This window comes from Vicia villosa, linkage group LG5 (genome assembly GCF_029867415.1).
Source record: "Vicia villosa cultivar HV-30 ecotype Madison, WI linkage group LG5, Vvil1.0, whole genome shotgun sequence".
In the NCBI taxonomy this organism is placed as follows: Eukaryota; Viridiplantae; Streptophyta; class Magnoliopsida; order Fabales; family Fabaceae; genus Vicia; species Vicia villosa.
In genome coordinates, this window is record NC_081184.1 from 56,187,975 (window position 1) to 56,260,063 (window position 72,089).

A 72,089-nucleotide genomic window follows, 5' to 3' on the forward strand; every position below is an offset into this window, starting at 1 on the left:
AGGATTAGACCAACCTGACCAAAGCAACTGATGCTGGAACAAGAAGAGCTAAATCCAAAGGCTTCATGCAGGAGTGAAGAATTTGAATTGAACTTTTCAGCCTGTATCTATGTTCAGAGAAGATACGTATCAAAACCTTCATGCGGGAATGAAGATATTGATAAGGTAACCTCTATATCTATGTGAGTTTATCAAGTCAGGAAGTTGGTTAGGTCTAGTCTGTTGCTTGGTGCAGAAGCAAGCATTGTGCAGGGTTGAGTTGCAGTCAATCCTTGGATGTCATGCTAACAATTGATATTTGGAGTAAGCATTGTGTGAATTCTGTTGAAGTATGGCTATTTTCCGCTGCATAGCCTCTGGTGCAACCCCTATTGTATAAGAAAGATTCTATGGTTATTTATATTCAATAGAATGTATGGCAGAACCTTACAGCTGTAATTAAAGTGTCAAATATACTTGAGTAATCTCTCAAGTCCACTCATAATGGCATAGTTTATTAGAGCTGTTGAATATCAACTGATCAATGATATTCATAATCATCTGCAAGTGTGAACCTTGAAGAATTTCAAGGCTGGAGTGTTCCTAGAAGGAGGAAAAGATGTCCCACCGGATGTTAGGACATTAAGTATTGGTATGCAGCTACCAGCTGAAGAACATATGTTCTGGTGCTAAACTGATGTAGTGGGAGAACATTGGATTGGAACCTTTGTAACACCCCATATTTTCTAATTTTAATTTAATCGGAAATTAAATTATTATTTAAAATTATTCGGTATTCTGTGGAATTATTTGGAAAGAATTATGAGATGGGCTATTGGGCCAAATGTGGTGTTAGTAAAGAGGGGGTACGTGAAAGAGGAATAAAAGAGGAAGAGGGCTAATCAAGATCCTTGGCTAAGGTAAGTGGGGACTCTTCCGGTTAACATCTTTTATCGTATTATAGATAATAGGACTGATTTAGATGCATTGTTTGTGTCAACTGGTTATATGCTAGATTGGGGTTTTGGGATGATTTTGAGGGGAATTGTATGATTTGATGAATTGTATGATTATATGATTGTTATGATGATTAAATTATCCTCTTTGTGTGTTATATTTGTGTTATAACATTTATGTGGCTGATATTGTGGTATTTGAGGTTCATGACATAATTTGATTTGGGTTTTGGGGGTTTTGGGATAAATCCAGTAATGCTGTCAATCGCTGTGAGATCTTTGACTTTTGCCAGTCCGCGCCGCGAAGGTAGGTTGGCGCCGCAATGGTGACAAAATATTGGCAGTTCGCCTCGTGAACATTTTGTACGCCGCGAAGGCGTCGATTTTGGGTGACGGGTCGCGAAAGACGGATGGCGCCGCGTGCTGATGATAATATTTGAAAAAAATATAAAGATGCGTATCTTTTGAACCGTTGGCCTGTTTTAAGTGCCGTTTCGAGCAGGATGAAGCTTATGAAGTATTCTTTATGTTAGGATGATGAAATGAGCAGTAGCTTGGGATTATTTTTAAATCACGATTTTGCTTGTTTTGATGAATGTTGTGTTGTGGACATATATGATGAGATGTAACAATACAAGCTATGTTTAAAACATGATTCATATGATGATTCGTTTGCTGGTATGATGAAGCTTATGAGATAGTTTTTGTGATGATGTGAGTATGATATGAATATCTTGTCTGTTGGATGGATGACGTATTGTTGACACATATGATGAAATGTGACAATATAAGGTGTTGTTTTGAAAACATTATGATGTGATGATTTGTTGAGAATTATATGATGATGATTGATTTGTTTTGGAATGATGTGGATACATGTATGTTCTTTCTTATTGATGATGATGATTGATGTGGACACATGTATGTTCTTTAATGATGATGATGATTGATTGTATTTGAATGATGCTAATGTATACAAACATACTTTGATGATGATGATGATGATGGTTTGAGTATTGGACTTGACGATGGTATAAGTATGTTCATGTATGTTTGCATTCATTCATGTTCATTGATGATGATGTATCCATGATGATGTGTTGGATCAGTAAAAGGCATGATTCCCATTGTGTGGAATCTGTGCTGGCAGGGCCGTATCTTGATGATGTTGGATCGGTCATGGGTTATTCCCATTTGATGATGTTGGTACCACATGCATAGTGTCAGTTGCATTCATATGCATGAATTTTTTATAACATGATTGGATGTTTTCCAGTGTTATGATTTTGTTATAATGTGTTGGTTTTGATGAGGATGAAACTTGTCTGAATTCTGAATATGTTTTCAATTGGGTGAATGATGCACTTATGATGTATTGTTATTTATGATTCAATAACATTTGTTAATTGTGAATGAGACTCACCCTTACTGTTGATATTTTCAGATTGAGGATAGCGGCTTTTAGCTCGGTGAGGATTAGCTCATGAGTCATTTTGTTTGGTATAGCGTCGTTGTCATGCTCTGATATTGTAACACTGGGGGAACACTAGTTTAGAGTTTATGATGATACTTTATTTTGTTGTTATCGAATTAATTTTGTGAGAAATTACATAGATGATGTTATGCTTATCTGTTGATTAATGTTCCGCTGTGTAGAAACATGATTTTGTTAAATTGATGATTTGTCCCTAAGTGAAGCATGACAATTGATTTATGATAATTTGTTTTAAATTGAATTGTGGCACCCTTGTTTTCATGTTTTACTCTAAATTATTTTATTAATTTCCGCGGGGTTTAGAAGGGTGTTAAACCTTCTCTTGGTCTGGAAGAGGAGACATCTGATTATTAGTTGATCAAGACACGATCAACATGTATTTCTACTCCAAATCTTAGTTTATGGGAGATTAGAAGTAAAAGCTCAATGCTGAAAGAAGACTCATGAAGGTATTCCTTTCTGATCCTTTATGTTTAAATCAAGATGAGCTTACATCTGGTATTTTCCTCTGATCAAAGGAACCAAATATGTGATTTTCGTTCATGACCATAGAGCAATTGTTGGAGCTGAATACTGTGTCTCAAGCACAGTGAAATATGGTCACGAATGTTGACTGCCCTAGTTGTTATCTAGAAAGGGTAGTATTATTTAGAATCAAGGAAGTCAGATGGCTCAGAAGAATCTGACTAATTCAGTGTTATGCCATAACTGAGTCTGTTCCAGAAACCTAAATGAGGGAATCTCCTCTATAGGTACAGATTATGGAATCCATCATCTCAAAATCAGAATGAAAGTCTGAAGAAAAGCTTATTGAGATGTTGGCTATTATATTCCTTGATATGTTTGGACGTTGCTGATAATTACACTCTATTGTTTCCACCCTAAGTGCTATGAATTAGATGTTAGAGATGTTATTCAAGAACCATGAAGGATGATGTCAAGTTAGATGTTACAACATCATCTCAAGATCTTTAGTTATTTGAAAGTATTTTATTGCCAAGAGGAAAGTATATAAGTGTGAAGAGGTAATCAGTCTGAATGATCTAGTGTGAGTAGTCAATTCTAACTGACTAACCGATAGGTACTTTGATGTGCAGCCTGAATGCAAGATTCTTATACTCTATCGGGAGCTGAGTGCAACACCCTTCTAAACCCCCGATAAATTTAATAATACTTTCAGAGTAAACATGAAATTAAGAGCGTTACAATTACTTCATACAAAATAAAACATATGTCATGCTATTCCGAGGAACATAAATAACTACAACATGTTTGGCTTAATTGCAATTTTAGTCCTCTTATTTTGTCTTTTTCTTGATTTTGAACCCTCTATTTTAAAAACCACTATTTTAGTCCCTTTTTAAAGTTTTATATGCAATTTTTCCCCTATTTTACTTTTTTCTCCATAATTAGTCCCTATTTTTGTCTTTTTTTTCAACAAAAAACTCAAGAGGGGGACTAAAATCGTGGTTTTAAAAATGGGGGGACCAAAATCAAAAAAACAAAAACTAGAGGGACCTAAATTACAATTAAGCCTTTTAAAACACAGCGGAATACTTCATCAGTTGAATATTTAAAACCATCGTCTACCACATTCAAGGCATAAACAACATTATTCAATAATAAAACCAAAACAATAGTTAATATCCAACTCTAAGGCAAACGTTCCCCAGTGTTACAAGACCAAAGCATGACACGACTCTAAAACTATCGAGACAACCTACGAGCTATCCTCACCAAGGCAAGTACCTCTACACTTAAATCTGAAAATGATCAACAGTAAGGGTGAGTCTCATTCACAATTAAACAATGTTATTAGTTCATAAACGATAAAACATTAATAGTATAATATTCACACAATAGCAAACACATTCCAGACTATATACACACCCACCAAAATACAACAGTTGATCAAACACACAACATTATAACATTGGACAAACTTCCATTCATGTTATGATAAATCATACACCTAATACAATGAAACTATATGCATGTGGTACCAATCGTGGGTTTCACCCATCTCACCGATCCACCACCATCAAGGATACAATTACTTCCACTCACTAATTCCACACAATGGGAATTAGCGATCACTGATCCATCTTCATTGGGATGCAGCCACCATATGATTAAGAAATGCATGCATCATTTATCACATGCTAATCACCACTTTAATCATATGAACAACATTATCATAATTCAACTAATCACACAGTGCAAACGACAATAACACCTTTCACAATCTTTTACCGAGTACAACAAATCAAGACAATAGCAACAGGGGATTAACATCGTCACCATACCACATATAACACATCCATCACAACTCACCATTTCGAAAAAAATACCTGTTTATAAAATAAAATGAGCTACCGCTCTTTGGGTTATTTAATTAGGTAGAAAATAAAATTATCGACTCAACGTCCAAAACGGCACCCAAAACGGACTTATGGTTCAAAAGATATGAGTTTTATAAAAATAATTATTTTTCAAAAACATACAGCGGTAACCGATTACCCTAATCCCAGTAATCGGTTACTGCATCTCATGTAATCAGGATTCTATTTTTAATAGGGGTAACCGAATACCTCCATTTCAGTAACCGGTTACTACCTCCCAGGCAACAACAAATACATTTTCAAACAGTGGTAACCGGTTACTTCAATCTCAGTAACCGATTACTTCGTACCTGCAACCCCAAAACTAGTTTTTACAGCAACTTAAGTTCCATAAACATCACCCAATCGAACCATTACGATTGTACACGAAGAACAGAGCCAATTTACAAGTAATACATGTTATATCATTAATCAAACAACACATCCAACATCATCAATCATCACAAACATGTAATCACAGAAAATCTACAAAATTGAACCTAATGTCTAAAACTCCCAACCTAGAACACACTTCTCTATTGAATCAATAGCATACAAATCTCAGACCTAACGTCTACAACCCGATAATAGAGGTTAATCAAAAGAGTCCCCCTTACCTCGAAGGTTGATAGTGATTCTTCCTCTTCCTTTCTCTTTCGCACTTTCACGTTCTCTGCTTTCTCCCAATTACTCTTCCTCTTTCTCTTTTTCCAAAATTCTTGTTTTATGAAAACACAACATAACTTTAATAAGGACTTAGATTTAACACCCTCCCTTTTACTAACTACAACACTGCCCATTACTAATTATTCCACAATTTCTTCTTTAATCCCATTTTAAAAATACCGAATTTCTAAATAATTAATTTAAACTCTAATTAAATTAATAAATAGAAAATATGGGTGTTACAACTCTCCCCCACTAAAAGAGTTTTCATCCTCGAAAACATACCTTAGGCAAAGAGTTCCGGGTAGGAATCCTTCATCTGGCTCTCCATTTCCCACGTAACATTTCCACCTGCTGGTCCTCCCTAAGCTACTCTGACCAATGCTATCTCCTTGCCGCGCAATTGTTTCAACTTCCTGTCTTTAATCCTCATAGGTGAAGCTTCAACTGTCAGATTATCCTTTACCTGCACATTATCTACTTGGATCACATGAGATGGATCCGCAATGTATTTCCTCAACTGAGGTACATGGAATACATCGTGCAAATTCGCAAGCGTCGGTGGCAACAAAATGCGATAAGCCACTTCTCCTACTCTTTCAGTAATCTGAAACAGTCCAATCAAACGCGGAGTCAACTTCTTTGACTTTAGAGCTAGCCCAATACTAGTCATAGGAGTAACTCTCATGAATGCGTGGTCTCCTTCTTGAAACTCAAGTGTTGATGAGAACGTAATCCAAGACATAAATGATATAATGCGAAGCTTAGGAGGTCCTATGATAAGGGCATGTGTAAGAAGAGTCAATGATGCTTTAGTTCACTTCATTATCAAGTCAATAGAATGCATGGGCGAAATTGAAGAAAAAGAGCCCAAGTTTATTCTTATCATCCAAGCATGTGATAAAAGGCCCAATAATGCATAAATAAATAAAAATAAAGGAAATACCAATAACCACACTATAATGGACGAAAATTGCAAGAGAAGATGTAAATAAAGACTTGCCATTATTCTGCCCTTTCAAGAACCCCATTATCTCGTCTTAATTTTGCACTTTATTTGTAATAAATGAACCCACTATTATGATAATTAGTGGCTGAAATCCTTTTGTTTTCTTAGGAGTTAATTTTTACTTATTTCATCATCTTAAGCCATTCCTATATAAAGGAGGCATGTATCTTCTTTTTGAATCAATGAATTTTATCGAGTTTACACATTGTGTAAGTGAGAGTATTTGCTCTTAGGTTCTGGATTGGACCAAAACTGATCTTATCAAGAAATCCTTTTTTTGTGGTGATCCTCATCCATAGGCTTATCATTCTATCTTGGATAAGAAAGAGTGTGGCGCCCCTTTTACTTAATTCCATTTCTTATCTCTCGTTTATTTTATATGTATGTATCAAATTCTGCCATTCTTTCACTTTTAAGGCAGATTACTTCCTTTGAGTCACAAGAATTAGTATTCCAAAAGTTAACAAAGTTAGTGCATATCAAGTGTTCTCCGCCTATTATCATGATAGCTCTTCTGATGACTCTGAGAAGCCCTCATCTTCTCCTGAATCATCTTAATCTTTTTTGTCGTCTTCTGGACAATTTCCGGTCCAATCAAAGCACTTTCACCGGACTCATACCAACATAATGGTGTTCTACACCTCCGACCATACAAAGCTTCAAACGGAGCCATTCCAATACTCGAATGAAAACTATTATTGTAGTTGTGCATAGGTTTTCAAAAATGGCACATTTTATTCCATGTAAAAAGGTTGATGATGCGTGTCATGTTGCTGATTTGTTCTTTAAGGAAGTGGTGCGCCTACATGGCTTAACAAGGAGCATTGTCTCTGATTGTGACTCCAAGTTCTTAAGCCATTTTTGGAGGACTTTGTGGGGAAAGGTGGGTACAAAGTTATTATTTTCCACTACTTGTCATCCCCAAACAGATGGACAAACTGAAGTAGTAAATAGAACTCTTTCTACTTTTCTTAGGGCTGTTCTTAAAAAGAATTTAAAAATGTGGGAGGAATGGTTACCTCATGTAGAGTTTGCTTATAATAGGGCTGTTCATAGCACTACACAACATTCACCTTTCGATATTGTGTATGGTTTTAATCCTTTAACACCTCTTGATTTGTTACCATTGGCTAACACATCTATTTTGAAGCATAAAGATGGGAAAGCTAAGGTTGAATTTGTGAGAAAATTGCATGAACAAGTAAAATTGCAAATTGAAAAGAAAAATGAAAGTTATGCAAAAAATGCAAACAAAGGGCGAAAGAAAGTTATTTTTGAACCCGGGGATTGGGTTTGGATACATATGAGAAAAGAGAGATTCCCATCACAAAGGAAGTCCAAACTTCAACCTAGGGGAGATGGACCATTTCAAGTACTTTCAAGGATCAATGATAATGCCTACAAAATAGAACTTCCAGGTGAGTATGGGGTAAGTACTACTTTTAATGTGGCTGATTTATCTCCTTTTGATGTAGGTGATGATGGTCTAAATTCGAGGTCGAATTCTTTCCAAGAAGGAGAGAATGATGAGAACGTAATCCAAGACATAAACGATACAATGCGAAGCTTAGGAGGTCCTATGACAAGGGCACGTGTAAGAAGAGTCAATGATGCTTTAGTTCACTTCATGATCAAGTCAATAGAATGCATGGGCGAAATTGAAGAAAAAGAGCCCAAGTTTATTCTTATCATCCAAGCATGTTATAAAAGGCCCAATAATGCATAGATAAATAAAAATAAAGGAAATACCAATAACCACACTATAATGGACGAAAATCGCAAGAGAAGTGGTAAATTAAAACTTGCCATTATTCTGCCCTTTCAAGAACCCCATTATCTCGTCTTTATTTTGCACTTTCTTTGTAATAAATGAACCCACTATCATGATAATTAGTGGCTGAAATGCTTTTGTTTTCTTATGAGTTAATTTTTACTTATTTCATCATCTTAAGCCATTCCTATATAAAGGAGGCATGTATCTTCTTTTTTAATCAATGAATTTTATCGAGTTTACACATTGTGTAAGTGAGAGTATTTGCTCTTAGGTTCTGGATTGGAACAAAACTGATCTTATCAAGAAATCCTTTTCTTGTGGTGATCCTCATCCATAGGCTTATCATTCTATCTTGGATAAGAAAGAGTGTGGCGCCCCTTCTACTTAATTCCATTTCTTATCTCTCGTTTATTTGCCATTCTTTCACTTTTAAGGCAGATTACTTCCTGAGTCACAAGAATTAGTATTCCAAAAGTTAACAAAGTTAGTGCATATCAAGTGTTTTCCGCCTATTATCATGATAGCTCTTCTGATGACTCTGAGAAGCCTTCATTTTCTCCTGAATCATCTTAATCTTTTCTGTCGTCTCCTGGACAATTTCCGGTCCAATCAAAGCACTTTCACCGGACTCATACCAACATAATGGTATTCTACACCTCCGACCATACAAAGCTTCAAACTGAGCCATTTCAATACTCGAATGAAAACTATTATTGTAGGTAAATTCAATCAAGGGTAGATAACTATCCCAATCACCGCCTTTTTCCAATACACAAGCACGCAAAAAATCTTCTAATGATTGAATCGTCCTCTCTGTCCGACCATCAGTCTGTGGATGATAAGAAAACTCAATCTCAACTTAGTACCCAAAGCTTTTTGTAAACCTTCCCAGAATTTTGATGTAAACCTTGGATCTCTATCTGATACGATACTTGAAGGAATACCATGTAGACTCACTATCTTCTCAATATACAACTGAGCCAACCTCTCCATCGGATAATCCATTCGCACCGGTATAAAGTGAGCAGACTTCGTTAACCTATCCACAATAACCCAAATAGATTCACAATTCTTCACCGTCCTTGGAAAACCAGAAACATAGTCCATAGATATACTATCCCACTTCCATTCATGAATAAATAACGGTTGCATAGTTCCATACGACTTCCGATGCTCAATCATCGACTTTTGGCAAGTCAAACAAGAATAAACAAACTCAGTTATTTCCTTTTTCATTCCAGGCCACCAAAAAATCTTTTTCAAGTCATGATACATCTTGGTAGCACCAGGATGAATACTCAATCCACTACGATGTTCTTCTTCAAGAATACTCTTTCTCAGTTTGGCAACATCAGGATTACAAACATGATCACTAAACCTCTATAGCATTCTCGTCGGTTCTGAATTCACCTCCTTTAGCCTGATTAATTAAAGCCAACCTATCAACCAACTCAACATCAGTTTTTTGACCCTCTTGAATCACCTCCAGAATACCACTAGTCAGCTTCAGCATACCAAATTTAACACTATTAGGAGTACCTTCGCATACCAAACTCAAATCTCTGAATTGTTTTGTCAATCCCGATGTCAAGACATGAGACCTGTTATTAATGTAGCATAAGTAGAATAGAAGGATCCCCCATTAATTAATTACTCCTAAAAGGAGTCAATGAGACTTGGGATCACACACGTTCAGTAGACATAACCAAATTATAATCTTTATATGGTTCTGTTTAGGAACAACTAACACTTCTGAACCTGATGTTATAAACAAAGTCATAACATTTATAATTGAACAAACAATGCAAAAGATAAATAACACAGTTAATTGTTAACCCAGTTCAGTCTAACTACCTACTATAGGGGCTACCAAGCCAGGAAGAAGATTTCACTATTAATAGTACTATTTTATGTAAACAACCTCTGGTTTACAGATAAACAACCTCTTGTTTACCTAGTCACTACCTAATGCAACCTTTATCTTAGAACTCCATCCAAGACAAGAGAACCTCTGCTCACTCCCTAGTGATACCTAACTGTTACAACCCTGCAACAACTATTTACACAATTAACAATGAACACATACTTGATCTTGCTTCATAGCTTCAATCAAATTTACAATACTCAACTCTTACATATAGGTTTCGAGTGAGGACAATTACTTCTCTAACCTACAGGTTTCGAGAAGGACATGGCAGCCATCCCTCAACCTGGGTGGTCTACCTATAGAAACCCTAATGAATACATCGTTAAAAACAGGGTTTTCTATCTTAAAACTAGGTTACAAAGTTTCCTATTTATAACCTGATCCCAATTGGATTTGGGCTTACAAATCGCAGCACTCCTTGCTGTTACAAATATGCAGAAATGTTCTGCTACAAATAAGGTCTTTTAATCATGAGTTTCCTAATTTATCTCCTAAATTAGAAACTGCTGAATCTTCAATCTTCTGATCTGATTCTTCCTGAATCTTCAATCTTCTGATTTGATTCTTCAATTATTCTTTTGACCTTTAAATATGCGCCACATAGGATTACAAAATATTCTGCGAATATCCCGTATCTGTTAAGTGCAAACTGAATCTTCCTTCCAGTTCTGCAGGCGCGATGTCATGAGTTGATGTCATGACATTCCATCTAACATCTTGCTTATACCTGTTTTGTTCTTTTTAAGCTTGCAAGACTCACATTAATATTATGTTTTACTGCTATTATGTTTTAGCCAAACATAGATGCCAATCAGCCAATAAAAGCGCCAACAATCTCCCCCTTTGGTATATTTTGGCTAAAACTTAAACATTCATTAAAAGTGCATCAAAACATAACTACTTCAACTTTCAAGACCCCAAGGAAAAACAGAGTTTTACATTCTCAGAATTGAGTTTTACCTTATGTTCTTCAGAACTTGAACCACATCATAACATCGTTAGTCTGCTACAAAAATCCTTTTTACAATACCAAAATCAGAAGATGGTATTCTTCTCCCCCTTTTCAGACACAATATGACAAAGAATGAACTGATGTCATAATATGCAGTGGAACACCTTCATGCAACACTGATGTTCACGAGGAAGATGATGGGAGAAGCCTGCGTCTTAGAGGACCAATGGTGGCATAAGGGACCCCTTCCTTAGTCTTGTACCAGAAACCTAATCCTAGCATAGACCTCGAGAGAGGACTTGAGTGAAAACTGTCCACCAGTCCTAGTAACTCAGAACACAAATCACAATTATGTTTATAACTCAGATCACAAATCACAACGAAAATGATTCCTATACTGAAGGTTGTATATAGTGGAACATCTTTGTTGTTTTTGCAGAAAAACCCATGGTAGAGACCATCAACATCCCCAGCCCGTGTTTTTCTTTTTCTGAGGAGGTTTTGGTATAGCAACCCATCACAATACCAAACCCAGACTCGACTCACAAGAACGCACACGAATGACATTTTGAGAGAGTTTGATTTCTGCAATTCATGGATATGCTATTATATAGCAAATGGAGATTATAGGAAATAACGATGGTCTTTGGTCTTGTTTAATGGTCAAACGGTTAATTAGGAAACAGTTTCAAAAGCTATTACTCTTTCCAAAGCAGTTTTTGACTGTTTTTTTGATAGGATTTATCTTGAAATACCAGTGCATGCATAGTCATTGATTGTACTTTACACCGATCACTGATGCGTAGATAAACTTCAATTCAGATTTCCTTGTTTGACTTTGAAGATTCAATGTCTTTAAACATGTCATGCCATTATGTCAGAAATTTTTACTTTTCTTCCCTTCAAGCACATAGCCCAAGATTCCGTAAAAGATTAAGACAAAGCATCATTTGGACCAATTAACAGACTCCCTACTTACTCACTAGTCATAGACAAAGACTTCTGTTGTTCTGGACACCTTGAGACTGTTAGACACACAACTACCTCATTAGTGTAGAGAAGGAATAGTTGTTACCAATTGCACATGGTTAACTTGAACCATTCACAAATAACTGACAAAAGTATCACATTTTCTTCATGATGTAAAAGTATTTTTAACCAAGAAACCTTTCTTGACAAAAGAAGTTACTCCCCCTATCAGAGATAGTCTGAGCTTCCCCAATGGCATAAGCTTGAAATGATGAATGGAAAATATAAGACTCATCTTCATATCTTCAAGAGCCGCACCCTCTGTTCAACAATCCTGCTGAACACACTCACTACAGAAAATTTGTTCCTTACAATAAATACTTACACCAGAAGTAGAATGTCATAACATTGTGTCTGACATTTGTACTACTAGTATTCTCCACAAGTTTATCTTCTTTTTTTTTTCAACAGACCCTTGTCTAAGAACTTATCTCCTTCAGAAACGATCAACAGATGACCTCTTGATACTGGAAGCACAAACAGATAGGTTGCCACAATCTCAACAAACAAAACTGCCACTCCTTGAATTTTGTTGAGCATAACCTTACCATGTTTGAATCAGATAATGGTCTGCTTAAGACACTTTGAAATACTTATTGATAAGATGTTTTTCAATCTCACACATTGATTAACATACTCTTTGAACAGAAGAGATTCTCCTTTATCCTTAGCTGTGTTGATCCGATCATAGAACTTTTGTCTTCATAGTCATCTTCACGAAGTGAAGTCTTCATCATGAAAGTAATTATGTATTGCCAGAACACATTACTAACATCCAGATCAGAACCTGCCCATTCTAATCCACATTATGCCTGAACTGTCACTTTAGACAATAATGTTGCTTTTTCAAACTTCTAATGTATATTCTCAGTCCGTCTTCCAGGAAATACGAACCTTGTGATGTTAGTACCACTTAAGACACAAGTTCATATGAACTCAAACAAACTTTGACTATCCATAGAGATAACACTTTCTCAATAGAGGACTTGGAACACAAGAAACAATTTGTGTTCACGACTCGAAATAAGACTCTTTATTCTTTACCAAACAGTTGCAAAGAATGACCCCAGACTTAACAATGCCTGAACACTACCCTTAACCCCTATGATTAACTTAAATAGACAATCATAACCTAGACTCTAGACACTTCTCATATCCGAAAGAAAAAGATGAGGGACTCAAACAAGACTCAACCAAAACGAAAAGACTCGATAAACCTGAGCAATTTAAACAACATACCTAGACTTTAACCAAAATCTCCAACAAGAAATGTTATTTGAGAACGAACTGCACCAAGCGGACTTGTGCATAGGTTGGATCATGCACTTAGATCAGAACAAGTGATACACACGATCAATTCATGTTGTCAGATGATAATGCAAAGAATATTCTTTGCTGGTCTTTGAGAATAAACATGATTTGAGTTATGTTCTGAGGTTTTTGTGTGACTTTGTTCTTCTTTCTTCGAGATTAGTCTTTGAAAAGACTTTGCAAATGGATAGAAGCAAAAAACATTGTCTTTGCTGATCTTCATACTCTATTACTTACCATGAGATATACAACTTTTAGGACATCTTTGATGTGTGTCCTTGAAGTTCCCTTCATTTGGAATTGCCATAGTTTCCAAGTTTAGAAACCTCAGTTTGCTTGCTACACAAGATCCAGATTGCCACACTCTGTAACTTGAAATAGAAGAAACTATGATTGTGTAACCGTAAATTGATCTTCAATATACACGTCTGAGTTGTTATATACAAACCTTGTAAATATCCAGCTCCCATCAAGATATTTAATAGAATCAGTATGCCACACCAGAGACTCTTGCCCTCTTCTTTGATGTGTGAAGATAATTGAGAACTCGTGGTTAGAAGAACTTCTTCTCAGTTCAGCATCCAGGTTCTAAACCTAATAGGTACTAAGTCTCCCGTCAAAGTACTTACCAGCTTTTCAGTTAGAATTTGCTACTCACACTAGGTCATTCTGACTGATTACCTCTTCACATTTATACTTTGTGTCCTTGGCAAATAAATAAAATAACTGAAGATCTCGAGATGTTGTAACATCAGATATGACATCATCCTTCATGGTTCTTGGTTAACATCTTTAATTTCAAATTGACAACACTCAGGTTTGTAACAGAATAATCCAATTATCAGCAATATCCAGACAAATCAAGGGATAAAGTAGCCAGCATCTCAATAACCTTTTCTTCAGACTTTCATTCTGATTTTTAGATGAAGGATGCCATAGTGTGTACCTATAGAGGAGATTCCCTCAGCTAGGTTTCTGGAACATACTTAGTCATAGCATGACAATGAATTAGTCAGATCCACCTGACTTCCTTGATTTCAAACAATACTACCCTTTCTAGATAACAACTAGGGCAGTTCACATTCTTAACCATATTTCACTTTGATTGAGACACAATATTCAGCTCCAACAATTGCTCTATGGTAATGAATTCTTATCTGGTTTCGTTGATTAGAGGAAACTCACAGATATAGGCTCTTCAGAAGTACAACACAAAGGATTAGAAAGGAATACCTTCATGAGTTTTCTTAGTGGAACTGAGCACATGTTAATCGTATCCTAATTAACTTAGCCAGATGTCTCCTCTTCCAGACCAGGAGTAGGTTCCAAACCAATGTTTTCACACTATATTAGTTTAGTACCAAAACATTTGTTCTTCAGCTGGTAGCTGCATACCAGTTCTTAATGTCCTAACGTCTAGTAGAACATTTGTTTCTCCTTCTAGGAACACTTCAACCTTGAAGATTTCAAGGTACACCTTTGCAGATAATTATGAATATCATTGATCAGTTGACATTCATCAGCTCTAATAAACCATGTCATTATGAGTGGACTTGAGAGGATACTCAAGTATCTTTGATACTTTAATTATAGCTGACAATACCTGCCATACATTCTGTTAGCTATACATAACCCTAGGGTTTCTCAGAGACTATGCAGCGGAAAATTGCCATACCTCAACAGAATTCACACAATGCTTACTTTAAGTGTTAGTAGTAAGCATGACAACTACAGATTGATTGCTGCTCAACCTTGAACAATGCTTACTTCTGCACCAAACAACTGACTAGACCTAACCAAAATCCTGACCTGACAAACTCACAAAAAAACAGAGATTACCTTATCTATATCTTCACTCCCGCATGAAGGTTTTGAAACGGTTCTCCTCTGTCCATAGATACCGGTCGAATTAGTTCTGAAATTCAAGTTCTTCACTCCCGCATGAAGTCTTTGGATTTAGCACTCCTTGTTCTAGCAACACAGCTCTTAGGTCAGGTAAGTCTAATCATATAGGTCCATCCTGCACTTCAAGGGGCCATACAATATGAACATTCTTTGTTCAAACACTCTTATACTTTTACCACAGCCATAATTTATCCCTTATGGATCTCATCCAAAAACAGACAGGATGCCTGCTCTGATACCAATTGAAAATTCTGGTATGACAGACTCGGATGTCAATCCCAATGTCAAGACATCAGATCTGTTATTAATGTAGCATAAGCAGAATAGATGGATCCCCTGTTAATTAATTACTCCTAAAAGGAGTCAATGAGACCTGGGATCACACACGTTCAATAGACATAACCAGATTATAATCTTTATATGGTTCTTTTTAGGAACAGCTAACACTTCTGAACCTGATGCTATAAAAAAAGTCATAACATTCATAACTGAACAAACAATGCAGAAGATAAATAACACAGTTAATTGCTAACCCAGTTCGGTCTAACTACCTACTCTGGGGGCTACCAAGCCAGGAAGAAGATTTCACTATCAATTGTATTATTTTATGTAAACAACCTCTGGTTTATAGATAAATAACCTCTGCTTTACCTAGTCACTACCCAATGCAACCTTTATCTTAGAACTCCATCCAAGACAAGAGAACCTCTGCCCACTCCCTAGTGATACCTAACTGTTATAACCCTACAACAACTATTTACACAATTAACAATGAACACATACTTGATCTTGCTTCACAGCTTCAATCAATTTTACAATACTCAACTCTTACCTACAGGTTTCGAGTGAGGACAATTACTTCTCTAACCTACAGGTTTCAAGAAGGACATGGCAGCCATCCCACAACCTGGGTGGTCTACCTATAGAAACCCTAACGACTACATCGTTAAAAACAAGGGTTTCTATCTTAAAACTAGGTTACAAAGTTTCCTATTTATAACCTGATCCCAATTGGATTTGGGCTTAAAAATCGCAGCACTCCTTGTTGTTACAAATATGCAGAAATATTCTGCTACAAATAAGGTCTTTTAATCATTAGTTTCCTAATTTATCTCCTAAATTAGAAACTGCTGAATCTTCAATCTTCTGATCTGATTCTTCCTGAATCTTCAATCTTCTGATCTGATTCTTCCTGAATCTTCAATCTTCTGATCTGATTCTTCAATTATTCTTTTGACCTTTAAATATGCGCCACATAGGATTACAAAATATTCTGCGAATATCCTGTATCTGTTAAGTATAAACTGAATCTTCCTTCCAGTTCTGCAGGCGCGATGTCATGAGTTGATGTCATGACATTCCATCTAACATCTTTCTTATACTTGTTTTATTCTTTTTAAGCTTGCAAGATTCACATTAATATTATGTTTTACTGCGATTATGTTTAAGCCAAACATAGATGCCAATCAGCTAATAAAAGCACCAACATGTTCAATTAAATCCAATTCTCTCACCATTAACATAGACATATGCAAAGACTTCCTACTCAAAGCATCGACAACAACGTTTGCTTTACCCGGATGGTAATTCATCCCTAAATCATAATCTTTAAGGAACTCTAACCATCTTCTCCGCCTCATATTAAGTTCTTTCTGATGAAAGAGCTACTTCAGACTCTTATGATCACTAAACACTTCAAACCTTGAACCATACAGATAATGCCTCTACAATTTCAACACAAAAACCACCACTGCCAACTCTAAATCATGGGTCGGATAATTATTTTCATGAACTTTGAGTTGTCTCGACGCATAAGCTACTACCTGTTGACTCTGCATTAGTACACCTCCTAATCCCATCAATGAAGCATCACAATAAACAACAAAAGATTCCTCCAGATTCGGCAAAATCAAGATCGGCGCACTAGTCAACCTCTTCTTCAACTCTTAGAATCCTTCTTCACATTTTGAATCTCAAACGAACGCTTGACCCTTCCTGCTCAACTTAGTTAACGGAAACGCTAACTTTAAAAAACCTTCGATGAACTTTCTATAGTAACCCGCAAGACCAAGAAAACTACGGATTTCAGAAACTAACTTCGGAGCTTCCCATTGAGATACCGCTTCTACTTTTGGAGGATCTACGGAAATATTATTCTTGGAAATTACATACCCAAGGAAACTTACTTCACTTAACTAGAACTCACACTTCGATAGCTTAGCATGAAGTTTCTTCTCTATCAACAATTCTAGTACAACCCTAAGATGATTCGCTTGCTCTTCTTCATTCTTAGAATATATTAGAATATCATCTATAAACACCACCACGAACTTGTCAAGATAAGGATGAAAGATCCTATTCATATATTCCATAAAAACACCAGGTGCATTAGTAACTTCAAATGGCTTCATAGTATATTCGTAATAACCATACCTTATTCTGAATGCAGTTCTTTTTCAAATAACATCTCTTGATCAAGACATTTGTTAAAGTCTAGGTATGTTATTTAAATTTCTCAAGTTTCTAGAGTCTTTTCATTTTCATTTTTTTTGGTTGAGTATCTCATTTCCTTCTTTAGGATATGAGTAAAGTCTAGAGTCTAGGTTATGTTTGTCAAATTGTGACAAACATAGGGAATAAGGGTAGTGTTTAGACATTGTTAAGTCTGAGGTCATTCTTTGTAGTTGTTTTGTAAATATATTTTCTTAAATTTTAGAGTCTTGCTTCGATTCATGAACACAAATTGTTTCTTGTGTTCTAAGTCATTCTATAGAGGTCTGTTGTCTCTATGGATAGTCCAAGTTATTGAATCATTCTAAAGTCATGAACACTGACTGTCTTGTGTTCTGAATTATCCAATATAGAGGTCTTGTTCTCTATGTCTGTAAATGGATAATCCAAGTGTTTGAATTTCCGTTAGTGAGTATCCTCTTATGCTCTAACAGAGGATGTTGTGTCAATTTGTGTCGTAGCATAGTTCTCAGTTTGAGGGGGAACATTTAGTATTTTCTTCCTCATGTGCATCATGGCCTCAGTTTTCTCCTTCTCTATGAAGATGATATATGTGATGTTATGTTTCCTATGCTATAGTGAGTTCTCCTTCAACAAATCCTTTGTCTTATTATGGCTAAAAAGGGGGAGAAGTGGTAATGTTATGTTATCTCTGAAGAGCAACTTTTAAGGGGGAGAAACTTTGTGTGATCTGTGGGATCCTTAATGTTAGAACAAGAAATGTTGTGATCAATATTCTTAGTTTTGATGATAACATTATGTATGAATTTTGTATAAGACAATGTGGTACTCTAATCCTTTATGTTTTCCATTTCATGAAAAGTACAAAAGATTATGCACAAATCAGCGTTCAAAAGCACTGACCCAGAAGTTCTTGATGGCTTCATCAGAACATGCTCTGGCAAGACATCAGAAGATGGTCCTACAGAATCAGAACATGAACTGGAAAGCATCAGAAGATGGCAGTCAGAAGTACAAGTTCTGAAGCTCTGATGATATCACGCTCAAAGCTCTTCAAAGTCAGAAGAAAAAAGATGCTCTGCACCAAAGCTGGAGACTCTGAAATTCAAATGTCTATTCAGCACATTCTGAGTCCAGAAGAAAGTACAAGATGAAAAAGCTATAACGTCAAATCTCTGACTAACAAAAGGAACGTTAGAAGCTACAAAAGGCAAAGTCAGTAATAGCAGCAAAAGCATGGTTCGAGGTAGTTGACAAAAGTGTGAAACATTAAATGCAGTGTTATACTATTCACGCAAAGCATTAAATGCTCCCAACGGTAATTTCCTCTCAAGCGCCTATATATAGATTTTCCATTCAGAAGCAGCATAAAACACTTGCGCAAAACTTACAGAAACGCTGTCAAACTGAAAAGCAAAAAGAACTTCATCTTCAACCTCACATCTTTGTAATATCTTAGTGAGTGTTAAGAATTATAACTTAAGAGAAATATCACTGTTGTGATTACAACTTTATTAGAAGCAATCTAAACTCTTGTAAACATTTATTTTACATTGATTGTAAAAGATTTCCTAGAGTGATCAAGCTGTGATCTGTAGACTCTAGAAGACTTAGAGGGTATCTAAGTGGAAAACTATTATAATCAGTTGGATTAGTGGATTAAATCCTCAGTTGAGGTAAATCACCTTGTCAGGGGTGGACTGGAGTAGTTTGGTTAACAACAAACCAGGATAAAAATAATTGTGTTCATTGTTTTTATCTTCCAAGTTTTTGACTTACACTTATTCAATCCCACCTTTTTAAGTGTTTTTCACTCCTTCACTTAAAAGAGAGAGAACATTGGAGTTGGACCTGCCAAAAAGATGTCCTAGTATGATGTTTCAACATCATAAAAGAAGACTGAAGACTTTCACTTGTAAAGTTTCAAATATCATAAACAATGACTACTTAAGACTTCTAAATTGCTGCTACTGAATTGTAATGTTTAAACCCTTGTATTTTATATGCTTCTGTAATACAAAGGTTATGTAAATTAGTTTTAGCCAAAATAAGCCAAAGGGGGAGACTGTTAGTGCTTTTGAGAATTGGCTTTATGTTTGGTAAAACTAATTTAGCAGCAATAGGTTAAATAGAATTATAACTTGTAAGAGAAAGCAGGTTGAAGTTATATTTAATGGAGAAACATGTTGTGTTGAAATGTTTCAACATCTGGAACAACATATCGAAGAAGATGTCGTGACATCGTAAATGACATCGTGTTTAAGCTGACAATTTGGATTCTGTTATAACAGAAAAAAAATATTCCTAAAACATTGAATCCTATGTGGAGCTATATCTAAGGAGATCAAGGAGAACATTTAGGAAACTAAAGGTGAAAATATTTTATAGGAGAATCTGCTGCAAAAGTGTAACAACTTATTGTTGTTACTTGGAGCATATTTTATGGAGATATTTTGGAGAATATCTTGGAGCTTATATTATGGAGTAATTTTAGCAATAGTTTGTTATGTCAGTTTGTTACGATTTAAAGGTCAAAAGAATCAAGTCAGAATATTAAAGATTGTGTAGTTTCTAATTGTGGAGACAATTTAGGAAACTTATAATTAAAGACCTTTCTTTTAGCAGAAGATTTCTGCTAATTTGTAACATCAAATATAGTTGTGATTATAAGCCCAAGTCCAATTGGGAATAGGTTATAAATAGAAGCTTTGTAACCTAAGTTTGGTACCAGCCGTAATTTTAATAATGTAGTTTTCAAGGGATGAGTATGTAAGGTAAACCTCCCAGTCTGTGGGAAGGTTACCATTGTGATCCTCGAAGCCTGTAGGCAAGAGGAGTATTGTTCTTGGAGGAAGCTTTGAAACAACTTCAAGTTGTATTTATTTGTGTGCTTAGAATGTTGGAAATTAGGTCATCGATGCAGTGGCTGAGTTGTTGACTGCTAGACATCATTGCTATGATTGGAAGTGAGAGTGGTTTCTCATATCTAGGGAGAACCTAGGTAGAAGGGTCATTGGGTAGTCATTAAGTGAGAATTTGTAAACGGGAGAGTTTAACTTTGAATTGATACTGCTAATAGTGGACTTCATCCCTGGCTTGGTAGCCCCCAGAGTAGGTTGGTTGAATCGAACTGGTTGAACAATTCTGTTGTGTTTTTATTGCTTTTCTGTACTGTTAGTTGTATTCCCACCTTGTCTGATTCAGAATGTCAGATCAGATGTCAAGACATCCTTATATGACATCTGAGTCTGGTGACACCAGAATTTCAATTTGATTGAGGTAATTTTTTAGGGCGAAAATATTCTAAGTGAGGGAGAGTTGTAACAACCGTTTTATTTGCGTATTTTATTTGATGTGTGTTATGTGAATTATTTATTTGATTATGTGTTAATTGTGTATTAATTGATTTTGTGTATTTATTGAGAATTACTAGTAAATAACATAAGTTAACAAGGTTATTAGTTATTGGGCCTATGATATAATTAATAATTGAGAGGTGCTAATTAGAGCCTAATAGCAATTAGAGAGTTAGTAAGGGTTTAACAAACCAAGGGTTTTAAAGAATAGAGAGTTAGAAGCTCATTTGGTGTAATTGGGAAAAGAAGAGAAAGAAGAGAAGAGAGAAAATAAGAGGAGAAAGCTAGGTTGAAGAATAGAGTTGGCTTCAATCCAAGACCCAAGGTAAGGGTGGGATTATTTCATGATAAAGGGTTGTATGATTATATTTAGGGCGGGGTTTTGATTGTATGTTGCTATCCATGAATATGTGTTGTAGAATCTTAGGGTTTATGTTGGATTTTCATGAATTTGTGATTGAAATCATGTTTCTATTGATGAATGTTGATGAATGATGTTAGTTGATGTTGTTATATGATTTTAATTGTTGATTAGTGAGGGTTTTGAGTGGTGGATGTATGGTTTCGCATATCTGTTAGTTTTGTGATTTTTTTGCATAATCGCGTGTCCGCTTAGCGGCCTTGGATCGCTAAGCGGATGCTGAGTGAAAATTGGAAAATGTGTGAGCTCGCTAAGCGGAGTTGCGAAAAATGTTCGCTTCTGTTTTTAGTTCTACAAAGCGCGCTTGAGTCCGCTAAGCGTACAATGCTGTGTGAATCATTTTGTAACTTTAAAATGATGTATCTTTTGATTTATAACTCCTTTTTATGTGCCGTTTGAACCTCCGTGAAGTGCTAATTGATGTCTTTCTAATGGATATGACTTGAAAACGTTTGGATATCTTTTTTAAACCTTTTCTTGAATTGTATCGTTTGATGTTGTGATTGTTGTTGTGAAGTGAAACATTGTTGTATGATGATACAACATAGCGACGTGAATGTGAAGTGATGAATTACTATAAAAGTAGTGATGTTTAGTCAATATTGTGATGTGTTGTAAATGTGTGTTTTGTGGATGTGCATCATTGTGTCGCATCCATTGTATAAATTTCTTTTAGCCTGAAAATGTCAATGACTATTAGCCTGAAACATGGCAACGATTATTAACCTGAATATGGAAATGACGATGGCCTAAGTGGAAATGTTTAAGACGACTCCAAATGGTACCACATACATGTGCGTAAAGTCATGTCGCATATTAAGTTGCACTTTGAATGTTTGTGATTATGACGGGAATGTTGTGATATGTTGATGATTTAGTTGTGCTATTGAATATGTTATTGCAATCAAATAATAACATTGATGCTTGTGATGAAAGTTGTTGTAAGATGCTATGTAATGAGAGGCGGTGAACTATGTATGATGTTTTCCTTGCTATGAATATTATCATACTTTCCTTTATACTATTTGATATCTCACCCCTTCTGTTTGAATGTTACCCTTTGTTGGTAACGTGCAGGTAACGACGTGGAGTGGCCGTTTACCTTATAGCTCGAGTCGGTGTGTCTATGCTCTGATACGTAGCACTTGGGGGGAATGTTTGTGATGCTTGTTGCTTTATGTCGTTATGTTTTGATTGGATGTTGTCATCTTTTGTTTAATTATATTATTGTTCTCTTTTGAGACATGTTGGATAATTGTTGCCATGTTGGCAAGGATGTTATGATTTGAATTTACGTTGTTCTTTGAATTCCGCTACGATATTATGAACTATTTGGTTTGAAAGTTTAATGAAGTATGGTTCATCCATTATACGTGTTATGTATATATGATTATGAGCATGATTTGTGATGTGTTCTTAGTTGATAAATGTGACACCTCAAATATGATGTTGATTTGAGATTGTTTTGTACTCTGATTCCTTGTTTAAATTGCGGGGTAGATTTGGGGTGTTACAAAGGCCCCTCAAGTGGAACGGGCGTAGAAAGCCCCTCAACTAGGATAGATGGAGAAGGCCCTACTGGAGCGGGTGTATCAGGTGCATCTGCTACAACGGCAGTGTTGCACGCCAAAATTTGTCCTCCTATTTTTCTTTAACCGGTTTATGTTTTGCATTAGGATATATGCATTATCATTCATATCATTGTCTTTATGATTGCGGGATCAAGGTTCATTTTCTCAAGCTCTACTCAGGAACCAATTAAATCCTTGTCATGATAAAGGTCTAGCACTCCGGCGTGCTTTGCATCAAGAGTTTTTGCTGTTCCGAGATAGTTCAAAGGAAAAGTCTTTTTTGTGATATTTTGGAAAAATTCTTAACTCTCAACCAGAAGACTGTATGAGCTCAGTTCTCGCGTTTCCAACACCATTTCGGCATTCTATACATCTTTAGTGTTTGACTTGGAAGCCAATTATTTGAGGAAGACCTTCAAAGTTGTGATTTACTTGCAGTTGGTAGTGCAGAACCGTCATTTTCAAACGATAAAAAATTCATAACTCCTGAAATGTTTATCCGATTGAGCCAAAATTTTTATGGCAACTTCGTCTTGACGTTCCCAACAATTCATATGTTTGGCCTGAAGGTTGATTATGTAACGAAGATTCCAGAAAAATTCAGGAGCGTCGGAGTTCATTCGCAAAAACGCGCTTAGAAAGGGCAATTTGGGAATTGCTCGTATTTGGTCACTCTATATATTCTTTCATCTCTCATTTTGAAGGAGGATCTCAAAATTTTCATTCACCTCAAACAAAAATCAAAACACTCTCTCATTCTCTCAAAGATCAAATACACTCTTTCTCTCAATTTTCACAACAGCTTCATCAAGAACGCGAAGAAGTTGATTTTTCGGATATTGGTTCAAATCTCCCTCTCTTCCCTTCCCCAAGGTGCTGCGCCTCTCTCTCTATCTCTATCTCTCTCTCTCTCTCTCTCTCTCTCTCTCTCCCCCCCTCTCTCTCTCTCTCTCTCTCTCTCTCTCCCATCCACTTCCAGATTTGCACTCTCATCTTCAATTCGTGTCCGTGTTCGCGCTTCGTTTGGATCTTCGTTTGGTAAGATTCAAATCTTGAATAAGTGCTTAATTATGAATGATAACATGATTTGAATGTTATATCTAAGTGTTGTTGTTGATGATTGATGTGGATGATGATTAATTGTGGATCTCAAGTTGTTAGATCTAAGATTTGTAGATGATCACATGCATTCTATTGTTAGATCTAGTGTTGCTGCAAGTTTTGTGCATTATGTGTTCGTAATAATACTCGCATGAATTCGTTGCTTGATTATTGTTGTTGATGACATGATATCCATGTAACCGATTACCACTGAATGCGGGTAAATTTATTGTCAACTTTGAAAATTCATATCTTTTGACTCGTAGCTCCGTTTGACGCGTTCTTTATATCTTTGGAAAGCTTGTGAGATGTACTATCTTGTAGGATGATTCAATTTATCTGGTTTTGCATTTTTTGGATTGATTTTTGTTTGCTTCTAGTGTGTTTTTTCATGTTTTCCCACATGTAATGCAATACTGCCTCATATTCGCTTTTACGCATCTAGTGCATGTTTCATCCTTATGTAACGCCCGTTTTCAGCTTGCGTGTTTTATTTAATTATGTCATTATGTGTTAAATGTTTTATTTAATCAAATATGTGTTAATTAAGTGCTTATGTGGTATTTGTGTTATTTATTGGGATTTAATATTAAATAGCATGAGTTAGTGAGTTAGATGAGTTATTGGGCCAAAGTTGGCATTAGTAAGCGAGGGTTGTTAATTAGAGCCCATTAGTAATTAGAAGTTAGTGAAGATTTAATAAAAAAAGGGTTTTAGAGGAAAATAGAATTAGAAGCTCATTTGGGATTTTGTGAAAGAAGAGAGAAGAGAAAAGGTGAATCTCAAGGTTGAAGATAGAGTTGGATTTAATCCAAAAACTAAGGTAAGGGTGGGATTCTTTCATTATAAAGGGATGTATGATGATGTTTAGGGTGGGGTTTTGTTTATGTGTTGTATCCATGGAATTGTGTGTAGAATTTTAGGGTTTATAATGATATTGTGTGAATTTAAGAGAAATAAGGTTTGGGACCTCGTCCCCCCTCCGCGAGACCATCGAGTAATTGGCACAAAATGGGTGTTTAGGAACAAGCTAGATGAAAATGGAATTATAACTCGCAACAAGGTCCCTCTTGTTGCTCAAGGGTATAGTCAAGAGGAAGGGATCGACTATGAGGAGACTTATGCTCCAGTCGCCCGACTCGAAGCTATACGCTTGTTGATAGATTATGCATGCTTACAAGACTCACTACAAAAAAAAGTCATCTGCCACGGCCAGAAAATCGCGGTAATATTCAAAATAACCGTGGTCTAACATTTTGGCCACGGAAATATAACTGTGGGATATGCGGGCGTGGCCTAAAGTATAAGCCACAGTTTTCTTGTTTGTGCCACATTTTATGGTCATCCGTGGTTTGTATAAGCCACAGTTTAGGGATCTAGATTAAGGTCGCGATTTGTCTTTCACCTCAGTTATAAACTGTGGCCATATCGTAAAGCCACAGTTCTTATTTTATGTATAGAATACGCTTTAGTTGCCACTCTCTTGCCACAGTTTGTTTGTGACCACCAATATCAAACCCTGGCTATATTTTGTACGGTTACAACATTAATCTTGCCACGGTTTGTGACCACCAATATCAAACCCTGAAAATATTGTGTACGTTCTACACCCTTAATCTTGCCATATATGGTTTCTTGTGCCATGGCATAAAAATGTCATTTTATATCAATATAAAATTCTAACAATAATAGTCATTTTCGTAGACATTGATGATTAGAATCTAATTACAAGCAAATTAAACATTATTGTCAAGAACAAAATATTCATTAAGAAATAACATCAAGGGACGTTACCGACTAATAAGGTCGCTAAAATATATATAAGTTTTTATGTCACATTCTTAAACACAACCAAGTTTAATTCTCTCAAGAGAGTCATCCCGAATTCAAAATATAAGTTCTAAGAGTTACATAATATAAAACACAACTATACTATTAATTAAACTCATGCATCATTATATTCTTCTTCTTGATCATCTCCCTGTTTTTCTTCCATATCTTCACGACAAGCTTCTTCCACATCTTCATAATCACAAGCTTCATCCATATCGTCATTACATGCTTCTTCGCCTCCATTCTGCATGTAAAATGATTCCAAACATACTATAAGCATTCAAGATATCAAAAGGGTCCTCTGTGCCATTTCCTAGGGCACTAGCAGTATTCTTGTGGAAATGGAAAGAAAATGGAAATGGAAACGGAAACTAGCAGTATTCATTTTTTGAGGAGAATTAGAAGGAAATAGAAACTGAATCAAACATGCACAAACTGAATCAAAACAGTCTATTTCATAATTTGTTCCCATAAGCTTATTTTCAGCTTATGAAATAAGCTTATGTTAGTAGTAAACGAAAACAATCTGGCTTGCAATACTCGATCAATATCAAACATAAAAAACTCCAACATTAAGAGTATTGGTAATCACAGTAAGATTTCTATCAAACATCCTAGCAGCAAAAGAACCAGAACCACCACCAATATCAAACCCTACCCTAATTCCACCATTTGCTAAACCTAAAACATCATCAATGAAAAACAGTAGCCAAATCAAAAACCTTTGATTCTCATTTCCACCACTAGCCAAATCAAATCAAAACAGTAGTTATGTCCTATAATTCCTTCAATTTCCTAAAGTAATATGTTTGTAGTTTAGAGTCATTCAACAGGGAGCAATAGAAGGTAATAAAGTTTGAAGTTTAGAGTATACCTCTTCACAATGAGGGATATGAGTTGATGCAGACGAATGTGGATCAGCAGGAGCAACAGTAGTACTATTGGAACAGCCCATTGCAGTTGCCATCATATTAGAGATCTCCTCGTCACTCATATGTGGGTTTTGTTGCTTCATCATGGTCTTAAAAAGTGCCTTCATACCATCCATCTCCCTCTTCATGCCAGCCACTTCATCACTACGCTGCTTTTTAATAACCAAAATTTCTTCTTTTCTTTTAAGCATGGTTGGTGTAATTGCTCTTCCATAGCAACGAACTCGTCCAGATTTTTCTTTCCTAAATAATGACTTAAATGTTTCAGATTCAGTTGAGTTCTGAACTGAATCTTGCAGCTTAGCCTAATTTCAAAATATTCAGATTAGTTCACAAAATATTCTCTTGAAATTAATGATATAAACTTCTTGCAATATATAATATCAATTGAAGATACAATAGTTAACATTTGTTCACCATTCATCATTTAATTCCTCTATACAACTTCACCAGATTCAAAATTATCTCATTACCCGATAAACAACTTAATTAATAATGTAAACTATACTCGTATGTTAAGGACAATGTCGGTCTCTTATACAATGCCGACCAACATTAACAACATTAGCAACAACATGAAGCTGATCCTAGTTTGCAACATGTAACTTATATTCTCATGGAGAACTTAACAACAACACATTGTTGGTGGACTTAAATCAATGGCAAAGCAACAAATTCAATCTAGGACAATTGCAGTTTGTGCCATAGAAAACTTACAATTGCAGTTCGTGTTTCCTTATCCGGTTGTTTTACTTTTCGACTTTGTCGAGTCTCAATGAACATCTTTGCCTGGCTAACATCCTTTCTGTCCTCTTTCTTTGCACGCTACATTGGTTGATATTAAACACAGAATTATAAATTAGTTGAATGCATAAACACCCTACCAGTACAAAATTATAAATTGGTTGAATGTATAAACACCCTACCAGTTTTGCACGAATCCTTGCAAAGTTTGTCGCTCCCATTCGATGCAGATACTTTTGCTTAGCTCTGTTCACATCATTTATCTTGCTAATTTTCTACATTCAGAAACAACAAGATAAGTAAATCAACAATTAACTCTGTTCACTCTATTCAGAAACAACATAGATATTGAAAAAGGTAAATTGAATAAGGACACTTCTAAAAGATTCAATAATTCTTGACAAGGACACTTGAATAATTCTTGAAAAGATTAAATCACTTCAATAAGACTTGTACAACAACTCTTATAAAAGTTCTTGATCATGGTTTATGAATAAAAGTTGTAAATAAGGGATAAAATCATCTTACTTGGATGTTATTATTTTTCCAATAGGATATCAATTGCTTGAAATGAACTACAGGTACGGTCTGGGGACGATGCTTCAATATTTCACTCATAGTAGTGTACTTTAAAAAACAACTCTTTTTGATATCTTTCTTCTAACGCCTCCAAGCATCATTTATGCGAGAGAAAACTACTCTGCTTCCATTATCAGGGAAAATGAAATTATCCTACAAGAATGAATTTAGATAAAGTAAATAAGGACACAAGTAACAAAATGAGAAAAACCCTTATTGATCATACAGTGACAAATTCCCATATACGGTCTTTGTTAGCTTTCCTCAAAGCTCTGAAGTTAGTATAAACTAAGGGACACAAGTCTGAATTCCTCGCGACAGTGCCAAGGAAACAACTCAAATCTGTCACGGTTCAATCATTGGGTCCAATAGGCTCTCCATCATCGTCTAAGACCACCTCTTTACGATCCTCCTCCTTTCTAGCATGGATTTTCAAACATTGAGTTGGTCCACGTGTCTTTTTCTTACTTGTCCCTATGTTAGATAAACTATTAGAATGGGATATGAGTTTGAATGAAACAATAATTATAAAGGAAACTTCAGAAGTGAGCAATTTGACTAGTTTTAGACATACACAAGTTTTTTTACTACTTCTTTCAATGACATTTTCAGTTTACTAAAAATATCAGTGTAAAGCAAATTTAAAAAACTCTTATTTTAGAATATAGTGAATACTTCTTTTGATCTATCAAAGTGTGACCACCCTATCCTGTTAACTAACTCTACACCCAACATTTTCAAAAGAGTGAATGAATCTTATCTGGAAACTATTGAGGAAACATAACATCAATAAAAACAAAAGAACACAGGTTGGTTTCTAACTTCTATTCACATTATTCGAAAAATGCAGAAACAAAAAAAATGCAGAAACAATTCAATCACATTATTCACATTATTTGAAATGTGAATTTAACTTCTAATTGTTTTTGTCCCATTATAAATAACATTCAGTCTTCAATTATAAATAACATTCAGTCTTCAATTATAAATAACATTCAGTCTTCAATTATATGCTATATGACTTGGACTATACTAATTATAAAGTTTACTACGTACCTTCAGCTTTTTCGCTTTCAATTTGCTGAGTGTTTTCTTCTTCACCCATTATATTTTCTTCTTCCTCAAGATTTTCACATTCATCTCCTTCTTCACATTTTCCCCATTTTCTTTGAGGAATTCTTCAACTGAAGTCGATTTACACATTGGGGTTCATTTTGTCTTCTTTGAGACACTTCCTTGCTCTTTCCTTGAATTTCCATCATCTTCCATCATCTTCGAGACACTGACCTTTTCATATGATTCTTCTTTGACCTTGAATCAACAGTGTTAACCACCTGTTTCTCCTTAGGTTGCTGCTTTGCACTTGAAGGATTTTGCTTTGCACGTGAAGGTTGCTTCGCACTTGAAGCTTGTTGCTTAGCACTTGAATCTTGTTGTTTTGCACTTGAAGGTTGCTTTACACTTGAAGGTTGCTGATTTGCACTTGAACCTTGTTGCTTTGCATTTTAAGGTTGTTGTTTGGTCCTTGTTAGTGATACTTCAGGCCCTGTTTTTCTAGGAAGTTGTTGCCTGGTCCTTGAATCAGCTACTTTAGGCCATGTTTTTCTGGGAAATTGTTGCCTGGTCCTTAAATCAGCTACTTCAGCCCCTATTTTTCTAGGAGTTGTCTGCCTTGTCCTCATTTTGGTGAGATACAACACATCGGCCGGAGTATCAATTGTTGGACCAACAGTTTCAAGCTTAGATAAGTTGTATAGTTCCCTAGATGCAGGCACAAATGGAGGCCGAATGCCTACTTTACTAGGTCCTTCACGGTTATTATTTAACATCTCACATTTGATATCATACTTCTTAGCCAATTCAGCACTTGATCTAAATAGAGGCAACCGAAAATTGGCAGTAACTTGTTCACCCTTTTGTGCGGCAACTGTCTTCTTTGTAAGTTTGATACCTTCTTCATTTTCTGTTAACATTGCAAAAAACATAACATTAGGAATAATTTAATCAAGTGAAAAGAATAAGCATTTTAACCAATAGAATGCAACAAATTTAAATAGCTAAATACGGAAGTAATTAACAATCTATACATCAGTCCATGAAATCAAATAGGGTATCATCATAATCAAAATCCTCTCCACCACTTTCAGCTTCATTCATTTCATGAGGTGTTTCAGCAATTGTTGCAGGTATGTCTTCCCTAACCCAATTTAATTCACCATCACTGTTTGTAGAGCATAATGCCGGTTTGGATCAAAAGGGTCTTGGACATAGTAACATTGATGAACTTGAGAAGGTAGCACAAACGGATCATTCTGATAAATTTTCTTATTGAAACGCACACAAGTAAGTCTGTATTTGTCTTTTTCAACCTCGAACCAATCGCATTTAAACAACACAAAGTTGAAGTTTCCATAGTAGTATAACTCAATTATATCAACAATGGCTCCATAATATGTGATGGGTTCTGTCCTAGGATTTCCATCCTTGGAGCTAGCAAAACTTGAAGTTAGTGAAACTAAAGTTACGTCAGAATTTTGTGTTTTGCGATTTGTATCTCGTTTCATAGTATGGAACCTATATCCGTTAATGATGTAACCTGGATACCTCTTTGCAACAAAATTAGGACCTCTAGAAAGTTTTTCAAGCTGTAATGGCACATCATCTTTCTAGGCACGAGTTTTAAACCATTCACCAAATTCTTTACTTTGACTTTTGGCCTTGGTCCACTTCCTTTTGTTAGTGTTTGAATTAACACTCTGATCATGCTCACTACAAAAGTCAACAATTATATGTTAACATAACTCTAATGTTATTAGTAGATAAATACAATGGAGGACAAATAGTTAGTGTAGTACCTGATGTAAATTTGAACTTCACTGCAATTGAATAAGATATATTGATGGGCATCATCCTTTGATTTCACATCAAGATGAAAGGGTTCACCTGCCCCCCCTAAAGGACAACCCACAGTTGTAAAATAATCATCTAGATTTGTTTCAAGTGAATCAGTAACATCATAATTCCGACTCTTCCTATTCAACCTTGTATCTACATTGCTATGCAAATACCTTGAGCAAAATGTTGTAGCTTCTTCAGCCAGATAACCCTCGGCAATAGAACCTTCAGGATAACCTCTATTGCGGACATAGCTCCATCGAAATTGAACAGGACCACCCAATCTAACTTCATTTACCAGGTGAATAGGCAAGTGAACCATTATGGCAAAGAAACTGGAGGAAATATCATCTCCAACTAACAAAGTATCTCAGTAATCTCCTCTTCTAGGTAATCTAAATCTTCTACTTGTATAACTTTCGAACATAGAGAGCGAAAAAAGGAACCAAGAAGAATTAGTGGGGTTGCCACCTCTTTGGGAATTGTGCTTCTTACGGTGATTTGCAACAAATAGTGTAACATGAAATGCGCATCATGACTCTTGTAACCTGAATTTTTTTTGTCAGCAACTTGTACGCATTTTGAAATATTTGATGCAGTCCCATCTGGTAACTTGGCAGCCTTTATAACTCCACAAAAAATTGACTTCTCATGCGGAGTAATTGAGAAACATGCTTTTGCAAACTCTGAACGTCCTCCACCAATATCCCTTGGATAAAGTCTTTCTCTAATTCCCAATTCTTGCAAATCATAGCGGGCTTTAATATGATCTTTTGTCTTCCCCGGGATGTCCAAAAGAGTTCCAATAATACTATCACATATGTTTTTTTTCAATGTGCATTACATCTAGATTATGACGCAAGTATTTTGAGCCCAATGAGGCAAATAAAAAAATTGACCTCTTCTTCCACGGGCCATCAACTTTCTTCTTTTTCTTCTTCCCGAATTCATTATCGAAATCTTTTAAGAGTTCAAGAATTTATGCCCCGTTTAACATGGATGGTGCAGTCCTATGTTCTTCTTCTCCATTAAACAATTTCACATCACCTCTCCAAGAATGAGTTATTGGTAAAAAGATACGGTGGTCCATATAATTCATCTTATGACTGTGTTTGAGGTATAACGAATTGGTGTTAGATTTACAACATGCACACGCCAATTTTCCTTAGGTGCTCCAACCCGACAACATAGCATAAGCAGGGTAGTCACTAATTGTCCACATAAGAGCTGCACACATTTGAAATGTTTGATTCATTGAAGAATGTCATACCCCAAAATTTGCCCATCTTATTTCTCTTAATTCAAACTCATATCAAAGTTCAAGGCTCAAAGACACCCCTCCTAAACAATGGCTCAAAGATTAGGGTTTTAGTCTTTCTAAAGAAAATGAATGAATCAAAGGCTCCAATGCATTTCATATGTCTTATGATGTTTCAAAGTATCTCCATGACAAAATTCAGGTCTTAATTCCAAGGATTGATCACTCAATTGCTCAAAAAGTCAACAGTCGACTAGTTTGACCTAAAAGTCAACTGTGGTCAAAGTACAGTCAAAACTCCTGATTTTTTGTAAACAACCTTATTTTGAAGTATCATTCACCATTTGATCAAGGATTGATCATGGTTCATCAAGAAAAGATCAGAAATCAACAAATTCAAGAGTTTCTAATTTAGGGTTTTCATAGGGGAAAACATGGAACATCAGAAATTTCCCATTCAAAGCTCATTTTGAAGGAAATTGAATTCTCTACAATTTTGTCTCTCACAAGCCAAGGCCAAAAATGCTTCATTTGGGAGATATGACTCAAAACATTACAGGTCCCTTTTGAAAGTCAACCAAAAGTCATCTTTTTCAAAAGAGCATACAAGGAGCATGGAAAATTATTTTGACATGAGACCAAAATCATTGAATAGAGGACTCTTCAAGGTTTCTAAAAAGTCTAAGAACTTGAAAAAATGTTGAAATATGAAGAAATGGCAAGGTGCACAAGTTCACCTATTTTCAAGGGTATGCATGAAGAGAAAAGGTCCAAAACTCCAAATATTTCCAAATGGGCCTATATTCTTTTCATCCAATCTTCATCTTAAACCCATGCACGTCCCAAAAATGTATCTTTCTATTTTATATTATTTTTATTAATTATTTTATGGTTTTTACGCATTTAAATCATAATTTAATTATATAAAATAATAAATTAATGAAAGATATGAATTTGCTTTGATTTTAAGTCAAGAAATCAATCAATATATTTCTCCAAGTCGATCAAATTTCATGCAAGGGAAGATTGGGTAAAAAAGATTGAATTTGATCATATTTAGAAACATTGAAAATCAATTCCCAATCAATTTGCAAAAGATTGATTCAAGGAGATTTGATCAAATTTCTGTTGCCCTAATCCTTCCATTATAAATACCAAACAATTCCAGATGCAAGGGTTACGAATTTCTGCCTCCAAGGACCCTAATTGAGTTCTTAAAAATCTCAAGAAAAAGAGAAATTCGTTTTCAAGGTTGCATCTCGATTCAAGCAGTTTAAAGTATCCTAACACGTTCTCTGGACTATTCTGAAGCTGTACTGATCCTTACCTTCATTCGCAGAGCCAAGAATCATCCTCCATAGCTCAAGGTTTGTTCAATATTTCTCAAACTCGATTCTACAATTATACGCATCATTCATGAATTTTAATTTGCATATTTGTGTTTGGTATGTTGTTTTGATGGATTCTGGAAACTGAATTGCATTTACATGTTGATTTGAGTGTTGCGCCATTGTTAGGGTTTGAGAGCTCCAATTGGGGTTTCTCTTGTTAGGACAAATTGTAACTAATTGCAAGTTCCATGATGATCGTGAGGTTTGGACGATCAGGATGAGAAGGTCGCGCCAAATTTTTGTTTTGTTTTTGGCAAATTTGCCATTTTGCAAGTATAGTAGAGAAAGACTTTTATAGCGCATCTGTAACAAGCGCTATAAAAAGTGTGTTTCAGAATTTGTTGAAGAAGACAAAGACGTGACCTTCTCTGATTGGCTCAGACGTGCGCGTGCTTTGATGTTTTGAATAAGTGTGTTCGCTGCTTCGTGGCCCATGCGTGTATGATGCACCTAATCTGATTTTGTTTATTCTATTAATCATAGTTAACTTGTGCCCTAATCAGAGTTTACGAATATCATGCCTACACTGAAAATTTTCCTTTTTCTTTGTGCAACTTTTCAGGGTTACCATCGGGGTTCGTCCGACTACGCGCCATATCAGATCAAAAAGCTAAGTCCCTGATTTTATTATTATTTTAAATATCATTTTATTTTTGCTTTATAAAATAAATTAGGGTTTACTTTCAAACGTCAATGAACTCCTCCTACACTCACCCTTCTGTTTATTCTTCCTTTGCCTATTTTCAGGGTTAATCAACCGGTCGAAGCTCGATTGTTCGGTAACCCTAAAACTCATTATATTTTAATTTCCCTTTTTTTTTATTATTATTACTTATGTCAAAACTATCTGCCTTGTAGGTTTTTTATATTTATTGCTTTTTCTTCCCCTTCCCCATGGTTTATGATGTAACTGCTTCTGGTTGTATTGTGTGGCCTTGAAGGCACTTAACACTGCTTATATTAACTACGTGGTTAGTAATTTAGGGAGTGTAACCTCGAATTGAATGTAGAATCATTAATTTTACAAGATAAGTTATTTGAATTAATCACGTGATTGTGCACCCACACACCTTTTATGGTAACCCCTCTTGTTGCTTATTGCCTGTTGCCTTGTTGCCTTGTGTTTTTCAGTGCAAAATAGCCAAGTCCCTGGAATACGAGGATACCTCAGCAATGTATCCCTCGGTTCATTCTTAAGATCATAAATCCCAATGATGCTGCCTTCGATTCGCTAATATGATCCCGTCCCTCGAAGTTGCCTACGAAATGCTGAGGTGTCCTTTGGTTGCCTAATAATGATGGATATTTTGATCCTTCCCTTACACTATCTGCCCCCTCTATGGCAGGGATAGTCTTATGGCAAACGATAATTGCGACGACCCTTCAACCTCCAAATAAAAGGACTTCCTACCCTTTTATGGTATGGATATCCCTGAAAGGCTAAAAGAATATTTTTACAAATATCAAGGTAATTTGCCCTTAATTGCATGCTCCGGTTTAAATTCCTTTTTCTACACTTTTCTCAAAAACTCCAATATGGCTACGCTCATTTACAAGCTAAAGTCCTTATTTTCTTCTTCTATATTTCTAAACTTTTGGTTTCAAAAAGAGCAAAGCAATTAAGAGCCCATGGAAAACCATGGATACAAAGGGTGCCTTACACCTTCCCTTTGTATAAATTACCCCCCGAAGTCAAAATTTCTTTTAAAAGGTTTTTTTCTATTCTTTTAGCCTTTCATTAATTTGGATAAAATAAAAGTCGGTGGCGACTCTTGCTTACCGTACATTTCGATAAAGTCAGTTCACCGTATTACAGAATTGGCGACTGTGCTGGGGAACTTTCGAATAAAAGAGGGGTTACCTTAAAAGTTTAGGATCACCTAATTGTTTTCTACTGTTTGCTTTGCTTGCTTTATTTTTCAGGGCTGTTTTGGGAAATAAATGAAGGACGAATCCTACACCCGGATTCAAGTACACTTAAGATAGGAGTGGCATAGTCATGGCGACCTCTTTCACATATGTGGGAGATAAGTCAATATGAAGTTCACGCTTGAGTTAGGACTCCATAGCTATATGCACACCTTTCTCAAATGAGGAAGGTCTGTGTATGTGCCTGTGGGTGTGTCGGAGCTCAAGAACCTTTAGTCACCTTTAACCCATCTTGGCCTTTAGGAACGTAGTGGGGGGACTACTCTTGACAAATGTTGAGAATCTAGTTGCTACCCGATACTACAATTCAGATAGGTTCTTTCTCAAAGTATCATTACATGGTGCAAATGCATCATGTCCGAGGGTGCTTTAGAAGGGCTAACAATTCTGAATAACTCATAGAACCCGTTGCTGATTTCAACTTATCCATAGAAGTACCTTTGGGAAGGACACCTGATCATACTCCATGCAAGCCTTATTCATAGTCCGGAAGCCTTTCTTTCTCAACTTCAAGAAAGTACCCACTATATTAAAGCTCTTATGTGATGATATTATTGGTTCTCTCGTCCTCACCGAGCCTCTCAACAAACTGATAAGTTTAATGCGAACCAGAGTGGATGAAGCTCTCCTCAATTCCATGATGCAGTTTTATGATCCTCTTCTTCACTATTTTACTTATAGAGATTTTCTACTGGTATCTACATTGGAAGAATTTTCTCATATAATGGACATCCCCATACCTGATCAAATTCCTTACACTGGTGAGGATGGAGGTCCTAAGTTGGAAGACATTGCTGCTGCTTTACACCTACCAAGGGCAGAAATTAACAAGGTTTGGATTAATAGAAGAGACTATTTTCGAATACCTGTGGATTTCTTATACGAGAAGGCCAATATTTTTGCTAAAGCCTTAAGCATGGATGCTTTGGAAAGTATTCTAACGCTGCTAAAATATGGATAAGTTTTGCTTCACCGTTGCGACAAAGTTGTTGATAGGGCTTCTATTAAGATCTTCCTTAGCATGAATCCTGTTCCCACTCTACTTGGTGATTTATTGCATTCCATCAATGCTAGAGTATCAAAAAGACAAGGTTGTGTTCTCGGATGTATTCCTCTTCTGCACAAGTGATTTATTTCGCACTTTCCTCGACCAGTAATAAGGAACAAAGAGGGTTTGACTTGGATTCAGAGAATTATGAAGCTTTCTTATGATGACATCATCAGGCATAAAAAAGAGTTCGAGGGTATCGAGTTATTTGATCGTTGCGGAGAATTCCCTAATGTGCCTCTTCTTGGTACCCGAGGGGGAATCACTTACAATCCTATCCTTGCTCGATATCAGTTTGGTTTTGCTTTGAAAGATAGGCCACAATCCATATATCTTAGTGCGGAAAATTTCGACTACGATTCCGATATAACCGGAAAAATGGGCCGTTTCATTAAAGCTTGGTACGAGGTAAAAAAGGTGGGTATAAGAGATTTGGGATTAAGAAACTATACTCCTTCAGACCTCTATTTTAGATGGATTTACGATCGAGTCATTGAGTTTGGAATACCATATCCATCTGACACACCTATAGGTCCAAGGATTACTCCTTCAGTCATTCCTGTAGAGGTGCAGCCTTATGTACCCGCTCCGGACGAAGACCTTGCTGCCACTATTGCTTGCTTGAGACGAGAAAAAGCTGATCTTGAAAAATGCTTACGTGAGGTTGAGGCTGAAAAAGCAGTGTTAGTGGCTGATGCTAAAGAGCAAGACGGTATGCTTGACTATTTCTCCCGTAAATGGAAGATTGAAGATTTTATCTCTCCAGATCAGATACACTCATGGGAACAAGAGATTGATAGGCTGGTTCAGGAAAGGAACTAAATGATCAAAGCACATAAGGAAGAGATCAGGAGTTTGAAAAGGAAGTGTCGACTTGAAGATTGATATCTTTTTTATTTTATTATTTTATTATTATTTTCAGTACCTTTTGATGTAACTATAAAACTTATAATATATTGGTTTTCAGTTGAGTTATTAATTTATTTTGCTTCTATTTTCTTTTTTTAAATGTGTTAAAAAAGCCTTTAAACTCCTTGAAAACATTGCATCCGCATAATCATACCATTCATAAACATTACATTACAGGTTCAATAATGCAAATACCTCATCTTTCCACTATTTATTTCAGTGAGAAAATGGATCTTGAACAGTCTGTCAAAAATCTCCAAGCTCAGAATGCTTAGTTCCAAGCTTTAATTCTGAATTTGTCCAAGGGGCAAGACGAGCTGGAATCACTCTTGACTAAGAAGAAGAAAGCTAAGAAACCTAAAGGTGTTCTCAACCTGTGAAGAAGATTCAAAGGCCCTCTCAAAAAGGCCGAAGAAGCTGAAATTCCCAAGGAGGAAGAAGAAGATGATGATGTTAGTACCAAGACCAACGCTGGAAGCAATGTAGGCTCTGCTAATCAAGATGATGATGAGGGAGACTATTTCCATGAAGATGACTATGCTGACGAGAAGTACAGGCTACTAGAGGAACGATTGAGAAATATGGAAATTCAGAAGGTACCAGGGGTGGATTTTGAAGAGCTGGGGCTCATTCCTGGAGTCATCATTCCTCAAAAGTTCAAGACTCCAGCTTTTGCTAAATATGATGGAGTCTCCTGCCCCAAGATGCACTTAAGATTGTATGTTAGGAAGATCCAACCTCATACTGAAGACAAGAGACTGTGGATTCACTTCTTCCAAGAGAGTCTGTCTGGGACTCAACTGGAATTGTACTATCAGCTGGAGATTGGTAACATTCGCACTTAGGAAGACATGGCTGCTGCTTTCTACAGGCAATATCAATATAACTCTGACCTCACACCAACTTGCATGCAACTATAGAGCATGTCTATGGGATCTAAGGAAAGTTTCAAGGAGTATGCTCAAAAGTTGAGAGATTTAGCTGGAAGAGTCCAACCTTCCTTGACTGATAGGGAATTGGTGGACATGTTCATGGGCACGCTAACTGAGCCGTTCTATAGTCACTTGCTGGGTAGTTCCTCATCTGGTTTCACTGATCTCATTTTGACTGGAAAACGTGTGGAGTGTGGTATTTGGAGTCGTTCTTATCTCTACACCAACACCTCAACAAGCTCCCAAACAAGGGTATCAACGTAGGTCAGACGCACCTAGAAGGTAATTCACTAAGATCAACATGCCTTTATCTCAAGCCCTGCAACATCTGTTGAAGGCCAATCTGATCACCATAAGAGATCCTCCAAAGAATGTCACTACTACGTCTCCAAACTATGATCCTAATGCAAAATGTGTGTACCACTCCAATTGTCCTTGACACCATGCTGATAACTGCTGGGCACTAAAAAATAAGATCCAAGACATGATAGATGCTGGTGAAATCGAGTTTGACCCGCTGGAAACTCCGAATGTCATTACTGCTCCCATGCCAAAACAAGACAAGACTGTTAACGCTATCATTGACACAGTCCATGTCTATGATGTGAGAGATATGTCAACTTCTCTCCCTGACATCAAGAGAAAGCTGTTGCAAGCTGGTTTATTTCCAGGTTGCGACCCAGGTTGTTATTATTGTGCATCCCAACCCAATGGTTGTGAGAACTTGAAAAGAGGTCAAGGCTGGATGGATCGTCACACTATCAGGTTTGAAAAGATTCCTTCTATAGAGAATTTGAGCGAAGGTTTCTCCCGTGGCTTGAAGATTGAAAACGTGTCGGTAATTTCTAAAGCCCCGCTGAAGATCCTTACTAAGGCTCCTTTCAAGATTTCTGCTGAACCCCGTGTGGCTCCCATCATCATCACTAAGCCTGGTTCAATTCCATATTCTTCTGATAAGGCTATCCCATGGAACTATGGTGTCGAGGTCTATATTCAAGGAGTTAAGCAAGAACTCATAGCTGACAAAGTTTCTGAAGACGCCAATCCCGATGTGGGTAATATTGCCGGAACTAGTAAAGTGACAAGAAGTGGAAGAGTGTTTTCTCCAGAGATCTCTCCAAACACTACTTCACCTACTATTACAAATATTCCTAATGCTGATATTCGAGGTAAAGGACCATTGCACGAACCTGTCCAGACACCAGTGGAGACCGTTACTGAAAATACATCTTCTGAAGAAACAAATGAGTTCCTGAAGATCATCCGCAAGAGTGATTACGACATCGTTGAACAGATGGGGCATACTCCTTCTAAGATTTCTATGCTGTCACTCCTAAGTTGTTCCAAGACTCACGCCAAAGCAATGATGAAGTTTCTAGAGGCCGCTCATGTGCCTCAAGAGATTACTGTCACCCAACTCGAGAATTGTATCGCAAATCTGACAACAGACAATTACCTTGGGTTTTCTGATGCTGATCTGAGTCCTAGTGGAAAGAATCATAACAAGGCGCTACACATCTCCATTGAATGTGGGGGTACCATTATGGACCATGTACTGGTTGACAATGGCTCGTCTCTGAATGTGCTACCCAAGTTGGTGTTGGACAAACTCAACCCAGAAGGAATCGTGCTGAAATCCAGTGATGTGATAGTGAAAGCTTTCGATGGTTCAAGGAGTACGGTATATGGTGAAGTGGAGCTCCCAATCAGAGTAGGTTCTCAGACTTTCAATAGTGTATTCTATGTTATGGACATTCATCCCGCTTATTCCTGTCTACTTGGACGCCCTTGGATCCATGGGGCAAATGATATGACATCAACTCTGCATCAAAAACTGAAATACCCAATGAAAGGCAAGATTGTTACAGTGTATGGGGAAGAAGAATACGTGGTGAGCTTCATAAATGAGACCAAGTACTAGAATTCCTCATACAATGGCTTCTCTAAAGGATGCTAGGGTTGTGGTTGAAGAAGATGGTTGTACTATCTGGGGGCAACTCCCTGATATTCCCTACAAATCCAACAAATGGGGTTTATGCTGCACTGCTAAAGATCATAAGGGAGAACAACACTCTCGCCCAAAAGGCATGAAATATCGTTTCATCAGCAAAGGGGTCAATGTCATAGGAGAGGATGAAGATGATTGCAACCTGGACAAGTGGATCTTTCCTACACCTGACGAAGGGCTGGACAACTGGAAGACTAAAGACATTGTCTCTATCTCCTATAGTCAGGAGTAATTGCCATTTCTAGTTTTGTTTTGTTTTATGTTTCCCAGTTTTAATTTTTGTACTTTAATAAACAATAAACTTTAAAGCCGTGTGTCTTGCCCGGGGCACAACGGTCCATTTGTTAGGGCTTGTCATTTCATAAGCATATTTTCATTCAATAAAAACATTGGACGTTTCGTATTCAAATTGTGTGTTCGCTTTTTATTTTTCTTTACTTTTCTATAGCTATGTGTTCTTACACACACCCACATAATACACTGCAGATCCATATCCACTATGGATCCTATTGATAACGACTCTGCTATTGCTAAATATTACTTTGAAAATACGATCTACCAAGCTGAGGATGAAGGTGAAGAAGATTTTGAAGTGCCTAGAGAACTTTCCAGATTGTTAGAGCAAGTAGAAAAGACTATACAGCCGCATGAAGAGCCAATCGAGATTGTGAACATAGGTACTGACGAAGAAAAGAAAGAAATCAAGATAGGGGCTGAACTAGAAGATGTTGTCAAACAGAAATTAATTCAGATGTTACGAGAAAATGTTGAGATATTTGCTTGGTCCTACGCAGATATGCCTGGGCTCGATACTGATATTTTGGTTCACCGTCTACCTATCAAAGAAAACAATCCTCTGGTTAAACAGAAGTTACGAAGAAGCAGATCTGACATGGCTCAGAAGATCAAAGAAGAGGTTGAGAAACAGTTCAGTGTCGGTTTCCTGAAGGTTGTGAGCTATCCACCATGGATCGCCGATATAGTACTGGTACCCAAGAAGGACAGAAAGGTCAGAATGTGTGTAGACTATAGAGATTTGAATCGAGCAAGTCCTAAAGATGATTTTCCCCTACCACATATTGAAATTCTAGTTGATAGCACTGCGCAATGCAAAATATTTTCTTTCATGGATGGCTTCTCAGGTTATAATCAGATTAAGATGGCACCCGAAGACATGGAAAAGACAACTTTCACTACTCCTCGGGGCACTTTCTATTACAAGGTCTTGCCATTTGGGTTGAAGAACGTCGGGGCAACGTATCAGCACGCAATGGTAGCTCTGTTCCATGATATGATTCATAAAGAGATAGAGGTCTATGTTGATGATATGATTACAAAGTCTATCACTGAAGAAGAACATCTGGTCCACCTGTAGAAATTGTTTGATAGGTTGAAGAAATACAAGTTGAGACTAAATCCAAACAAGTGTACTTTTGGGGTAAGGTCTGGTAAGCTACTAGGTTTCGTCGTTAGCAGTAAAGGTATTGATGTCGACCCCGCGAAAGTAAAAGCCATACAAGAAATGATGGTTCCGCGGAATGAGAAAGAAGTTAGAGGATTCTTGGGACGTTTGAACTACATTTCCAGGTTTATTTCCCATCTGACCGCTACTTGTGAGCCAATCTTCAAACTACTGAGGAAAGATCAAGCAGTGAAATGGAATGACCAATGTCAAGAAGCCTTTGACAAAATCAAGAAGTACCTTCAAGAACCTCCGATTATGATACCACATGTTGATGGAAGACCTCTAATTATGTATCTAACAGTATTGGAGAACACAATGGGGTGCGTACTGGGGCAACATGACGAGTCTGGTCGAAAAGAGCATGCAATATACTACCTTATCAAAAAGTTTACAGATTGCGAAACAAGATACTCACTACTCGAGAAAACTTGTTGTGCTTTGGCATGGGCTACTCGCCGACTGAGACAGTAATGTTGAACCATACCACTTTATTGATTTCTAGGATGGATCCTATCAAGTACGTGTTTGAGAAACCCGCTTTCTCTAGACGAATAGCAAGATTGCAAATGATATTAACAGAGTACAACATCCAGTATATAACACAGAAGGCAATCAAAGGAAGTGTGTTAGCAGATCATTTGGCCCAGTAAGCTGTAGACGACTATCAATCTATGAGTTTTGAATTTCCAGATGAAGATGTTATGCTTGTAACTGATTGTGAACCACCTGGTCCGGATGAAGGACCTGAACCAGGATCCCGATGGACCATGGTTTTTGACGGAGCTTCGAACGCACTTGGTAATGGTATTGGCGCTATGATCATCTCTCCGGCAGGTGGACACAATCCATTTACAGTAAGACAGTGTTTCGATTGTACCAACAATGTGGCTGAGTATGAAGCATGTATCTTGGGTCTCAGAGCTGCTATTGACTTAAGAATCAAGTTCTTGGAAGTATATGGGGATTCAGCCCTGGTAATTAGTCAGATCAAAGGAGAATGGGACACTAAGCATCCTAATCTCATGCCTTACAAAGATTTGATGTTATCCCTGATTCCTCACTTCGAAGAGATTACTTTTGAACATATTCCCCGAGAGGAGAATCAACTGGCAGACGCCCTATCTACTATGTCGTCCATGTCCAAAGTCAGATGGGACAATGAGGCCGCTATAGTTATTATTGAAAGACATGATGAACCGGCATACTGTTATGAGATAACTACTGACGAGGTTGAAGAAAAGCCATAGCTTCATGAAGTAAAAAGATATCTCGAAGCTTAAGAATACCCTGAAGGGGCATCTATCAATGACAAGAAGTTCTTGAGAAGAATTGCTTCAAAATTCTTCCTAAGCAACGGTACCCTATACAAGCGCAATCATGATTCAACTTTGCTTCGTTGTGTGAACAAGAAGGAAGCAGAAGATATTATGGAAGACATGCATGACAGTACCTTTGGAACTCACTCTAGTGGACATACTACTGGTCCACTATGGAAACCGACTGCCATCAGCATTCCAGAACTTGTCATAAGTGCCAGATCTATGCTGACAAAATACACGTACCTCCAGTTCCATTGAATGTCCTGACTGCTCCTTGGGCTTTTGCAATGTGGGGCATCGATATGATTGGGGAAATCAAACCTATTGCTTCCAATGGATATTGTTTCATCCTAGTGGCCATTGACTACTTAACCAAATGGGTAGAAGCTACTTCATTCGCCTTCGTTACTAAGAATGTGGTGACTCGATTCATTAAGCATAACCTTATTTGTCGATATGGCATCCCCGAAAGGATTATCACCGACAACGATACCAACCTAAACAACAAGATGATTACTCAACTTTGCACGCAGCTCAAAATCAAACACCACAACTCTTCTCCCTATAGACCAAAGATGAATGGCGCAGTGGAGGCCGCAGATAAGAACATAAAGAAGATTGTACAAAAGATGACCAATACTTACAAAGATTGGCATGAAATGTTACCATTTTCTCCACATGGTTACCGCACTTCAGCACACACCTCAACTGGGGCAACCCCATTTTCACTAGTCTATGGCATGGAAGCAGTGTTACTGATTGAAGTTCAGATTCCATCTCTAAGAATTATGAAAGATGCAGAGTTAGAGGAAGATGAATGGATCCAAACTCGACTAGACCAAATAAACCTGATTGATGAGAAAAGGCTTACGATTGTTTGTCATGGGTAGTTATATCAGAAGCTTATGATCAAGACATTCAACAAGAGAGTCAAGCAACAAGCATACCAGACTGGCAACATGGTTATAAAGAGAATTATTCTACCACAAGGAGATCCTAGGGGCAAGTGGACTCCCACATACAAAGGACCATTCGTAATTAAGAAGATATTCTCTGGAGGAGCAATGATACTCACTACTATGGATGGCGAAGACTTTCCACATCCTGTGAATGCAGACATAGTCAAAAAATACTACGCATAAATAAGACCCTCTAGGTCGACGTACCTAGAAAAAGTAAGGGCATCCTGGCGAACCAAAAAGGTTCGGGCAAAAATTAGGGATATATATAAAAAAATTGTACACCCGACAAGTTGAAAACCCGAAAGGGCGACTTGGCAAAAAATGGTATCCTGGTAGGCTGAAAACCTGAAAGGGCGGCCTAGGCAAAATTTAAGGATTAAAGCGTACGACTATGTCTCATTCAGATCACTCATCATTCAGTTCAATTTACGATATCAAGTTCAAAAGGCACAGACCGATTCAATCATCTTTCTCCAACAAGCAAGGGATGAGATACTCGAAGACATATCAGCAATAATAGAATTGAAACTCAATAGGATTGTTTCCACATAGCTATTTTTCTTTTATTGTTTGTCTTTTCTAAAAACACACAAATGTTCTCTTATTATCTTGCCTATTCATGGCTTTTCCTTAATACAAGTTATTAATTTTCCTTTCTATTTTTCTGAGTTTTTCCCTTTCTCGAATTCACAAACGTCCAATGATAATTTTGAATGAACATATGCATATGAACATGATTATCATTTATCTTTTCTTTCGCAAAATATATGTATGATTAGTAAAAGATAGGAAAGGAAAATAGACAATGTCTAAAGTAATCCAGAAGTCCTCCCTCAGAGTCAATAATCTGGAGGAATCCCCACAGAGCAATCATTAAGAAGATATATTCAAATACTCTCAACAAAGGACTTACCTCCTCAACGGAATTCACGTCTTCAACACTGTCGGTTCTCTGACACTTTGCTCTCCTCCAACATGGTTTATTAATATCTCTAATCCTCAGTCATGGTACATCAAGTTATCGTTCATCCCCAAGAAAAAATCATAAATACCCAGCTGTATATCTTTAAAACAAGATAAAAACATCAGGGTCCCGATCAAGATACTTCATATGATATGAATCATAATCATACATCACATACATATCCACACATTGCATGTAGTGTCTCATGATAAACTCATGCATAACATACAAAGTTTCTCATTTATTTTGAGAAAGTCATTACATAATACATGCATCATGACATTGCATAAAAACTTGTTATACTTATTCCAGAATACAGATACAAATGAATGAATGAAATCTCCAACTTTCCAAGATCTAATTCAGTTACTACGAACGGTACTAACACAGTCAACGCTCAAAGATCTAATTCAGTTACTACGAACGGTACTGACATGGTCAACGCTCAAAGATCTAATTCTATCATCACGGACGGTGTAGACACGGTCATTTCAAAGATCTAATTCTATCATCACGAACGGTGTAGACACAGTTATTTCAAGGATCTAATTCTATCATAACGAACGGTGTAGACATGATCATTTTTCAAAGATCTAATTCAGTTACTACGAATGGTATGGATACGGTCAACGCTCAAAGATCTAATTCTATCATCACGAACGGTATAGACACGGTCATTTCAAAGATTTAATTCATTTACCACGAACGGTGATGACACGATCATTTTCAAAGATATAATTCAATTACTACGAACCGTACTGACATGGTCGATCCTCGGAGATCTAATTCCATCATCACGAACGGTATGGACACGATCAACTCTTTCCTAAGTCTAATTTAATTACTACGAACGGTGCTGACACGACAAGAGATCTAATTCTATCATCACGAATGGTGTAGACACGATCATCTTTCCCAGGTCTAATTCAGTTGCTACGAACAGTACTGACACGGTCAACCTTCAAATATATAACTCTATTATCACGAACAATGTAGACGCAATCAACTGTCAAAGTCTAATTCAGTCACTACGAACGGTGCTGACACGACCAACTCTCAAGGATCTAATTCATTTACTACGAACAGTAATGATACGATCAACATTCAACAACTGCTTCTCAATACTTCAAGCTCAGATATAGTCTAACGAATGACTTATCTTAACACTTATCCGGATGGCATCTCGAAGCCCATCCCCCGATGATATAAATTTTTGGGTACTCTAGTGTTCAATCCTCTTCCACCTTCAGATACCGACTGGCATACAAACCACTCTACATCTTCAGATTTAAGAAAATTTAACAGGGGCAGCTGTAATACTCCAAAATTTGCCCATCTTATTTCTCTTAATTCAAACTCATATCAAAGTTCAAGGCTCAAAGACACCCCTCCTAAACAAAGGCTCAAAGATTAGGGTTTTTGTCTTTTTGAAGAAAATGAATGAATCAAAGGCTCCAATGCATTTCATATGGCTTATGATGTTTCAAACTATCTCCATGACAAAATTTAGGCCTTAATTCCAAGGATTGATCACTCAATTGCTCAGAAAGTCAACACTTAACTAGTTTGACCTAAAAGCCAACTGTGGTCAAAGAACAACGAAAACTCCTTATTTTTTTTGTCAACAACCTTAATTTGAAGTATCATTCACCATTTTATCAAGGATTGGTCATGGTTCATCAAGAAAAGATCAGAAATCAACAAATTCAAGAGTTTCTAAATTAGGGTTTTCATATGAAAAAGTCAACTAACTATGACCAGCCATAACTCCTACATGGAACATCAGAAATTTCCCATCCAAAGCTCATTTTTAAGGAAATTGAATTCTCTACAATTTTGTCTCTCACAAGCCAAGGCCAAAAATTCTTCATTTGGGAGATATGACTCAAAACATTACAGGTCTCTTTTGAAAGTCAACCAAAAGTCATATTTTTCAAAAGAGCATACAAGGAGCATGGAAAATTATTTTGACATGAAACCATAATAAATTATTAGAGGACTCTTCAAGGTTTCTAAAAAGTCCAAGAACTTGAAAAAATGTTGAAATATAAAGAAATGGCAAGGTGCACAAGTTCACCTATTTTCAAGGGTATGCATGAAGAGAAAAGGTCCAAAACTTCAAATATTTCCAAATGGGCCTATATTATTTTCATCCAATCTTCATCTTAAGCCCATGCACATCCCAAAAATGTATCTTTCTATTTTATATTATTTTTATTAATTATTTTATGGTTTTTACTCATTTAAATCATAATTTAATTATATAAAATAATAAATTAATGAAAGATATGATTTTGCTTTAATTTTAAGTCAAGAAGTCATTCAATATATTCCTCCAAGTCAATCAAATTTCGTGCAAGGGAAGATTGGGTGAAAAATATTGAATTTGATCAAATTTAGAAAACATTAAAAATCAATTCCCGATCAATTTGCAAAAGATTGATTCAAGGAGATTTGATCAAATTTCTGTTACCCTAATCCTTCCATTATAAGTACCAAACAATTCCAGATGCAAGGGTTACGAATTTCTGCCTCCAAGAACCCTAATTGAGTTCTTAAAAATCTCAAGAAAAAGAGAAATTCGGTTTCAAGGTTGCATCTCGATTCAAGCAATTTAAAGTATCCTAACACGTTCTGTGGACTATTCTGAAGCTGTACCGATCCTCACCTTCATTCGCAGAGCCAAGAATCATCCTCCATAGCTCACGATTTGTTCAATATTTCTCAAACTTGATTCTACAATTATACGCATTATTCATGAATTTTAATTGCATATCTGTGTTTGGTATGTTGTTTTGATGGATTCTGGAAATTGAATTGCATTTACATGTTGATTTGAGTGCTGCGCCATTGTTAGGGTTTGAGAGCTCCAATTGGGGTTTCTTTTGTTAGGAAAAATTGTAACTAATTGCAGGTTCCATGATTATCGTAAGGTTTGGACGATCAGGATGAGAGGGTCGCGCCAAATTTTTGTTTCGTTTTTGGGGAATTTGCAATTTTGTAGGTATAATAGAAAAAGACATTTATAGCGCATCTGTAACAAGCGCTATAAAAAAGTGTGTTTTAGAATTTGTTGAAGAAGACAAGGACGTGGTCTTCTCTGATTGGCTCAGACGCGCACGCGCTTTGATGTTTTGAATAAGTGTGTTCGCTGATTCGTGGCCCACGCGTGTAAGATGCACCTCTTCATTCTAGCCCTCAGATCATCAATCACTCCTCATCCAACGCACCTAGGCATGCAGGCGCACCATGGTCCCTCAGCGCGTGCCACACCGAATCAAGAGCTAAGATTTTTAATTTTTTTCTTTTTTATTACATAACTTGTTTTTGTTTTGTTTTTATTTGTTTAATTGCCTTCACACATAATTCCTTTTAAAAAAATCTTTAAAAACAAAAATCTTTTTTTAAATTTCTCTTTTTTTATAAAAAACAAAATAAATAAAAATATTTATTTTATTTTACTTTTTTTTTTATTTTTAAATGTTAAGTTAATTTATTTAATTATAATCATTTTATTAATTGATTAAAATACATAATAGGGTTAGGATATTTAACCGAAATTTTATTTTTACCGATTTAGTTGATTAGGTTGAAAACCAATAATTAATTAGTCTGATTTTTTTTATTCTATTAATCATAGTTAACTTGTGCCCTAATCAGGGTTTACGAAGATCATGCCTACACTGAAAATTTTCCTTTTTGTGTGTGCAGTTTTTCAGGGTTACCATCAGAGTTCGTCCGACTACGCGCCATATCAGATCAAAAAGCTAAGTCCCTGATTTTATTATTATTTTAAATATCATTTTATTTTTGCCTTATAAAATAAATTGGGGTTTACATTCAAACGTCAATGAACTCCTCCTACTTACCCTTCTGTTTATTCTTCCTTTGCCAATTTTCAGGGTTAATCAACCGGTTGAAGCTCGATTGTTCGGTAACCCTAAAACTCACTATATTTTAATTTCCCTTTTTTTATTATTATTACTTATGTCAAAACTATTTGCCTTGTGGTTTTTTATCTTTATTGCTTTTTCTTCCCCTTCCCCATGGTTGATGATGTAACTGCTTCTGGTTGTATTGTGTCGCCTTGAAGGCACTTAACATAGTTTATATTAACGGCGTGGTTAGTAATTTAGGGAGTGTAACCTCGAATTGAATGTAGAATCATTAATTTTACAAGATAAGTTATTTGAATTAATCGCGTGATTGTGCACCCACACACCTTTTATGGTAACCCCTCTTGTTGCTTGTTGCCTGTTGCCTTATTGCCTTGTGTTTTTCAGTGCAGAATAGCCAAGTCCCTCGAATACGAGGATACCTCAGCAATGTTGTCCTCGGTTCATTCTTAAGATCATAAGTCCCAATGATGCTGCCTTCGATTCGCTAATATGATCTCGTCCCTCGAAGTTGCTTACGAAATGCTGAGGTGTCCTTTGGTTGCTTAATAATGATGGCTATTCTGATCCTTCCCTTAGACTATCTGCCCCCTCTATAGCAGGGACATTCTTATGGCGAACGATAATTGCGACGACCCTTCAACCTCCAAATAAAAGGACTTCCTACCCTCTTATGGTATGGATAGCCCTGAAAGGCTAAAAGAATCTTTTTACAAATATCAAGGTAATTTGCCGTTAATTGCATGCTCTGGTTTAAATTCCTTTTTCTACACTTTTCTCAACAACTCCAATAAGGCTACACTCATTTACAAGCTAAAGTCCTTATTTTCTACTTCTACATTTCTAAGCTTTTGGTTTCAAAAAGAGCAAAGCAATTAAGAGCCCATGGAAAACCATGGATACAAAGGGTGCCTTACACCTTCCCTTTGTATAAATTACCCCCCGAACTCAAAATTTTTTTAAAAGGTTTTTTCTGTTCTTTTAGCCTTTCATTAATTTGGATAAAATAAAAGTCGATGGCGACTCTTGCTTACCGTACATTTCGATAAAGTCAGTTCACCGTATTACAAAGAATCATATGTATCTATGCTGGATTCCCATAACTCCTTTAGCTCATCTATCAGTGGCTGGAGGTAGACATCAATATCATTTCCAGGAGATTTTGGTCCAGGAATCAACAATGACAACATTGTATATTCAGGTTTCATGGACAGCCAAGGTGGTGTGTTATACCATCACCAAGACAAGCCATGTACCATGAGATAAGCTCATTGTCCTAAATGGATTAAACCCATCACTCGTTAAGGCAAGTCTTACATTGCGGGACTCACTAGAAAAATCTGGATGGATCTCGTCAAAGTCCTTCCACGCTTTACAATCAGCAGGATGCCTCAATTTCCCATCTTTTGAGCGTTCTTCTTCATGCCATCTCATTGACTCAACTGTCTTTGAACACATGAACAACCTTTGTAGTCTAGGAATCAATGGAAAGTGCCTCAAATATTTTGCAGGAACTCTATAATCATTTTTCGATTGCTCAGACTCGCATCCTTCAGTTAGAGCATTTTGTTTCCACCGTGAAGCTTCACAAACAGTGCAAAAATTGTCCTTTTCATGCTCTTTCCAAAATAGCATGCAATCGTTTGGGCATGCATCTATCTTTTTATAATCAAGGCCTAAACCACTTATCATGGCCTTTGTCTGGTAAAATGATATTGGAATGTTTAAATCAGGAATTGCTTCTTTCAACAATTCTAAGAGGGCAGTGAATGACGTATTGCTCCAGCCGTGAAGACATTTTAAAAAGTAGAGTCGAATCGTGAATGATAACGAAGAGAAGCCTTTGCATCCAGGGTATAGTTCTTGTTCCGCCTCTTTAATCAAATTGTAAAACGTTCTAGCATCGTCATTGGGACCTTCATGAACTCCGTGTGCTTCTGCCCTATCTACATATATGTCATGCAATAAGCTATGAATGTCATCATGTGATCCCTCTTGATCTTCCATCACAACACCAATTTCCATATACCTTTGTAGTTTCTCCCCATGGTGCAACCATACGTCATAACCTTTTAGAAAACCTTTGGCTATTAAGTGATCATTAATAACATCTCTTGTTTTCCAATAAAAATTTTTACACTTGGCACAAGGGCATAGAAGCTCATCTCCTTGAAGGCTTCCATTAGTGAAGGCAAAGTCTAAAAATCGAGTAACACCATTGATGTACTCTTCACTAAACCTTGGAAATTTAGTCCACTCTTTGTCCATCACTTGATAACTAAATATTTGAAACACAACAAATAACACATTCAAAAATTAGTTCATACAAAAAAAGTACCAACAGTACTGAAAAAATGTACTAACAGTACCAAACCATGTGCTGCAATGTGCTAACAGTACCAAAAAAATGTACTAACAGTACCAAAACATGTGCTACAATATGCTAACAGTACCAAAAAATGTACTAAACCAAAACACGTGCAGCAATGTACTAATAGTACCAAAACTTATTGTTCAATATCAATCCACGTTTGGGACATCTTATGTGATATCCTTTAAAGAGGATGATAAACTGATTCAAAAAATCAAAGATCAATATAAGACTAATGAGGTACGTCTCTTTATACCTCCTCTTACTTTATCATAAACCTTCCATTTATGTAAACCAAATTGAAAATCTTCCATTTACACCTCAATCAAACAATGTATGAACTATGAACTAAATCAAACAACATATCCAACAAGACTTGAATCAACAATAGAATTATTGTCTATACATTATATCTAATTTACAACTAATTAGGTAAGAAAAAAACTAACATTCATATCAATTAGAATACATAAATTAATTAAAAAAGGTGTTGTTACCTGGGAGGATGTAATCTTCCAGTAATTTTGTGACGATGCTGGGAAGAACAACTTGTATATCTACATAACAATCAAGTTTCACATCAGAATCATCACAGGGTGTATGATTTTGAGAAAAAAAACATAGCAATACTAATGAAGCTTTTATGTTATAGGGAGCAGAAACTGTTCCTATAACTTTCCTAATACATATTTCCTATATAGATGACTACAATCGGTTCATAATCAGTTCACAATCAGTTCACAATTTAACCCTAATAAAGATCACTTCACATCAGCAAATATGTATGAAACAAATAAAGAGAAACTAAGCTAATCCAACACAATAATAACAATTACTAGCAGTATAGTCATTCGCGAATAATGATGAATACCAGCGGTTAGTTCAAATTCCAAATTCTGTTATAGCCACTAATATTCAACCTACAATTAAATTAATAAAATACACTAATTGATCTCAATTATATACAATTAACATTGACTTTATATGACACCCAAACACTCGGACTCGAGTGAACAAGTTCCTACTAAAGAACAAAAGTTCGAGAAATACTGAGTTTGATTCCTTCTGAATTACGATGTAAACTTTCTAGTTCATACTCTACACACAACAGCTGGATTATGAAGGAATTCAAGATGATCATATTGGATCAAGAGAAATCTGAATTACAAACTACATCTTAATTTAAAACTTGAAGACAATAAATATATAGATTTTTCTCATTAATATCTTAATATGTTGTTTAACACTCACTTTTTAATCTAAAGTGAGATGACTAATTCACATTTGACAAACAAAAAAACATATAAATGAAACTTTTCAAAATTGTGTATAAAAGCTAAAGTGAACCAACAACATCCCTCCCTTTAGCCATGGCCCATAGTATAAAAGTTAAAATCTTACTTTGATTTTGTGGTACCTTTTTGTAAGTGAATATAATAACACAGTGGAAACCAACAAATGGAATATTGAGACAGGTGAAGAAGCTTTTTGGCAGCTTATAAATGTCATACCCTAATTTTTGACCAACACATTTCATTCATTCGAACAACATCCCACTCGTATTTCATATGTGTTCATAGTTTGAATCGTTGTATTTCGCGTGTTTCTCGTCAAAAAATACATATGTATATAATCAGTATATTTTCCATAACATTTATCTCTAATTTGCATTTCATTTTAATTTTTATAAAAAATATCAAAAATAGGTGTTTTATTTCTTAGTTTAATTTTATTTAAAAAATATATATTAAAAAAAAGAATGTTTAGTCTTAGGTTTTAGTTTAAATTTTGTTTATTTATTATTTATTTTAGTTTAGATTAATTTTTTATTTATTTTATTAATCAAAAAAATATATAACAAAAAAAAAGAGTTTTTTCAGTTATGGCCCAAATTACACTTTTTTTTACTTTAAGCCCATTTTACACAAAAATAAATAGTACAAAGAAAAGGTCCAAAAATGTTGCAGATTCTTGATCTGGCTGCTCTACATGCAGTATGAAATCTTGCACCAATTTAACAAAAAAACACAACTAGCATAAAAAAAGGTCATGAAACAACACTGCCATCACAATCTAAAACACAACATAGTTTTGCCAAACCAGTCTTTATCTTGCTGCTCCACCTGCACTTTGTTGTCCAATAGACTCCAAAAATTTCACCATTTCTGCATCAAAAAGGCCATAGATCAGTTAACCAAAAGTGTTCAAATCTCACCAAACTTTCCCCCCAATTTTTCATCTTTATCACCTATAAAGAGACCTTCTCATTCACAGCAAAGGGGGGGGGGGAGAGAAATTACTATTGTCACTCTGCTAAAATTTCACCTCAGCTTCCTTCAAACATAAAATCTGTGCACCAACTATCCAAACCTCTCAAAAACTCTGTTCAAATACACCAAAAATATGTTAGAACAAGATTTGTTATGATCAATATTCTTAGTTTTGATGATAACAATGTATATGAATTTTGTATGGGATAATGTGGTACTCTAATACTATGCAATTTCCATTTCAGGAATTATATAAAGAGTATGCACAAAATCAGCGCAAGAAGCACTGACTCAGAAGGTTCAGCATGCAACATCAGAACATGGTCTCGCAAGACATCAGAAGATGGTCAAGCAGAATCAGAACATGGGTCAATGGAAGCATCAGAAGAACTTGAGATCAGAAGCAGAAGCATTGAAGTTCTCATGGTATCACGCTTAGAAGCACTTCAAGGTCAGAAGACAAGAAGATGCTCTGCACCAAGCTGTTTGACTCTGATGATATTCAAACGTTGTTTACACAAACATCAGATCAGAAGCAAGTACAAGATGGCAGGCTACGCTGACTGACAAAAGGAACGTTAGAAGCTATTAAAGGCAACGTCAGTAGACACAGCGAAAGCAAGGCTCGAGGTAGTTGACAAAAGAGTGAAACATTAAATGCAATGCTGTATGGATTATGCAAAGCATTAAATGCTCCCAACGGTCATCTTCTCAAACGCCTATATATATGAAGTTCTGATGAGAAGCAAGGTTCACGAATTACGAACTCTGAACCAACTTGCACAAATATTGTTCAAATCTAAAGCTCTCAAACTTGATCATCAACCTCACTACATTGCTGTTGTAATATCTTAGTGAGATTAAGCTTAAACTTAAGAGAAAATCACATTTGTGATAATAGCTTTCTAAGAAGCATTGTAACTCTTAAAAGAATTTGTTTACATTAAGTTGTAAGAACTAGAGTGATCAGGTTGTTGATCAGAATACTCTAGAAAGTCTTAGAGGGTATCTAAGCAGATTTTTCCTAGAGTGATCAGGTTGTGATCAGTATACTCTAGAAGACTTAGAAGTTGTCTAAGTGTAAAACCATTGTAATCTTGTGTGATTAGTGGATTAAATCCTCAGGTGAGGTAAATCACTCCAAGGGGGTGGACTGGAGTAGTTTAGTTAACAACAAACCAGGATAAAAATCATTGTGCAAATTGTTTTTATCTTACAAGTTTTAAAGCTACACTTATTCAAACCCCCCTTTCTAAGTGTTTTTCTATCCTTCAAAATACATACAAATATTGGCTCCAAAGCTCTTCCAAAACTTAGCCTTCGAAGCACCCTTCAACCACCCTCATTCATAACACTCACTCAATCTCACAAACTTCAGCCCTAAATTCTCAACTCACCACAAACCTCCAATTTCATACCTTAACCAAAACCTCATCTTCACGCCAATCCTCTGTCCAAACCAAATCCGCCACTCACCGTTCAAAAATCGTACCTCACGAATCACCCACACACCACCATTTTTAACAGCAACAACACACTCGTTCGCATACTTCGCGTACACAACACCTACCAACACCACTAACCAAACACACAGATAAGTAACGAACTCAAACAAATAATAACAACATCCAGAGAAACAACTTGAGTTTAGCGTGCAGGAATCAGAAAAGGAGATTGAACGAAGAAGAAACGAAAGAGGAAGAGAAAAGAACGATTCAAATGTACCTGGTTCATTGTTTCCATTTTTTCGTCGTTTAAATTATGCCATGCTTTCGATTTTTCCTTGTACCTTGTAATATCTGATACCATAGTGAAACCCGGGTATTGGGATATTGTTGGGAAAAGTGTTTTTATTGCTTTGATTGTTGCTGTTATACTATTTCGTTGTGGTTGTTGCTCTGTTAATAGCAACGAGAGAGGATCGAGAAGTCGACGAGAGAAGATCGAGAAGTTGAGAAAGTAGAGTACTCTATTTTCACGAAAAGAGGGCACTTGATTCAGATTAGGGTTTTCCTTCAGGAGATCCAGTTTGGTAAGATTAGGGAGCCACGGATCTGGGTCGTACCCAGTCCGGCCCAATTGAGTTTCATTCAAAACCCTTTCTTTTAATCTACTCCCCATATTTCAAATAATTTCACCATTATCTTTTTATTCTAAATTTAGTTTTAGCTTTTAGCTTTTAGAAATGAAAACTCCAAAATTATTTTAAATAATCGAATCGAGTATGGTTTTTAATGGACGAAAAAGGGTTTGCACGTACCTGTACAAATTGTTCTAAAACATTTAGGCGATGGTCGTTAAGCTTTTTTTTTAGATGTTTGGATTCCATTAAAGACTCCTTCAAACTCGATTTGTTTCGCCTTTTTACAAAAAAACACTTTAAATAATCGAATTGAGTTTGGTTATTAATGGATGAAGAAGGGTTTGTACGTACTTGTACAAGTTGTTCTTTAACATTTAGGCGATGGCCGTTAAGCCTTTGTTCGGATGTTTAAACTCCATTAAAGACTTCTTAAAAGTCGATTTATTTCACCTTCTTTACAAAAATGCTTTTTATAATCAATTTGAGTTTAGTCTATAATGGATAATGAAGAAGGGTTTTTACGTACTTGTACAAGTTGTTCTTTAAGCGTTTAGGCGATGGCTGTTAAGCCATTGTTTGAGTGTGAAGACTCCGTTGAAGACTTCATAAAACTCAATTTAGCGAATGCTATTTCAAGCGTTTAGGCGATGGTCGTTAAGCTTTTGTTTGAACGCTTGAATTCCATTAAAGATCTTTTAAACTCAATTCATCTCGCCTTTTACAAAACACTTTCGGTTCACTAAATCACATCTTTCTCTCGCCCTAGTGCGAATCCTTTTCATCACCTAAGAGGGGGTTGTACGTACTTGTGCAATGTTCTCTTTCAAGCATTTAGGCGATGGCTGTTAAGACTTTGTTTAAATGTTTGATTTCTCTCAACAAACAACTTCAAATCCATTCACACCTTTTTTCATCTTGACTTTTCATTTCAAACTCCTTTTCATAAACGAGACACTTAGTCAAATTCAAATGCAATTATACTTCCACATGTGAAGATCGATTTTTCTACACTCGAATGCGATGATGGCCAAAGTCTCGTCTTACTCTTGATTTAGTCATCCATTATTGTAGTGATGCAAATAATCTCTTATCCATGTGCGCATAGTATTGTTTGAATGCGATCGAGTACCTCTCGCTAAAATCAACCAACAAACTCGTAATTTTACCCCGAACTATGATTGCTCTGACTTTCCCATTGCACGAGAGAATATCTTGGCGAGCACAATAATAAAAAACCTTTTTTTGTCCCTTTCTTTTTCTAACTTAATAAATAACGCAAGTAAATATCACGCTAACAATCGATTACAAAACTAACTGAATGGGTCCCATCGTGTATGATGGAGGTGAGGGGCGCTAATACCTTCCCCTAGCTTAACCAATTCCCGAACCCTAATTTGGTTGCGATGACCATCTTATCCTTTTTTTCTTTATTTTATGGGTTTTATCGATATTTACCCTTTCCATTTGGAATAAATAAAATATGGTGGCGACTCTGTTTTTGAACCTTTCAAGGTGCGGATTTTTAGGCCGGCCGCTACAATAAATAATCTTCAATTCATCACATCAATCAACCACAACCATTCTTCACTTCAGTTCTTTATCTTTTGCAACTATATCACTTCCAATGATAAAAACCAATTCCTCCCAACAACACTCAAACTCAAAAGTTCCTACTGATCAATTGGATATATGGAGTTCAATCTTAAACCAAAAGAACAAGGATGAAGCTTCACAATCAAAGAAAGACATTAATGATAAAAAATTCGAACTAATCAATTAGATATTAATAAAGCCGTTATGTTATAGGGAGCAGAAACTGTTCCTATTACTTTCCTAATACATATTTCCTATATAGATGAATACAATCGGTTCACAATCAGTTCATAATCAATTCACAGTTTAACCCTAATAAAGATCACTTCACATCAGCAAATATGTATGAAACAAATAAAGAGAAACTAAGCTAATCCAACACAATAATAACAATTACTAGCAATATAGTCATTCGCGAATAATGATGAATACTAGCGGTTTGTTCAAATTCTAAATTCTGTTATAGCCACTATACGATAATCCTTTGTACTATAAGGTATTTATTTGTTCAAATTCCCTAATATCCGCTTTACAACAACACTTAGTACTATCTACAGCTTACTAATTTGTTCAAATTCTGTTACAACCATAACCACTATACGAAAACAATTAGCATTATAGGTTATCGATTTGTTCAAATTCCGTTATAACCATAACCACTACACGACAACACTTAGTACAATAGCTTACCGATTTGTTCAAACTCCATTATATTATAACCATAACCACTATACGACAACACTTCGAACTATAGCGTATTGATTTGTTCAAAATCTTATACTATAGCATATCAATTTGTTCAAACTCTTGTACTATAACATAACCCTAACAAAATCTATCAACCTCAAATCAGAAGAACAAAATCTAACCCTAATAAGATTTTTCGAGGATTTGTAGCGACCTCTTTTTTGACTTTGTTATCCCTAACTTTTGCCTGAACTGTTTGTTTTGAGATTACAGTCAGCGGGATGTTTCAATTTTTGATAAGTCTCCTTCATAGGTTTTGACTTAACAGTTTTCTTTTTTTCTTTTGATAGATGTTGACTGTCTGACTTAATGGTTACAGGAGCCCATTACTATTTTGTAGAAGAAATGCTGGCATATCTGAGTTAACTGAGGAACTACCCTGCCCCGGGTTATGATTGAGGTTTTAATATGTACGAGAAAGAAAACTTCCACTTCTTAGGCTCAAAGGGGTTAACGAGGGATTAACATCCTTATATCTCCACTGTTTAGGAATTGAAACAATTCCTGTACATCGTCAGCATAGTCCGTTCAAAAGCATACTGCATGAGGTTGCGGTATCATTTTCGCCATCCTCCCTCAAAAGGCTTACAACTTAGCAGGAGTTGAATATCACAAAACATAAACAAAGTAAAGACACAGTTTAAATGAGTGATAGCGAAATAATTTATTCAAGACAAACATATGCAATGCACTGATGATGATTATTATTATTAAAACATATAATGTCTATCATAAGTCGAATGTTTAAACAAACAAGAAAGAAATTGCAAATGAAAGTAAATCTAATGATCTAAAAGTCCACCCTTCTAGCCATCCATAACATTAGCAATCTTGTTGTGATTAGGCATGGGAGCAGTGATCACGTTAGGGGTCGCAGGAGGGTCGAACTCGATTTCACCAGCATCGATCATGTCTTGGATCTTAATCTTTAGTGCCCAACAACTATTGGTGTCGTGCCCGGGACTATTGGAATGATAGGCACATCGCACGTTTGGATTGTGCTTAGCGGAGGAAGTGTTGATGTGCTGAGGATGATCCCTCATAGTAATCATTCCTTCCTTCAGGAGATATTGCAACGCCTGATCTAATGACATGTTAATTTTGGTGAATTGACGCTTAGGGGCAACTGGCTTGCATTGTTGTTGTGGAACTTCCCCGACATATAGGTTGCTTTCATTACGAATTTTCTGGTTGTATACAGCATTGACTTCATTCTTCCCACTATAGGGTTTTTTTGTAGCACTAGAGGAAGTAGCCACTGGAAATCTTACCACTCGGATTCCGCTTTCGACATGTTCCCCTGTCAATATGAGGTCGGTGAAACCAGATGAAGAGCTTCCAATCAGATGGCTATAGAAAGGACTAGTTAGTGTACTCATGAACATATCCACCAATTCTCTGTCTGCCAAAGGGGGTTGAACTCTGCCGGCCAAGTCTCTCCATTTCTGAGCATATTCCTTGAAACTTTCTTTCGGCCCCATAGACATGCTTTGTAGTTGCTTGCGGGTCGGTGCAAGATCGGCATTGTATTGGTATTGCTTGTAGAAAGCAACAGCCAAGTCTTCCCAGATATGAATGTTGGTACCCTCGAGTTGATAGTACCATTCCAATTGTGTTCCAGATAGGCTTTCTGGAAAGAAATGGATCCAGAGCTTCTTATCAGCAGTATGAGTGTGAATCTTCCTCATATAGGACTTCAAGTGCAGTTTAGGACACGAGACTCCATCATACTCCCGTTTGCTCTTGAGTCCTAGTTCTTCAAAACCCAGACCAGGTACCTTCTGAACTTCCATGGCTTTCATGCGTTCTTCCAGCAACTTGTATTTGTCATCTAGATGTTCATCCTCAAAGTAGTAGTCTCCTTCTTCCTCAGAAGGATTGGCAGAATCATGGTTGCTTTTTGAATTAGTTTTGACACTAGCGTCGTCCTTTTGTTCATCGTCATCCTCTTCAGAAACCTTGACTTCTTCAGCTTTCTTGAGTGGTCCTTAGAATCTTCTTCCCATGTTAAGGATACCCACGGGTCTTCTAGGCTTTTTCTCCTTCTTGGTTAAGAGGGTTTTCAGCTCGTCTTGCCCCTTGGCCAAATTCAAAATCAAAGCTTGGAACTGGGTGTTTTGAGCCTGAAGGTCTTTGACTGATTGCTCGAGATCCATTTGTGCTTAAATAAACAGCAAGGGAGGACGAGAAACCTGTGATGCGGTGTGATAGATGCAAATGCAATTTTTTTCAAGGATCTCTAAGAAATTAGTTAGTAACATCTAGACATTTAATCAGTCACAGCTTCGTCTGAAGAATCTTGGCTTTCGTCCTTGAACATCCTTCTTTGAGAATCAAGCTCATCATATCGAGTGGGTCATCGCCTTTGATTCGGGGTACTTCTGAATTTGAAAGTATATGGTTAGAGGAAAATAAATCATCTTGCCCCTTGTTAAGTATTGTGCCTTTGGACGGGAAGACATATGGTCGGAGGAAAATAAATCCCCTTGCCCCTTGATAGGAATTCGGTCCTTGATAAGAGCTCCGGAAATTGTGCGCCCTAAATCCCTAAGATCCTTGAAAGGGTTAGTCGATATGCTATGTCATGATGTCATGCAAATGTTATTATGCAAAATCACAAGGTAGCATGGACAAATAAGTCCTACAAGCAGAACCTGCAAGGAAATCAAGTGGTTAGATAACACACACAAGCAAGTCACACAAGCTTCCTTAGGTTTAAAGGCTTGGATGAAGTCTGACCAGGTAACTACCCTTCCCTAATAGGTACTTCTAAAGATAAAGATGAAATCAGCAACAGGTTCTATACAGTTACTCAGAATGGTCAGTCCTTCTAAAGCACCCTCGAACATGATACATAGATACGATGCAATGATACTTTGAGAAAGAATCTATCTGAGTTGTAGTATCGGGTAGCGACTATGCCCTCAACATACATCAAGAGTAGTCCCCCCACTATGTTCCTAAAGGCCAAGATGGGTTAAAGGTAACTAAAGATTCTTAAGCTCTGACTCACCCACAGATCTCCACATGAACTTCCCTCATACAAGAGAAGCATGCAAACACCCATAGAGGCCTAACTTAAGCGTGAACTCTCATATTGACCAATCCTCCACATACATGAAGGAGGTCGCCTTGAATATGCCACATCCTATCTTAAGGTGCACTCGAATTCGGGTGTAGGATTCATCTTCCATTAAAACCCAAGCAACCTTGAAAAGTAAAGCAAACAAAACAAGCAATTGGTGATCTAAGCCCTAAGGTAAACCCCTCTTTAGAGAATCCCCAGCAGAGTCGCCAGTTCTGTAACTCGGTGAATTGACTTTTATTTTTAAGCAAGCAATGTTGCGGTAAGCATGAGTCGCCACCGACTTTTATTTTGTCCAACATCTTGGAAGGGTAAAAAGAAAAGAAAAAGACCATTTCTTAAGAAAACGGACTCGGGGGTAGATTATGAAAACGAAAGGTGTAAGCACCCTGTTCATCCGTAGTTGTCTACGGGCTTTTAATTTACTTAGCTCATATGTTTGTTTTGTTTGATTTGAATGGAAAAGGGACTTAAGGACTTTAGCGTAAATGCGTAGCCTTAGTCTTTAAAAGAGCATTGAAAAGATGTTTTTAATCGAGCTAGGCATATTAAGAGCACTACCATAAATTAGTCTTTTTCTATGCTTTTTATCCTTCTAAGAAAGATAGGGCTATCGTTACCATTTAGGGTAGGTAGTCTTATCGATTGGATGTGTTCGGGACAATCGAAGTGTCATCGGGTGGTCGTTGAAGGCAACGGGTAGAGGTACCTTTAGCAAGTTCGGAGGGACGATCGTCACTTTTTTGTAGGCAACAATTGAGGGTCATCGAGGGACTTAGTGACGATTTTATATTGAGGGACCTTTGCTAACGGGTACCTCTACATTTCGAGGGACACGACCTTATAATCGAAGGCAACCAAAAGAGGCGTACCCTAGGGGTGAGTGAGTGCAAGTGTGTTGTATTCGATTATAACTTATCTTGTATTTTTATGTGATCTAACACAGTATATACAATAAAAATACAGAAATTAAAAGTGCGGGAAAGTAAAGAGACTCATTTAAATATTTACATTTTGACCTATATACATTCTAATATCTAAATAAAAACAATAAAATAAACAAAACATGCACCATACAAGGGATTTCGAAATGAGAGAAGAAATCGGGAGAAAATTGGGATTTGATGGTTAATTAGCAAATTAAAATAAATTAAGATTACTTAATAAAATCCTAAATTTAAAACTAATTAAGTTATTTACTAAATTAACTAAATTAAATCTATTAAATTAATTAAATAAAAAATTATATTTAAAATTATTAAAACCTAATTAATACTAGTTATTTTTAATAGTGAGAAAAAAACTAATTAAGAAAACTAATTAAATTGAATTATATAATTAACCTAGTTATCAATTTAATTAAACTATTTTAAAAAAAAAAAAGTGAAATGGTAATCTTGGTTTTCTAAGTTAAGTTACCTGATTAAAATAATTAAACTTACTTGGTCATGTTAATTATCCTATTTAATTAATTAGAAAAAAAAAGAGTTAGAAAACAAAGTGGTAAAAAGTTATGAGATTGGTCCTGCTGGGTGTTGAACTCAGGATCTGGAAATTGCTTGCAAAACACACCCACCACCTATGCTGCACACGTTGACTGTTAATGATCCCAATCAAAATAAATAAATAATAAACAAAGCAATAAATATATAATTCAAACAAATAGTCAAAGTGGGCCCCTCTGCATTCAAATGGACGAATCAGCGCAAGAGAGAGAGAGAGAGAGAGAGAGAGAGAGAGAGAGAGAGAGAGAGAGAGAGAGAGAGAGAGAGGAGGATTTGTTTGACTGGCGAACGAAAAGTGTACATGCATGCGGTCAAGAGTCAGCGGTCCACGTCATAATCTCCTTTCTCCAGCCTTGCGGATTTTGCTGTGATTTCACCCACAAAGTTACCTGCGGATTTTACTATCTCCTTCATGCTTCAACCTGCAGCTATGGAACACACCCACAAACGAACCTAACAATAATAAATGGAACCCAAATTACAAAAACATGTCCTTCTGAGTTCAAATCAACCGTTAGTTTAGGTTAAAAATCCTTGCATACAGAGATTCGAAGGAACAAAATATGAAGCCCTAATATTGGTGCATCACCCCACATGCGTCATGGCCCTGTTCTAACCACCCAGACCTTCCTTAAATCACACAAATAAGTCAAATATATCATTAGATTTGATCAAACGACATTAAATCATGGAAAACGAAAACTACATATGCATGAAGAAAAAATATGAACATGGTGCGGTCATGCTACACGTTAGAAAGCATCAAGATTGAGCCATTATCGTTCTACCTTACCCACAGATGTGCTTGGAAGGATTATTGGACCTTGAATTAAGCTGCAACTTGTAATACGAAAATTCACTTTTCCTTGAGTTTTTGCAAGTGAGAGAGAGGCGCTCCAAGATCAGAATTTTTGTACCTTTAGAGGCTGTAACGTATGTACATATATAGTAGAACATATTAGGGTTACATTTCTGGAAAGGAATGAAAGGTTTGATTAAAAAATATTTGATTTGGTTTTTTATTCAAATCTTTCCACTCTTGAACTTCCATCTATTTTCCAACTTTGATTCACGAAATATTTGATTTTGTGATGAATTATGGCTAGGTTCAATGAATGACACCTTTTATTTTATTTGATTTTATTTGATTTAAATTGGATTTATATGAATAAATCCAAAATAAATACAATAAAATCATAAAGTAACTTCTAAATGAAGCTTGGGCCTCAAATGATCTCCAAATCACATGGATAACCCAAACCTTATGGCCCATTACTTAAAAACACAAGATTCTTCATTTAGGTTCTCATGCATCTCTTCAAAATCGACCAACTTGTGCCATCCATAACTCACTCAATATTTATCATATGTGGATGATCTAGGACTTTTTGGAAATCCCAAGATGTCCTTTACAAGCCACTTTGGGAGCTTTTTTGCATTTGGAAATTTTATCTTGATGATATGGCTCCTGACAAAAAACTGCTTTTTGCGAGCTTCTAGAAGGACTTGTAATGCTTTGGCTCATATCTCTTATGCGGAAGCATTTCTTGACCTTGGGCCCAACATCAAAGTTGTAGAGAATTGAATTTCTTTGAAAAGGATATTTGTTTGGGAAATTTATGATGAAGTATGAGAGACTTATGGCTAGTCAAAGTTGGGTTGACTTTCTCCTAGAAACCCTAGCTTAGCAACTTCAAGTTTTGATGATTTCCGAGGTTTCCTTGATGAACCATGATCAAACTTTGATCAAATTATGATGGGACTTCAAAATGTTGATGTTGATAAAAAATCAGGAGTTTTGACTGTAATTTTACCATAGTTGACTTTTAGGTCAAATTGGTCGACTGTCGACCATTTGAGCCTTTGACTGAGCAATCTTATGAATCAGGGCTTGAAACTTGGCATGAGGATAATGTGAGGAATATGAGAGGCCATGAAGTCCATTTGAAGTATCAGAACCTGAGTCTCCTTTGAGAAAAGCAAAACCCTAGTTCAGAGGCACTTGTTTAGGAGATAGGTAGCTTTAAGCAATTGGAAATCTTTGAGCATTTGAAAGTTAGATGGACTGAAATATGATGGGCAAATTTTGGGGTATGACAGAAGGTATTAGCACCCCTCACATCCATCGTACTCGATGGTTCTTATTTAGTTATTCTTGTGATCGATGTTAGCATGATAAATACTCGCGTTCTTATTATTAAACAAAGAAAGAAAAGAAAATATTTTTGGATTTTTTATTATTGTGCTCGCCAAGACATCGCGTCTTGTGCCTTCATATCTTCATCGAAGAATCAGAGCGATTTTAGTTTGGACTAAGAACTACAAATTTGTTGGTTGATTTTGATGGGTCTAATCGCACTTGAGCGAAAAAGACTTTGTTTGAAATGGGGTTCGCACTTTAGCGAGATATGTGCTTGGGCAAAGAAAAGATGAGTTTGAATTGAAAGTGTTTTATGAAAAAGATGAGACGGATCTAGGTTTAAGAAGTCTTCAATGGATTTTAAGCATTCAAACAATGGCTTAACGACCATCGCCTAAATGCTTTAAAGAGCAACTTGTACAAGTACGTTCAAACCTCTCTTGGACGGTGAAAGAGATTCGCACTTGGGCGGAGAGATGAGTTTTTGAATTGGGTGCTTGCACTTGGGCAAGATTTTCACTTGGGCAAAGAAAGCTTAACGAAATTCAAGCATTCAAACAAAGGCTTAACGACCATCGCTTAAATGCTTTGAAGAGCAACTTGTATAAGTACGTACAAGCCCCTCTTGGGTGATGAAAGAGATTCACACTTGGACGCGAAAAAGAAAGATTGAAACGAATCGAGTTTTAAAAAGTCTTTAATGGGATACAAGCATTCAAACAAAGGCTTAACGGCTATCGCATAAATGCTTTAGAACAACTTGTACAAGTACGTACAAACCCTTCTAAATTCTTCCATTATGGACAAAACTCGGTTCGGTTATAAAAAGATTCGCACTTGGGCGATGAAAGGGATTCGCCCTTGGGTGAGAAAAAGAGTGATTCAAATATTTGAGATTGTTTTTAATGTTTTTGTCAAAAAAAGAGGCAATTCGAGTTTGAATGAGTCCTTAATAGAATCTAAGCATTCAAACAAGGGCTTAACGGCCAACACCTAAATGCTTTAGAACAATTTGTACAAGTACGTACAAACCCTTCTTAATTCATCTATTATGGACTAAAACTCGATTCGATTTATTAAAATATTTTTGAAGTTTTTTTGTGTGAGAATTTTTGAAATCGACTCGACATTGAATCGAGGGCTTGTTGAATGAAAATAAGATTTTTCAACTAAACTTAATTAAAAAATCAACCGATAAAAATTAATTAATCAAACATGAGTTTAATAAATTAATTATGATGTTTTGACAAATAATTAATATGATTACCTAATTAAAAATACAAATTAATTACTAAAAACAAGAAAGGGTGATTTTTTTATAAAAAAGGGGTGTGAAAGGTGATTTGGGCACATGGGCATGCAGTGAAAGGGGTAAGGCCCATATACAAACCATTAGAGAAACAGGCCAATGGGCCGGACCGGGTCAAATGGCCTGAACCCAATCACGTTAAACCGGGTAATAGAAACCCTAAGGGGGTAGCGCCTCCTTCTCTCAATCAAACCTATCATTTCTCAATTCGATACTCTCTCTTTTTTTGCTGCGATTCAACAACAACAGAAAGAAAACATTCCTCACATCTCTCTCGATCTGGTTCTCTCTCGGTCTCACTCGCTTAGGATTTCTCAGCTCTTTGCATCCTCATAGATTAAACGATTAAAGCGAAGAAAAGAAACTCAATTGATTCTCCATTAAATCTCTCACGTTCGAATCTCTTTCGGTTCTCATTCGCGGTTCAAACAATAACATCAAACAGAGCAATCAATATCAATACCCCTATCCCCAGAAAAACCTTAATCCCCAATTCTTTGATTCATTTGTTTTACAGAGATTACAAGCAATTTCAAGAAACAACAGAAATTAAAGGAAAACGTGAATAAACAAAAACCTTCAAGTACGTTTGCTCTGTGCTTTTCAAGACTTCTTATTTTTTTCTCTTGATATGCTTCTGAAGTTCTAGAAATATGTTGTTTTTGCATTTTTCTCTTTGAGCGATGCCTTTTTCTTCTTCTCCAACGATTATGTGTGATTGTTTTTGATGTGTTGTTGCTGAGTGTGTTTGGTTGTTTGTGAGTATTTTTTGAGATATTTTTTGGGGGGCAGATTTAAGTAGGGATTTAGTATGCTATTGTTGGATTGAAGGCTGAGAAGAGGGGAGTATTAGCCATGGTTTGTGTGAGGTTGAGTGTGCTTCAAGAAAGCTTTGTTTTTTCGTGTGTATGATGGGCGGTTTTCAAATGCTTTTTTTGAAAGAGTTTTCAGAGAAAGTTTGGCAAAGTTTTGTTATTGAACTGTTATGAAGGATTTTTGACTGGTTAGAGGTTACGTAGAGTTTTCGTAGGTTCATTGTCTCCTCTGCTCTTTCTTTGTTGTTTCCCCTGTCCTTTATAGAGGGTTTGGAATAGGTTTGGGGGGGGGGGGGGGGAATTGGTGAGTTTTTGAACAAATGTGATACTCTATTGTGTGCCTTTTTGATGCAGGTTTTTGTGTGACTACTTTTGAGCAATTTTTGGACAGATTGGAGTAGCATTTTGGATTGTTTCACTTGTTGTTTTGTATAGGGCATATGTTGTGTGAAGAACCAAAAGGCGCAGAAAAACATCAAAAGCAGCTACTCTCTTTTTTGTTCTTTTGGTGCATAGGATGCTGAATTCTTTTGTTCAGAACTTAATACTTACATATCAATAAAGGCATAATTCTTTTTCTAATTATAAAAATAAAATGTTCTTATAAAAGAACAAATAAAAAAGTAAAAATAAAAAAGAATACTTATTAAATGATCAAAGATTTCTCTTCAAATTCATATTTTATTATTCAACTTAATAAAACTACTTAATGACATTTAATCATTAATTAATTGGAATTAAATCTCATAACAACGATTAAAACAACTTTGATGCAAGGACTTGCCTTAATGATGCGCAAAAGTGATTGAAACGATTTTTGACGCAAAAATTGATTACTAACTAAACAATGTGAAATCAAATGCGAATTCAATGTTATAATGCAATGCGACATGGAAACGAGTGTCACCATTATTAGTGAGCCAATGCATATGATTTATATGTGTAGATGAATTGATGAAATGAAAAATTTAGGGGCCAAATTTGGGGTGTGACAGCTGCCCCTATTTAATTATCTTTAGCCAGATAACTTGAACAACTTTAGTTTTCAAGATACCGGTGGCAGAAGGGAATTAAATACCAAAAGACCTGAATTTTGCCCCGTTGTTCAATGATATGCAATGCTTATGAATTCGTGAATTCGAATGATGGGGATATGAAGACGGAAAGAAAACTCTGTGGGGATTGAAATAATTGGTCAAGGAGTTCCAATGGGAAGACTTGTTAGGGAAGAGCACTGGTGCCAAAAATCGTTCTCAACCAATGGATTGAATTCAAGAGATAGAATCAACATCAACCAACAAGTTAATGAAGGTAAACAAGCAAATAGTCATCAACCAATGAAAAAACGAACTGACATCAGCCAATGAGCTGATGAAAAGTTGACACGTCGTCCATAACCAATGAGTTGGGTACGATCAAAACATGAAATAGCCCACATCGTCCAATGAGCTAATGAAAAGTCGACACGTCGTCCACAACCAATGAGTTGGGTATGGTCAAAACATGAAATAACCCACATCGGCCAATGAGCTGATGAAGGTGAACAAACAAATTGTTACCAACCAATGAGTTGATTTCAAAAGACATAACTAACATCATCCAATGAGCTTATGAAAGTTGACACATCGTCCTCAAACAATGAGTTGGGTACAATCAAAACAGATAGACACCAACATCAACCAATGAGTTAATGAAGATAAGCAAATAAATTGTTATCAACCAATGAGTTGATTACGAAAGACCTAACTGACATAAACCAATGAGCTGATGAAAGTCAACACGCCGTCTACAACCAATGAGTTGAGTACGATCCAAGAAAGAAAACCATCATCGACTAATGAGTTGATGAAGGTAAAAAACAAATTGTAAATAACCAATGAGTTGATTCCAAAAGACATAACTGACATCCAATAAGCTGATGAAAGTCGACACATCGTCCATAACCAATGAGTTGAGTACAATTAAAACATGAAATAGCCAACATCGTGTTACCCTAGGAAAACTTTAGAAACAAATATGGACACGTGTCCCCAACAGAAGACCCTTCCATCCTAACAAGAAAAAGCTTACAAGTAAAGAATAAAGTGAATGTTGAAACAGAAGGGTGTCGAAATCATCTGAAGTCGAAGCAGAAAGCGAAAGTCGAACCGTACTTAGAAGATTTTCGGACCAAGCCTTCGATTATAAGGAACACGTCGAAACTAGAGACGGTTACCAGAAGTTGCTGAAGCGCGAGAATTCAAATTTCAAAGTTTAAAATGTTAAGAGACGGTTATCAGGCCAAGATCGTGTGTCAAGAGCGCCAAACACAGGGAAAGATCTTACGAAGCAGTTGTTGCTAGTTTAAATCTTAGCCGTAAATTATGTTAGGCCGTTACTTCATGTAATTCTTATAAATAGGTCATAGTAATATAGAAAAGGTGTGTTCACTATTACAATCAAACTGCTTGCTTATACTCTGCCCAATTTCTGCCCTTAAGGAAACAAGAGTTGCTGAAAAGTCTTGATGTATGTGAATCACCATCTTTATTTTCAATGCAAATCCTTTACCTTTTAATTGTACTCTTCAAACCTTTTATCTATGTTGTGTTCTTTACCCAGCATTTTCTTTAACTTTTAATTGTTATTTCAACCAAGTAAGCAGAGACCAGTTGTTACGATCAGAGAACAACCTCTAAATCGACGATGTCTGGTGGTCACGAGTCACCCCAGAAGGTCAAGGCCGTAACGTTCACACTCTTACTAAAAATCCTTAAGTCTAGGTTCGTTCCATCGGTCACGAGTCATCTGTCGGTCAAATCAGGCATTTAGTGTGGAAAAAAATTGTGTTTGTTATCAGCCTTAGAAAACCGTTTCTCAGGTGGACACTTTGACAAAACAGATACAATTCCAAACTTTAGCACGTGGTCTTAAGATCAACTGGTCGACCTTGCAAGTAACCCTTAGTTTTAAGGCTTTGAGAGGACCAGCGGTTGTTTACCAATTTCCACAGTGAACAAAATGGCATGCCCAGTGGGACCACAATGCTAGGTTGTTCGTTTTATATATGTATGAAACTTAGGAGTGGGAAATACACCAAACAATTTCAAAACCCACCCAAAAAGGTTATGTCTAGGATGACAAACCCTCCTAACCCAAATAACATCGATGAAGTACCCCCCTCATTCTTTGGAGTCTTCAAATACGGTGATTAACCCAGATGAACAAGTAACTAGTGCATCGATAGAGGCACTAGTTACGAGAACAGGGACAGCGGATACCCCTGTAATCCCACCAGGAGGCACTGGAGCAAGGGGAACTGCTTTCTCACCATTTCGACCTAACTTGCCTCGTTTTGGGACCACTGACCCCATGTACGGAATGTCGTATTCCTTAATGGTTGGAAGTCAGTCAACATCAAGTCCTGCGTTAGTATCAGACACACAAGGATCAACGTCAGGCACCCAGAACAGAGCAAACCAGAACAAAGTTGTGCCTTTGTCGAATACGTCTGTAGGTGTGCTTAGGCAACAGATGGGTGATAGCAATCATGAGTTGGTGAATAAGTTAACTAACCAAATGGGAACTATTTTTAATGCTATAGTGCAGGAATCAGCAAAGTCGAACAGACAGGTGGTCGATCAACTCAATCGACTATACAACTTCTTAGGGGCACCTCAGACATGAGATCGACAACCCCCTCAGACCCATAGGCAGGTTGTTATGCATACACATGCAGGAGAAGATCAAATGGATGATGAAATAGAGCAACAGAATCAAGTTCTCAAACTACGGCCAAATCAAGGTGGCATACGAGGGAGACACCAACAAGTTGTGATGGTGGGTCGACAACAAGACGCCGATCAGTTTGTCGAACAATATCAGCATGAAGAAGCGGCCATGGAAAATAGTCTAACTACGATTATCGAAAGGATTATGGCCAGAAATGGACTGAATACCCCACTACAAAGGCCGACATACTCTTCCCTGTTGGCCGAATACATTGTGCGGACAAAAAACCCTAGAGGCTAGAAAAACCCAAGTATACCAAGTTCGGAGGAGAAACAGGCGAATCAACAGTCGAGCACATCGCCAGATATCTGACTGAATCAGGAGATATGGCGAACAATGAAAGTCTCAGAGTGAAACACTTTTCGTCATCTCTCACTAAGTACATGGTTCACCACGCTACCTCCAAATTCTGTCGACTCATAGCCAAAACTAGAAAAACTCTTCCACGAGCAATTTTATGAGGGACATTCGAAAATTAGTCTGGTCGAACTGTCGAACATCAAGAGAAGGTTTGCAGAAACCATTGACGACTACCTAAATAGGTTTAGGTCACTTAAGGCAAAATGTTTCACGCAAGTATTAAAACATGAACTAGTTCAAATGGCTGCAGGAGGGTTAGACTATTCTATTAGGAAGAAAATAGACCCAACTTTTGTCAAAAGTATGTCGCAGTTAGCTGATAGGGTTCGACACCTTGAACGCCTACGACTAGAAAAAGTCAGGCACACTAAGGCCAAGGCTAAGAAAGAAAAAGTAGCCTATGTTGATTACGATGACACATACCCTATATATGAAGTTGATTACATCTCACCAACAGAGGCAGAGATTGATCTGGCCGAAATGAAACCAAGGTCGGCGTACGAATGTAAATCGCATTTCCGTCGAAAGGAAAGAATGTCTTTGTCGATAACAATTCGAAATTTCATGCGAAAACTTATACTTTTGATATTAGTAAATGCGAGAAAATTTTCGATTTCTTAGTTAAAGATGGTCAAATGCTAAATTGCCACCATTAGAACAACGACAAAAGA